This window comes from Glycine soja, chromosome 20, assembly GCF_004193775.1.
Source record: "Glycine soja cultivar W05 chromosome 20, ASM419377v2, whole genome shotgun sequence".
Taxonomy (NCBI): domain Eukaryota; kingdom Viridiplantae; phylum Streptophyta; class Magnoliopsida; order Fabales; family Fabaceae; genus Glycine; species Glycine soja.
The window spans coordinates 3,024,342-3,096,430 of NC_041021.1; the positions used below are offsets into that span (position 1 = coordinate 3,024,342).

At 31.8% G+C, this 72,089-nt stretch overlaps 4 protein-coding genes and 3 long non-coding RNA genes across 10 annotated transcripts in view; 5 read left to right on the top strand and 2 right to left on the bottom strand.

The window, feature by feature from the left end:
• Positions 1-12,175: 12,175 nt before the first annotated feature.
• LOC114402342 lies at positions 12,176-14,781 on the bottom strand. The gene is made up of 5 exons (XR_003664419.1): positions 14,542-14,781; positions 14,376-14,459; positions 14,164-14,222; positions 12,730-12,764; positions 12,176-12,366 (listed from the first exon to the last, which is right to left on the bottom strand). It is a non-coding gene; the product is annotated as an uncharacterized LOC114402342 (long non-coding RNA).
• A 3,338-nt stretch (positions 14,782-18,119) lies between these two features.
• Positions 18,120-22,252, top strand: LOC114402703 (remorin-like). Of its 2 annotated transcripts, none has more exons than XM_028365357.1 (6): positions 18,120-18,227; positions 18,674-18,768; positions 19,437-19,682; positions 20,166-20,544; positions 21,141-21,222; positions 21,824-22,252. In XM_028365357.1, exons 1-6 carry the CDS (start codon positions 18,202-18,204, stop codon positions 22,016-22,018), a joined length of 1,023 nt encoding a protein of 340 aa, XP_028221158.1. In that variant the 5' UTR covers positions 18,120-18,201; the 3' UTR covers positions 22,019-22,252. The 2 variants fall into 2 exon arrangements, with proteins under 2 accessions (XP_028221158.1, XP_028221159.1); XM_028365358.1 differs by having other exon boundaries at positions 18,127-18,227; positions 18,694-18,768.
• Positions 22,253-23,528: 1,276 nt separating this feature from the next.
• On the bottom strand, positions 23,529-24,297 carry LOC114401464 (nodulin-related protein 1-like). The gene has a single exon (XM_028363978.1). It carries the CDS (start codon positions 24,253-24,255, stop codon positions 23,884-23,886), a length of 372 nt encoding a protein of 123 aa, XP_028219779.1. The 5' UTR covers positions 24,256-24,297; the 3' UTR covers positions 23,529-23,883.
• Positions 24,298-26,257: 1,960 nt separating this feature from the next.
• On the top strand, positions 26,258-27,112 carry LOC114402278. The gene is made up of 2 exons (XR_003664404.1): positions 26,258-26,590; positions 26,663-27,112. It is a non-coding gene; the product is annotated as an uncharacterized LOC114402278 (long non-coding RNA).
• Positions 27,113-46,268: 19,156 nt separating this feature from the next.
• Positions 46,269-56,389, top strand: LOC114403578 (IST1-like protein). Its single transcript, XM_028366598.1, has 5 exons — positions 46,269-46,376; positions 46,816-46,922; positions 47,160-47,304; positions 47,404-47,544; positions 56,141-56,389. The coding sequence occupies exons 1-5, from the start codon at positions 46,269-46,271 to the stop codon at positions 56,159-56,161; spliced, it is 522 nt and encodes a 173-aa protein (XP_028222399.1). The 3' UTR covers positions 56,162-56,389.
• Positions 56,390-60,975: 4,586 nt separating this feature from the next.
• On the top strand, positions 60,976-64,143 carry LOC114402893. Its single transcript, XR_003664548.1, has 4 exons — positions 60,976-61,118; positions 61,209-61,261; positions 62,021-62,071; positions 63,515-64,143. It is a non-coding gene; the product is annotated as an uncharacterized LOC114402893 (long non-coding RNA).
• Positions 64,144-71,580: 7,437 nt separating this feature from the next.
• Positions 71,581-72,089, top strand: part of LOC114403262 (protein GDAP2 homolog) — a 17,816-nt gene continuing 17,307 nt past the window's right edge. The window contains exon 1 of one of the 3 annotated variants that reach the window (XR_003664629.1): positions 71,581-71,824. The gene's annotated coding sequence lies outside the window, so the exon portion shown is untranslated. The remainder of the gene's footprint in view (positions 71,825-72,089) is intronic. The other 2 variants (XM_028366098.1, XM_028366099.1) reach the window with 2 other exon arrangements.

Here is a 72,089-nt window from a genome sequence, read left to right on the forward strand (position 1 = left end):
AAACACAAAAATTTGAATTCCATGTAAAACCTAGTACTACTACTACAAAGTTGCATATGCCCCCAACCCCAACACTTCATATAAACTTTGTGACTCATTTGATGAGAGATGACAAAACACCCAAAATACAATTAATTGGGAGAGTTGAGAGTGAGGCCCACCTCTCCCTCCGTAATTCCAAAGCAATTATATCACTTCATGTGTCTCTTGCTTTGCATTTAAACACTCTCACACACAACACAGTGATCACTTGGCTAATGTCACCACACCCCACACACACACACACACACACAAACCCCCTCTTTCTTCCCTCTCTTTTTCCCATCACTTTCTCAATCCCTCTCATCATCTCCACAACCCAATACCACACTTTACTCTTCCCTCCTTCTTTTCTTCTTGTTCTTTTTCTTCAACAATGATAATGAAGACCTCTCTTTCTTCACTCACCACCACCATCATCACCATCTTTCTCTTATTTGTTTCCTCATCAAATTGCACACGTCCCACCCCACCACCACCCCTTTCATCTCAAACTTCTTCAACACTTCACAACCATTATTGTGATTCTTTCCCCAACGCAAAGGCACGTTCTTTGTGCATTGGCCTTCAAAGAATGCACCAAAACTCACTTCTACTCCCACAACCCCAGGTTGATCCAAGGTTCGGTGCAGAGAAGAGAAGAGTTCCCACTGGCCCCAACCCACTTCACAACTAATTTTTCTTCAACCAATTCCCAAAGCCAGGTTCACTACTATTACCACTACTCCTACTATAGCCTATGCACCATACACTAAGGTATATCTTTAATTTCCACGTACAATTTCAATTTGGCCTCACCCCACCCTTTTTAATATAGGCAAAATCAAAACCCATTTGTTTGCTAATTTCTCTTCACATTTCATAACCATCCATCAACCACCTTTCTTGGTATTATTATTATTCTTATGGGTTGGCCAATAGTACTACTATCTAATCTTATACACTTTTGCTCAAACAACCACAACGCAAGAAGAATGATTATACATCAACGGCTACATAGAGCTACCATGGCATGCAGAAAGACACAACCTTTGGCAATATTGCTCCTCCTCCTCATCAGATTAGTTTCCTCCATTTCTTTAGTTCTTGACATGTTCAATCTTTTTTTCTTCTTTAATTTTATTTGTGACCAAATGGGTACAATGTTAAGTCGGTAACCATGGGAGGTATGTAGATTGTTTCAGCTTAATCAGAATTTTATCTCTTGTACTGATCGTCCTATTTAATTCGAACAGAATTAACTCCGCGAAAGATGTATAACATTAGAGATTGTCTTGATCACTAGATATTACTTTTATGTTGCCCTATAGTGTGGGGCAATGAAGTCCCCCATTTCCATGCTTGTTTTTGGTTTTTCGATCTTGCAAGTTGGTGGTACGCACACACGGATAGTGCATGTGAGAGTTAGTTTTGTTTTGTATAAAGAAAAAAAAAAAAAAAAGAGATGAATCTGAAAACAAGCATGGAAATGGTAAGAGAATGTGGTTGGGAGCTGAATTGAATTGGATCCCATGAGTTTCATTAATGTGGAGCCACCGAAAGAGCAGGGTGTATCTATTTATTATGAGTGCTGCTCATCTCTGCTATAGTTTTTGAGGTCAGAACGCGCTCATTCTTCGTGCCTAATCAGTCAACGTCCATTTTTTTTTTTTAATTTTCAATTTTAAATATATGATGTATTCATGTATTGTATAGTTTGGAGTTGTTATTTGGATTGAATTAATGAATGAATATATATGGCACACTGTGTTGCTTTTATTGCCCTCGTATCATATATTTCTTGTTTGTTTAATTTGGTACGATTCTTTAGGTAATTCCTGTTCATGATGTTCTGAGAATGAATTGTGGTATGGATAAGATAGGTTATAAGTTATTGCTTATGTTTAAACTTTGTGTTTATTTTTTTTGTAAATATTAAATAAATTCTTTTTTGGTTAGAATTCAATAAACTCTTGATGCACAAAATTTAAACATAAACTATCGTGTATGTATGTATTGAATATCATTTCATGAAATGTAAATAGGTGTTTATCATTTCTAGATTTGACTTCGGGGATAATAATAATAATAATAATAATAATAATAATAATAATAATAATAATAATATTTAAATATTTGTTTAGTCCTTATAATTCAGTTTTTTTTTATTTTTTGTTCTTACAACAAAAAAAAAATTAATAATACTATCTAATTGTGGTGTAAATCATTTTTTATTATTTAAAATACTATCTAAATAGCTTTAAATTTGTTATAACTGTGTCTACGGCTCTGGTTTTCATTATATGTATTTTCTCCTATTAGGTATCACTCGTACCGTTACTATTAATAATATTTTTCCACATAAGAAAAAATCAGACTGCTTTAAAGAAAAATTAAATAAATATAATTTGCAAATACTAAAATATAAACGATAATTTGCAAGGGGAAAAAAACTAAATTATAAGGATTAAAAAAATATTTTTGCCTAACAGTAATAATAATTGGTTAGAAAATTGATGATTGAAATTATAATAAAATATATACACATTTAAACTAATTATGAAATTGCTAAAGTTTTGTCGGAAAAGTTCTTAAAGTCTGTTTGAAAATAAAAAATGAAGACGTTTTTTGTATTTTTATAAAAAAAAAGTCTGATTTAATAGTTGCTTTGGATGAAAGAAAAAATTTAATATGAAATAAAATGATTGTTGTGTATTCTTTTGATGGAACTCTAATTTGCGGATCTAATTTTTAGCATAAAAAACTTGGGAACCTATCTTGTACTCTCTGAATCAGGAATAAAGGAAAAAAGCGGAATTAGAAAAGTAAACATAATAATGCCACAATCTTAAAGGATTGATCAGTTGAGGATGATTTATTACAAAGAATAAAATTCTTTAATAAGAATTTAAGATTTCACACATGAACCAAAAGATGCATTCTCTCTAGTGTGTTTAAGAGAATTTAGTCTTTTGTCAAACTCTTCTTAAAATTTCTTACTCCTTACTCAAGTGATATTGGTTCAACAATGTTGAGCCTACCCAAATCAAACTCTTCGTCTTTGGATAGTCCTCTATCAATTTATGAGCTTCATTTTCTATTTCCTTCCGAAGAGAAATTTAGTCTCTGGTTGATCTCTTCTTGAAATCTCTTACTCCTTGCTTTATGATTGGTCCATCCATGTTGAGCCCACCCAAATCAAACTCTTCCTCCTCGGATAGTCCTCTATCATTTCCTCCTTCTTGGGAAGAATTCGCCCTCAAATTGAGGTGGACAGTACCTACATCACAAAATAGCAACATCAAGAGTGTTGCTCTCATAGCAATCGATGGAACCCTAATTTGTAGATCTAATTTTTAGCATCAACAAAAGGAGATAGAAAAAACAACGCCACAATCTTGAAAGATGGATAAATTCAGGATGATTCGCCACAAAGAGTATAATTCTTTTATAAGAAACTAAGGTTTTCACACAAAACCAATTGTGTCTAATATGAAATTTAATCAAAAACTGTCAACAAAGTGTTGAAGGAGTCTATTTATATCTCCTACTAATAATCCTAAATTAGGCTCAAGGCCCAATCTAATCATGAACAGAATCATGAGAGCCCATTACAAGTTCAACAATAATTCCAAGATACAGTTAAAAACGAAAATAAATCTTATTCTAAAAATTGACTAAAATTTATGAGGTTCCCTTCTTCACTTTCCTTCCATGAGAGAGAATTTAGTCTCTCGTCAAGTTCTTCTTGAAATCTTTTACTCCTTACTCAAGTGATTAGTTCATTCATGTTGAGTCCACCCAAGCTAAACTCTTCTTCCTTTGATAGTTCTCTATCATTTCTTCTCCTCTTTCCTCCATGAGAGAATTTAATCTCTAGCCAAACTCTTCTTGAAACCTCTTACTCCTTGCTCTAATGATTGGTCCATCATGTTGAGTCCACCCAAGTCAAACTTTTGCTCCTTGAATAGTCTTCTATCATCTTTATTGTTATAAATATTATATAACTATTTTAATTAAAAATTGTCCTTCCTTTCCTTTTCTTTTGAACCTCTGTTTCATAACATATCTTAAACAATGTGTATTACTTTTATACTTGATTTATTCTCCAAGTTGTAGTTTACATTGTGGAGAAGTCAAATTTGTTATTTTCCATATGCGAAAGTTGCAGATTTCCTCTCTATGATTCTAAAAAAAAATTAGAATATTCTATGTGCATGTTGGATAACATGATGAATTAACCTAAAGCTTGACCTAGTGGTATAAGATTTTTCTGCGTTCACATGAGTGATAATGATTTATTTAGCGGGAAAATTCATGTTCCTATGTGCAAAATATCCTTGAGTCAGTGATAGCCACACATCGCGAGGGATTAGTCTATAATCCAGTGAGTTGGGGGACACCTAGTCTCTAACTTAAGACAAAAAAATAACATGGTAAATTGAACTCTTTGATTTTTTACGAGCATCTCCAATGGATAAAATTTAAGCAATTTTTTTGAGTTTCTATCTTATATTAATTTATCCCTATAATATCATATCATAATTAAGCAACTCATATATTTTATTCTAATGATATAATTTTAAATAACTCTTAAATTATCTCTTCAGATGATCCTGAAATGACAAAAAAAACTATTTTTTTTTACTATAATAAACCATTGCTTATATAAGTAATTGGAATTTAATTTTAAACAATCTAATATCCTACACATATTATCTCCAATTGATGATAAAAAATTAAGCAATAATATTTTAAAATAATTAACTCGTTTAGGAACCAGCTTGTCTAAAGCAATAAATAATTGCTTTTGGGGGGTGATTTCTCCATAATTTTATCTTCAACTAGAATTTCCATCACCAATCTAAACACACTAGATAAAAAATCTTGGTAAGAAGATCGATTGCTTTAATTATAACTTTAGGTAAATTTCACTTTAATTATAATATCGAATTGGTTTATAACTACGTAGAGGGGTTGGTGATATATATTAGATTTGTTTCTCTTGAAGAGGTCCATATCGTACGGCATCCTCTCTTTCGGGGCTACTTGCTTATTCGGAAACAAAATTGATAAAAGTTCCAATAACGAGTATTTCAAAAATATTGATTAAAAGCTGTAAAAAAAGAATATTGATTAAAAACTTACTACAATACTATTTAAAATAAGAAAAAAATATATTAAAATAAAAATATTTGATAATTTTTTATATAAAAATTATTTATAATTTCTTAATTAATGAATGTCTTAAAAATACTTATTAATATTCTCTGTTTATACATGAAGTAACACTTCTAAAGCAAAAAATAATATTCTGTTTATCGAACAAGCTATATACAACGAACACTTTTCTGATTTACTTACATTTGGAACACCATTTTTTTAAATCTTATAAAAAATATAATACTTGTTGGTTTTCCATTTTATTAGTCACTCTTTGAACATGGGGAGCACATGATTTTATGATTTTTTTTTTTGCTTAAAAAATTCCTATTCGTTCCTTTTAAATTTCACACTTACTTCATGTTAAAATAACTACTGAGAGAAATATATGCATTACACTAAATTTCAAGAAATTAACTGAAAAAAGATTTAAAGTTTAATTAAATAAATTTAAAAAATTACATGAATATTAAAATGATTGCTGATAAAAAAGTTCGTGCTACTATTTAAACATAATTTTCTTTTTTCTTTCATAAATGATTTTTTTTTCTTTTATTAAGTTTACTAGTGAAAGTTTCACAAAATTGAGTTGAGGTTAAAAGTAACTAGTGGAGAGCCCGCGCGATGCACGGGTTGGTATTTTACTGTAAGTGACATAAATACTTTTAGTCAGGGTTCTACTTGTATATAATATAAAGATTGTTTGTAAAAAGAGTTGATTGTGTCGGAAACATTTTGAAATTGCTTTAAATTATATAAAACAAACATAGAAAATAAAATAAAAAATATTGCGGGTTTGCAGGGTAATTTCTATTTTAGATGTATTTTATGGTGAAGAGGGACCAAATTTGTATAATTAGTGGGCACATGTGACTTTTATCTCGTAAACCAAATTAACCAACCCTTTTTTACGACGTTCAGTTTCAATCAGCCCAAAAAATTTGGAAGCCAAAGTTCACAAAATAAATATAAATATGTGCACATAGATCGAATAGGTACAGAGGCAAACACATAAATTATATATATTAATGTGGTCTAAGAACACAACATGGTGTGATAGGAAAACAGTACAGCAAAATGGCTAATGTGTGATGGTAATCAAGCTTAACATGGATGAAACAAAAGAACTTTGATTGTGTCATATGTGGACATAGATGGAATAGCTACAGAGGCAAACACATAAATTATATATATTAATGTGGTCTAAGAACACAGCATGGTGTGATAGGATTTTTTTTCTTCTGATCAAGTAAATCTGAAAACAGAACATGAATATTACATGGTCTATAAAACATAAACACTGGAAGAGACATAAAATAAATATGAGATCACTATAGCAAGGAATGTCTAAGATGAGCAAAGTAGACAAAAATATCGCTTTATCAACAATGTTCAGTTTACCATACAAAAAATTCGTAGTACAACAGTTATGAATTACTAATATAGCAGATTAAATTAAACAGACTCATTTCATTCAAATTCAAACCATGAAATCTCAAAATTGAGTGATACATTTGTTAACAATGTCATATGAGAAAACAAAATCTGAAAGCCAAAATTTATGTGTAACACATGTCAACTACATCAAAAATATACTCGATGCACAAAATGCTTAACTGTGGCTCTACTAATAATATTCATGTTGAAAATAAAATAAAAATAACATGTGCATACAATAGTGATTGTATTATGAAAAGTCAGAAAAAAAAAATAAAAATGTTTTTATGAACCAATACTCATGTAAGAAAACATGTACCCACAAAGGTCACCAGAACAAAAAAAACCATAAAATTAAAAATTGAATGACAATACCCAGAATGCAAAAGCCAAGAGAACAGATGCAAGGCCAATTTTTGATGGGTGTAGTAAAAAAGAAGAAAACGAAAGGAACAAAAGGAGTGGGTGAAAATGAAAATGCCAACACAAAAAAATAAATGTTTCAATTAAATGAGAGGAGAGGGGAAAAACATAAAAGACAAAAAGATAGATAAATCAAAGTACATAAACTAAAGCTAATAGTCCCAATTCTTTCTCCGGCGGATGACAATTTCCCATATTTTATCAATAGTCCTGTAATAGAAGGAGACTTCATCACCGTGGGAAAAATCATTATCTGCAAGGAATTGATACCATGGTTGTACAACATATTTGTGCCCAACTCCACCATCAACCACGACAACATTCTACTGTAATGGAGGTTCAAATCTTTTGAGAATGGTCATGTGTTGACCGTAGGCATTTACATGTGTCATGACACAGTTGGGGAGTCTTTGCATGGGAAAAAAATAACATGATATATAAGCCTGAATTAATAAGCAACATTGAAGAGGTTTTCATTGTTACCAGTGGTCCTGGTGCACCAAGCATTGATTGTGTGATTTCAACTGTCCAAATATGTTGTCTTGACATAACTTCTGGCCTTTCGCAAGTCTGGCATTCCAGTGAGGGAACGAAATAAAGATCAAACATGGATTTGTTGTTGCATGCCAAGAATTTAATCATCACAGATTCAAAAATTGATAAATCTTTTCTAAATTCTTTCAGCCCTTCCGCAAAGTAGACTTTTGCCCGATGATACCTTAGCCTGATTTGGTATATTGTTCCATCATATCTAAAGTTGACAAACTTAGGGTATTTTGGTGCCTATTGTCGGTGATAAAAAGAGGGCACTTCTATAATGTCCTGCAAATAATCATAGCAAGAAAGCAAATATGAAACTATATGAAGAATAAAAACAATTAGTATGTAACATTACTATATCATTGTGTAATACTGCAGTGAACTGTAGGATTAATGGAATTGTGTGAATTGGATATTGAATCTGCAATGAGAGGAAATGCAAAAAATGAAAATCAAGTATGGTACTGAAATAGGAAAGTCTAAAATATTTGGAGAATGACAACAACATAATAAAATGAATGAATAGGACTATCAGTGTTTTGTGGTTTACTCTAGAATTACAATGTGCGACTATTGTTGAAGATGAGAGATCAATATAGGCCCAAATTCCAAAGTTTAGTGGCAAAATTTGCTATCCAGAAACAATTGAGGTAAAGAATAAGCATAAAAAAAGGGATTGTAACGTGCAAAGTCATGAAGAAACAGAGGAAATAACAATCCTACCAGCAAAATATTATATTTAATTGCTATCTATCAGTGGTATATTCCAAATAAACAGAGCAAATAACAATAGAAATTGTGTATTTGTTGTTGGCTGGTAAAAAATGAAGAAAATAATGTTTATAACAGTTGACAATATTAATGAGTCAAAATATATTCGTGTATGCATTCAAAACATAAAGGAAAAAAGAAGGCTTTGTTTCATAGCTAGATCAAGATCAGAATAACAGGAGACAAAGAAAACCTAGGTATGACAAAGGTCACGCATTTTTTCAGTATTTCAGTCGAAAGCAATATACATAAAAACCAAATAAAAAATAAAACGATTACATGTAAAAGAAACCAAAAGCTGAGCGAGTAGGAAGCAAAACAAAAACCCATCAACAAAAACCCAAACCGAAAAAGGAAAACAAAGAATGAGCAATGTTCAAAGTAATTTGAGAAAGTAAGCAAGTAATTGGTTTTACATTCACCTTGCTTGTTGCTAATGATGAATCATAACTGGTACTTGTCTTGGTTGTGTCAGTTGATAACTCTGAAGCCATTCTTCGAGCCGTTTCAGTATTTTATCTTAAAGGAATGAACATTGAATATTTTTCAAAGAAGAGGTCTGTGGAGAATAAATGTTGCAGTGACACACTGGTTGGTGAAAATGTGAATTGTTGAGCATTCAATGCAGTATGGCAAGATTGGAGGTGGAGAGTCATGTGAATCATTGTGAATCCCTCCACATGTCCTGCCCGGTTTTTTCATGTCAATGAAAATTTGTCCGTTGCTTTCCTGTAATAATTAATTAATATTTTTTTTATCTTTTCTCTTCTCTTCTCTTTCTCTCTCTCATAAAATTACTTTTCCAAGAAAACCAAATATGTTTTCCCTTCTCTATATTTTTTTTTCATTTGTGCACTGATCTCTTTCTCTCACTCCTCATTCTTCTTCTTCCTCTGTTCTTTTCTTACTCTCTCTGGAACTTTTAACCAAATTAGATGATTTATAACTATACATATATGCATGTAAAAATCTTTAATCATTAAAGATGTTTGCGAGAAGTCACCAACAAAAAGAACGTGTACTCATAGAGTTTTGAAATAAAAACCACAACTTTAGTGCGTTCCTCCATCAAGAACACAACATAGAAATCCACTGGGGATGGAGCAGACATAAAAATCATAAATTTGATTTTTAAAATCGAAATGTTAGATTTTTTTAAAAACACAGAAGACAGGTTTAAGCTTTTGGGCTGCAAAAGAATAATTTTTAAAAATTAACCAATGATACAGATATAAACCGAAAATGTAATGCAAGGTGTAGAAGCTCCAGCAACACAAAAAAATTTAAACTTTTTATAGTGTGAAAACTCAGAAAACAAAATAAAGGGAGAACACCCGATAAAAATTAAAGCTTTTGTCTTGGGAAAAATCATAAAACCCAATTTTTTTTTATGAAGATGAAAAAATTTAACCATAAACCCAAAAATCAAAGAAAGCAAACTTGCACTCGTAGAGTTTCCAGATAAAAACCGCACCTTTAGTGTGTTCTTCCACCAGTTGTGCATGCAATACAGGCTTACCAAAAACATTTAAGCTTTTGCACTATAAGAAATAAAGAAACAAAGAAAATGTAGACAACAAAAATCAATCAAAATTAGACAAAAAGAAACGGGCCAAAAATAGATAAAAATGGAACCTTTAATAATTAAACGTTAATAAATTGACAATGATTACGACAAAAACAAATAGAAAATTGAAGTTGATTTGAATAACATGAAAAAATTGATAGCATAATATTTTAAATTGATTGTTAAGTACATACTAATGACGAATAAGTTAATGGCTAAATTATCATTATTTTAATATTGTAACAAAATATTTATTAATTTGAAAATTACGATTATTTCCATATTGTAACAGAATGTTTAAAATTGATGGTTAAGTATCGAATAACTTGACATGGAAACCAACAATAATACGAACAAAATAGCCTCACTAATTAAACGTCAATAAATTTGTGCAAAATTAATGTTGAGTTATATATAGGTAAAAAAGTATGATTTTAAGTTAGCTATGAAATTTGAGATAAAAATGACATGTACCTAATCTTATCATCATTTATTACTTCTCTATTTGTTTACCCCGTTGAATATTAGACTCTTTTGTTATCAACCCCTTTAAAAATTTGATATAACGACATTTACAATAATTGTATTTATGTTTTATTGTTATTAAGATAACGTTATAGAAGAATTGTTTAATAAAAAAATATTACTGTAATCATAATAAGAGTAATAAAAAAAGAAAATGATAATTAATAAGATATTAATATAATTATAATACTATAAAATGTTTAATGTTATTAAGAATATTTAATTACTTAGAAGACATAATTTAAATTTAAATTTAATAATGTTGAATGAAATAAAATTAATAGAATGAGAATATAGTATAAAAATGATTAATGTTATTAATAAAATTTAATGGCCGTTTTAATTATAGCCCGTATAAAATTAATAGACCTATACCAACAAAATATGCTAATTAATTTAAAGATTATGATTATTCTCATATTTGAACAAAATATTTAAAAATGATTTCTAACTTTGTACTTGATTTGCAGTTGTATAAAATATATATGCTTTAAAATATGAATTTGATTGATTCAAAAATATATTGTGATTTAATTTTGATTGTTTCAAACAATTTGATTGATTGCATATAATTTGTAATTAATCGAAATAATTTTTAAAAGGGAAGATGACATGTGATAACTGCATGTTTAAATTTTGATTGATTTCAAATAATAAATAATAAATACAATTAATTTTTTTTATTCATAGTAACATATCATTATATTGAATTCGATTATATAATAAATCAAATGTAATAATGACAAAAATATGATACAATGAAAATAAAAGCCTCTGGGAAATTTTCTTTGGAAAAATTTAACATTTGAAACAATAATCCACGATAACCTGAACTGTCTTCTCCACGATTTCTAAGTGCTTGATGAATTGCGCTACACAAAATTATTTTAAAAAAATAGTTGATTACATGAATGCTCATTGGTAAACCTGGAAAGAAAACAAACCAACGCAATACAAATAGAAAACACTCACCAATAGTCGATTCTTTCGCTAAACCCCCTATGAATATCTTTGTGCAATCAATGGGTCCAAGGTATATATTAATATTTAATGAATTGTTATATATAGTAATCAATCATTATATGGTAATCAATGCAATGAAACTCATTATTTGTAAGATGCTGAAAAATTGTATGTTACGATGATTTGATTCAATAATAATTAAAATAATTATAAAAAATTCAATCAAAATAATATGTTTACTATTACTATTAGCACCAACTTTGAATAAATTAAATAAATATTAATTAATTACATGTTAATAATTGAATAGATAAATTAATAATATCAGTTAAAGTATTATATATTAACCTTAATGATATCATAATTCAAATTAAAAATTTGAAATTTTAAAATCTTGCATGATGAGTTTCAATTTTATAGAGACATTAAACATAAAATGTAGAGAAAAAATCTATAAAATTGCAACCAATGCATTTCAGAAAACCATCGATTTGCAAGCTCCTTTTACTTCCAAAATCCCGAAATTGCTATAAATTAAAATAGAGAAAGAAGAAAATGTGATAAACAAAATACTCTTCACTATATGTGTCTCTCCTTCATAAATCGGGTTTATATTACTGGCATTAATTTCCATAACTTCGTTATTATCAAAACGAAAACATCATATCATATTTTTAATGGAAAAAAAATTTCATACGAAAGTGAAATGAATAAAATAACTAATATTAAATAAGTCAGTGTAACTAATATAAAAAATGTGTTTTCAATTTACGTTTTTCAGCGAACTGTAAACAATAAAATGCATTGTCTGGAAACCATAATGATTAAATTACAACTTTAAACTGTCAAAACAAAGTAACATAAAAATTTCTTCATCAATCAAAATGGGGTCATCATCACTCTATTTTTCTCAGAACATAGTAACTCTTTTTCACCTCCTCAGTTGCAGTTTCACCATCCTGTCAATACAAAAATATTGAATGATATAAGAAACAATCTAAGGCTATCATAAAAATTGCAAGAAAAACATAAATTTAATAAAGAAAATCACAACTGATAAAATCCAAATATACTAAATTTTGTTTATGAATTGATAACAAAAAAAAAGCACTCGGTATCATAAAAATATATCAACTTCGTGAAAATGTCTTTGATCACATGGGTACAATAAAAATGACTTCCAGGTTCATATATTTTATTTATGACATTCAAAATTTTTTTGATGGAAAGTATCAAATTAAAATACAAATTTAAATAATAATAATAATAATAATAATTAAACAAAAAAAAAGCACTGGGTAGCGTTACCCACACATCCTTACCCCATAGTTGCAATTCTGCAGATTGCTCACAGCATCTAGACAAAACAAATGAAATATATAATAGATATTAGTATTCCGAAGGGAAAGTATCAACTTGGATGACAATGATTTAACAAAATACCATAAAAAATATAGCAACTCTGCCTTGAAAAAGTCTTTAGCATCGCCATTATCACTTTAGTAGCAAAAATAAATCAGCAATAACTCTTGCAGCAAAAATGATAGAAGATAATTTAATAAAAAAAGGGAGAAAATATAAAAATGACACCTTTATTCTTGAACACAATCAGCACCGTCGTTAGCCAATCCCAAAAATCAAACAACACAAAATCATACCACAAAAAATTAGACAAAAAGAAACGGGCAAAAAATAGATAAAAATGAAACCTTTATTCATCAACACCGCCCTGTGAAAAAGAAACGAACAACAAATAGATAAAAATGGAACCTTTATTCATCAACACCGCCCTTTGAATCATATTGTTGCAAAAAATCAGCAACAACTCTTCTAGCAAAAATGGTAGAAGATCATTTTAAAAAAAAACGAAAAAGAATAAAAGAGAAACAAAAAGACACCACTCATAGCAAAAATGACAGAAGATAATTTTTTTAAAAAAGGAGAAAATGACACATTTATTCTTCGACACCTTCAGCACTATCGTTAGCCTGTCTCAAAAATCAAACCACAAATCATAACTCTTGTAGAAAAAATGGCAGAAGATAATTATTTTAAAAAAGCAAATTAGGAAAAAATGGGAAAAAATAACACTTTTATTCTTCAACACCTTGTCCCAAAAATCAAACCACAAAAAATTAGAAAAAAGGGGAAAAAATAGATAAAAATGGAACATTTATTCTTTAACACTACTCTATGAAACATATTGTTGCAAAAAATCAACAACAACTCTTGTAGCAAAAATGACAGAACATCATTTTTTAAAAAATAAACGAAAAAGAATAGAACAGAAACAAAAAGAAATCAGCAAAACTCTTGTAGCAAAAATGACAAAAGATAAATTTTTTTAAAAAGGAAATTAGGAAAAAAGCAAAAAAAAATGACACATTTATTCTTCAACACCTTCAGGACTGTCGTTACGAACCTGTACTCATGTAGAAAACAAAATAAAGACAGAAAACCCAAAAAAAATTAAGCTTTTGTGTTTACGAATCTGTACTGATGAAGTTTTTGGGATAAAAATCGCAACTTTAATGTGTTCTTCCACCTTCTCTGCATACAACATGCAAAAAAATATATTGAACCATTACACCACCAAAAAGGATGAAAACACAAAAAGCTGGGTATAGGAAGCAATGAGCACGGTGAAAAAGGTTCAGTAACACAAAAAAAAAATTAAACTTTTGTATTGCAAGAAGTCAGAAAACAAAATAAAGGCAGAACACCAAAAAAAAATTTAAGCATTTGTGTTTTCCAACCTGTAGTCATGGAGTTTTTGAGATAAAAATGACAACTTTAATGTGTTCTTCCAACTTCTCTGCATACAACATACCAAAAAATATATTGAACCATTATACCACCAAAAAAGGACGAAAACACAAAAAGTTAGGCATATGAAGCAATGAGCACGTTGGAGAAAGCTCAGGAACACAAAAAAATTTAAACTTTTGTATGGGCAAAGCGTCGTAACCTCGAAAAAGAACAGTAACCTCGAGTCCTATTGTTGCAACCCTTGCATGGGCAAAGCGCCGTAACCTTCAACACCACCGTTAGCCTGTCCCAAAAATCAAACCACAAAAAATTAGGCAAAAAAAGGAGAAAAAATAGATAAAAATGGAACCTTTATTCTTCAATACCTTTATTCTTTAGTAGCCTATCCCAACTCTACCATGGACAAAGCCTCGTAACCTTCAGCACCGTCGTTAGACTGTCCTAAAAATCAAACCACCAAAAATTAGACAAAAAAGGGAAAAAATAGAATATTGACGTGGAACAAAATATGGACGGACGCAAAAGAATAAAGGAGGAGAAACAAAAACGGGATGGATGCAAAAGAATAAAGGAGGAGAAACAAAAGCGGAGAAGAAAAAGAGGAGAAGTTGAGGAAGAAAAAAAAGAGGAAATTGAATATTGATAGAGAAGAAAAGAGAAGAAGTTGAGGAAGAGAAAGATGAGGGGAAGAATCTGGACGGATGCAAGAGAAATGAAAGAGAGAGAATAAAATTCTAGAATTAAGGAGAATTAAATGGTGCGGTGAAATCCGGCAATTAGAAAGTGATATGTGACTTGGTGGTTGTGAAAATAAGGAATTGCAACAATTGACACAAAGAAGAGAGAAGGGGTCTTGTAAAACACAAACATTCAAAAAGGGATGAAGCCTTCAAGTGGCAATGAGCACAGAAGCATAACAGAGGGTTTATTATTGGACAGGTGACAACACACGACAATGAGCAAAGAAGCATAAAAAAAGGTTTATAATTGAACAAGTGTCAACATGACAGAGTCTGATAGTGGGACAGACGGCAAAAGGACAGAGCTCCGGTAGTCAGGCCTAAGGGTCTTAATAGATAGAGATAGAGATTATAAAAAAGAGAAGGATTATGAGACTTGATAAAAACAAACCATTTGGATAGTGGTTCTAATTAACTCTTCAATAAATGAGGCACGCATGTTTAACGCCGAAAGGGATCTATTCTTAGAAATGTATATATTGATGCTTCTGAAAAATAGGATTGGACCGGCTGGTTTAACAAGTTATTAGAAACCGTTTGTTCTGCTTATGCAACAAGGTATACAATAAATGAGGCAAGCTTTTACTCAAGTTTCAATATTAGGCATCCATCCGTTTTAATTCTTCTGCTGAACACCCTCAGATAGAGGGAGATATTGCTAGTGTAAAAGATATAATATTGTTAATTAATTAAAATTTATAATAAAAATATGACTTTAATTAAACGTTAAAAACATTTACAATATCACAAGTGTCTCTCTCTACCTATTGAATCATATATTAATACTTTTATCGTACCCACATAGTTGTCACTCGTATAGCTGAATTTTGCATATATAAAAAAATTGAACATAATTTTTTACTTTAAATACATCATTTTAGTACATATGAATGCAATGAGATTTTATAGTATTATACGAATCCTATCATATATGATAATTATAATTGAATAACAATGTAAATTTTTTTTATATTATCTTTTTTTGTTTGATGAATAATTATTTATATTATCAATACATAAAATATTTACCCTAAATTAAATAAAATACTATTTTTTTAACATATATATATATATATATATATATATATATATATATATATATATATATATTAGATAAAAGTAGTGGGATATATAAGACAAGTATAGAGAATATATAGGGCTTAAGTTTGTTTGAATGGAAAGTAAAAAGGAAAATAGTAGAAGGAAAAAGAGATTTTGAATTCTCTGATCTCAACCTATTTAATTGTATAGAAAAGTAGGTAAAAAAATGAATAAGTGATATAATGTTTTTTTACCTCGATAAAATGAATAGAATCAAATGGACCCTAGTGAGAAAGATACGTAGAAAATTAAAAAAAGTGAATGGTTTTCTCAAATTTTAAGTTTTCTTAAAGATAGAAAGCTTTCATGTAAGTCTCACGTTAATTAGTTTTCCTTTCTTCTATTTTGTTACTGCAATCCAACGAGCAAAAATATAGTATGTTTTCCTTACTCCGCATCCGTCTAATTTATCCTGACATCTTATTTTCTCATATTGTTGTTATTATTACTTCATCTTTAATTATATATCATTTTAATTAATTCACCTCCCTTAAAAATAATTAATTTAATTAATCATATTAAATCTTTTAATTAATTATATTATCATTTCGAAATTGCTCTTTCTTATTTTTTTATCTAATTAATTGATTTTTATTAATATTTGAAAAAAAACAATTAAGTAAGAGTTTATAAAAAAAAATAATTAATGGATCTAAAAGTTTTAAAAAATAATCCTATAAAAGGAACAAATAAATTTTTTAAAAATATCTTATAATTGAAGAAAAAGGGACAACTTATTACAATACAAAAACACTAATTGATTCAATCCATTAATTTGTACCAATAATGCTAAGAAAGGCTATTAGAATTCAGTTTGTATAATTTTTTCAATAATTATATATCCTCATCGACTTTTTCAAAAACTAATATACTTGTTTTCTGAGATAATTTAATAAACTTTTATAGTTAATTAGAAAGCTCTCGTAGCTTCAAATTTATACAAAGTTGGTATAAAACCTTGGGAACAATCTTGTGATATCAATTGGTCAAACCGTAGTTAATGTGATGGAAAAGTTGCCCTCATGTATGCATGCATTCAAGTATAGGACTAACTTTATGCAAGCATCGGTAAATGCATTTATGTGTAGGTGCATCAATCTCATGCAGCAGCAGCAGTCAATTTTTCATTATATATATTTTTTTAAAAGAACATAGCATAAAGATCTGCAACACTTTCTGCCCAGGCTGCACATGTGATTACCTTTTAAAAATAGAGTAATATTTTGTTTTTTAAAAAAGGAGAACGTACTATTTAGTATATCACAAAATGTTTATAATAAAAAAAAAACTAACTCAATTGATTGAGTATAATATGTAAATTATATATTATAAATTTTTGATATTATTTTTAATTTTTACGGATAAAAATATATTTACAATAATCAAGGAGTTTAACTCAATTTATTAAGTATGATGCGTAAATTATTATAAATTCTGACATTATTTTTTATTGTTACGAATAAAAAAAATTATTTATAATATATAATATATACATACTCGTATTTTTAATTTCTTTTCATTATATCATCTGTGTTATTATATCACAAACAGAGTAGTCTTTCTTTTTCTTTTCTTTGTTTCTCTATCATATGTCATAGAAAATGAAGTAGAAGTAGCAGTTTTCTTTTGAATATTTCACACGCACAACTAGTTATAGAACACATAAAAGCCCATCGGTCTTTCTCTCATGTCATGCATAGATCACAGATGCTAAAGTCTAAAGACATCATGGAATCAGTTGTTATTGATACTTTATTCCCTTTGGAACTTCCACAGGCTAATATGCATTAAATGTTCAAAGGACACAATTTATATTTAAAGGAAAAATCTGACATGTATAATTCTCTTTTTTCTTCTTCCTAGAAAATTTACTTTGATCTTTTACGAAATTTCAAATACTACGTATGAAAACTGTATTAAAAAATGTTGTCAAGAAAATCAATTAAGATCCCATGCTTAAAGGTAAGTTTCCAAGGAAGAAAAGAATACCTGTCTTCCCCCACAAGGCACTTAATTCGAGTTCCAAACCAGACAACACATGCAAAGTATATTTAACCTTGCTTGTCCTAGGTTTCTTCCCTTTCAAATAAGCACCAACCACTCTATGATTAGTTGATATTAACAAAGCATATTGCTAATAAAAGGGAAGCTAGAGATCAGAAAAACCTTATTTCTTCCTATAGAATGGAAACTTTAATGAAGCAGATAAGGTTAGCAATTCTTTCTTTCACCCTATAGCAATGTTGGATGGTAACATGCATGTATCATTTATTGTAATTTCCTCACCAGTCATATAAGTTAGGTGAATGGATCATTTTAATTACAATAAATGATACATGCACCTAAATTACCATGTAGGTTGAGCTGACAATATAGAGTTATTAATGTTATCAAGGCTAGTTTGCAATATTTGAATATCAATCATTTTGTGAACCTAGTGTCTGATCAAGAATATCATACGCTTTTGGCATTAGTATATAACTCAGAAGGGTTATACATTAAATTATCTTAATTTCTGTTTTACATAATCTTTTTCACATATTAGAGGTCTTTTAACTAGGCATTCTTATATGCATACAACAACAATAGGTGTATATTGTATATAGTAGTTTTTTGTTCCATAAACATTGTCTATATGCTGAAAACTTTTTGCTAGAACGAAATTAACTGGTGCAGAGGAGGGGAATAAAGCTGATCTAGGTGGGAGCAGGGATCAGAAAATTACAACACAGAAAATCCTGTCCTTCAAAGGTGATGTAATTAATTTTTCCATTGCAGGGTTTGTTAATTATAAGTAGTAATAGGCAACAAACAATATCATCAGGAAAGAGCTGAGAATGTGGGATATGGTGCCACATCTTTAACAGAATGAAATTAATCACATGTCTCTGATTTTGTCCTCTTTACATGTCCTCCAACAAAAAAATTAATAACAATTTAAAAAGTAATATTCTCTCTTAATTGTTAACTGTTTTAAGTTGAAAGGTTGTTTTTTAATTAGAACAGGAAATGCCACATGAAATTGGGACTAGGTGATTTAATACCATCTTTAACTAAGTTAAGGGGAAAAAGGAGGGAGAAAAAAAACATATTAAAGCTTTTTTATATATATAATCTTACAACAAGAAATTGGTTTCTGGATTATGAAAGAGAGTTTCTTACATCCTCAGGGCTCAAAGAACTTATTGGCTATTGTACATTGACTGATTTACATAGTTGATGTGACAAACTATAAGTATCATTAATAATTAAACTAGAAAAGTATTGAATAAAAAAAGCAATAGTTTATAAATGAAACATACAATTTATAAAGGGGAGCATATAAGAACTTCCAAGTGAAATTGTGAACACTTTGATGAGGCAGATAAAAGAATTAGCCAATCTGTTAATTAATAACCTCTAGTGAAAATTTTCTACAGATAAGAAAAAGGCTCAGAATTGGTTTCAGAGACAATTTTCAAGAAGCATGAGTCATGATTATGACGCAGAAATGGAGCATGCCACAGCAGTAGCTGCTGCTGCATTCGCAATTTTTTCACAAGAGGTTTCACAAATTCAACAACAAAAGAAAATGAGGGAGAAACCTTTGCCCAGGGGCAAAAGCAAGGTGGATGATCCAAAACCTCCGATTTCTCAGTTTGGAGGCACATCAAGGCAGTTCTCAGGTAGTTAAAGACATGAACACAACTAATCCAAAGGATTGGTACAATCCGTATTCAATTTTTACTGTATGCAAAATTCCCTTGACTCAATAACAATCACACATCGTGAAGGAGATTAATCTCCGACCTAAGACAAAACAAAAAAGACATGAACACAAAACATGAATCATAATAATACGACTAAATTATATTTACACCTCATTTTCTTTTAGATTACACAAAATCTTTGTATCTTTTCAATCTCTATTTTAATCTTTTTAGCTGTTTAAAAAAATTATAGTGACACCTATTAACCTCTTTAATTATTTGAAAAACACTGCATCTTGAGGATATTGTTGTAAAAGTTAAAAAAACCGGAGAAGTCTATCAAATTTCACAAGTTAAAATCCCAAGAAATATCAGTATAATTTACTCTAATCATTTATAGTCTCTTCGACACAATTGACACAATTATGATGAACTGCATCTGCAATGGTTCACATGCAGGGTCATTTAAACCCCCAAATGATCAAATTAACAATGCTACAATGGATTTAAAGAGGCCTGAAAAGACCATGACCCCACCATCAAGTTTTGGTGAAAAGGTGAAAAGTAGCACTGATGGTAAAAAACCTGAGATCCAAGCCCCAAAAAGGATTCCAACTTTTGGTGATGAGGACTTGGTCAACACTGGTGAAATAAAACCTGAGACCCTACAATTACCAAGAGTTCCTCCACCAGTTCATCAGCAAATGCCTTTAAAGCCGTCACCACCTCGGCCACCATCACCACCGCCACCGATCAGGCCGACTTCAGCAAGACCAGGTGCCAATGAAACAAAAGCTGATGCCTGGGAGAGGGAGGAGCTGGAGAAGATCAAAGAAAGGTATATATACTTATCTTATCACTGTTATATGATTGGATAGAATGAAAAAAATAAAAAAAAAATGAAATTAAGAAAAAATATTTAAATTAAAATAGTAGATAAAAGTGGGATCTATACCAAAAAATTTTAACTTTCTACCCATTTTTTTCTTCCTCCCAAACCTAGGTTTGGATATTTTTGAAAAATTCAAACCAAATCAAACTGATTCACTTTTTGAATAAAAACAGTGCAACATAAATAACTTTAATTCAAAATCAATTCTAATCAGAATTAGTTTAATTGAAAATCAAAATTGCAAACATTCACCTCAACAGACACTTAAAGTAGTTTCTAAATTTACGTTAAAAACTAGTTAATTGGTGTGATTTGGTTCATTTGGTTATTTTGCACTCTCCCATTTATCGGTTGTTTTGAGTTGACATTCTAGCAAAGAAACCATTCTCAATCAGGACTTGAATAAGTGCTTTCTGAATTTAAAGCGCGTATACCCTCTATATTTTTCTTCCCTAATACAAAAATAACACTCCAGTAAAATTAAAAAAATAAAATAAAATTCAATCAGGTCATTTTTCATTCATGCATTTCATAATTGTCAGCTACGAGAAGTTGCTGGAAACGATAGATTCATGGGAAAAGAGGAAGAAGGCGAAAGCAATACGCAAGCTAAATAAGCATCAGGTGAGGTTTTCTCCCTCAACTCCACAACATATTCATGCTTAATTAAAATTATATGTTCAAATGTAGTGCTTACAGTTTAATTTTGACATGTAAATATTTTAATACCATAAATTAATAAGAAATCTTTTTAAACCTAATTTGTATAGTGACTATCATAAAAGTTTAATAATTTTATCATTCATGTAAATTGATATAATATCATATTAATTTTGACAAAAAGTTAAAAAATTAGTTAAAAGTTAAAAAACTAACTAATAATTGAAAGCTGAAGCCGAAAAATTAGCATATTAAACAATAAGTGTTTAATAAAACTAATTGTTGAAGCAGTTGAAAAGTATAAAATAACATATAAATAATAAAATCATGATTTATTTTAAAAAAATAATAAAAAAAATAAATAAATATATTAAAAATAAAAGTAAAAGAAAATATAAAAAGTTAAATGTTAGATGATAGAGTTTTAAAAAACGTTATTTCAATTTCAAAAAATACTAGAAATTATTAAAAAAGTTTGTTTATCAAACAATCAAATAACTTTTTCTATTGGTGTATTTGTATTAAATTCTACTACTTAATTATTGAATATTTATGAAACATGCAGCATAGTGAAAGTGAGCGGAAAAGGGCGAAAGTGTTGAAGAATTATCAAGATAAGATGAACTATATAAGTCAAATTGCAGGGGGAGCAAGAGCACAAGCAGAGGAAAGACGAAGGAATGAAGTGCTCAAAGCAAAAGAGAAGGCAAATATAATTAGAACAACAGGCAAAATTCCAGGGCCATGCTCTTGCTTCTAACAACAACAAATATATTTGTACATATTACATAACTGAGTTTGGGTATAACAAAAAGGAATATGTAATTATTTGTTTTATAATTCTAAGGTTTCTAACTGTACAACTCTCAGTACTCATTTGTAGCGGGATAATTTTCCATTTTATATGAAAAAAAGGAAAGGAGGGGAAAAATATTCTGTAAAACTGAACACATGTGGAGCTAAATTTGGTGTAAATTAGTTCCTGTTTTCTTGATTTCTTTGGAGTTTGATTACCACACTTTATGAATGAGACAAATTAATTTCTATCCATAAAGCTAAACTTTGATTAGTGGAGAAGGGAGTTTTAGGTGAACAAAATAGTTTAAAATCTCTACTTTTATAATTTTCTAAAATAAAAAATTGTTTGATTTTATCTACTGTGTAGAGGTAATTAGTATCAAAGTGTGGGGTTGATGGACTAATAATGGGTTATTAAAAAAATTTAACTAACTTAACCGGCCCCAAATGTACAACACTCTTTTTTAACTTATTCTCTTTTATTGAATGAAATTCATGCAAGAAGTCTGTTGTGTATGGTAAAGAAGTGTGAAAAAGAATAAAAAGAGTGAAAAAGAGATTAAATATTTTAATTGAAGTGGTTGGGAAATAAGAAAAAAAATACAAATTTACCAAAATTCCATTTTACCCTAACACAAAAAAAAATAATATTTCTAGCGACTCTTTGATATGAAAACATTATTTTTATATAATTTAAAGACATATATAATTGATTGTGCAATGCAATGGCATAATCGATGATATGCCTCGTTAATCTGTTTGCTGGATTGAAGGCAAATAATAGATTATGCAAATGGCATAGGCAGAGGACACATGAAAGCAATTTACAAAAACAGTGAAGAGATAATTGATTATAGGATCAGCATAATTGACTATGACACATATTTGCAACCTGATTTCATGCTTCGGTGGCAATTAGTAGCACGAGCGCATGAGGGTTAATTTGGGCAACTCGTGAAAAAAGAGGAGTCAGACTTACTTTTACTATTTATTAATTTCATACTCTATCACCTCTTTTTTTAGATGAAAGTAGCTAGGGTGGCTCAAAATTGCGTGAGACCCACCAACTTTTAAAAACTTTCCACTGAGTTTCACCTCTGAAAAATGATCATTACTTTCAACTGGGTCTCAAAATTGCGTGAGACCCATACGCATATGAAATAAGACTAACAAGAAAGTTCAATAATAATAATAAAAAAAAAATTAACAAGAAAGTGTGTTAGAGAAAAATACTTTTTTTAGAAGAAGAGAAAAATACTTGAAAGCCAGTTCCTTAATTATTCCTTTCTTGTACGAAAGATAATGAGATTCTAAACGTCCATATCATATTCTCATACCTCAATACATGAATTTGAGGATACTTTATAAGAGAAGAAACTTCGACACAATTCAACATTAACATCATAGTTATATACATACACAAGACAAGGGAAGCAAGTACTTAGCTAAAAGGAAGCCAGCCGGAAGTACTCTTGTTTGGAATTAGAATTAAGAGAACGAACAAAAGTCACTAACTCTACAAAGTACAATCACCAAATCATATTTATTCAACTTACATCACATAAGAACAACAGCAGCAACAGCACTAGAACTAGAAGTGAGAAATTAAAGACTTCTTTTTTTACAATAACAAGATTTGGATCCTTAATTTGATATGCATATTATCCAAATCTCACTGCCACTAGACCTAAAACGAAAAGTTAAAAGACTTTTTTTTACAGAATCTGATACCTCGTCCATATTATTCAAATCCCACAACAAGGTAAAAAAAAAACAATCAATGGTTTTATTTAATTGATAGCTGAAATTAGTAGTACTGCTCTTGAACTACTTTTTGAAGAAGCCTCCAGCCAAGTTTGCAAGACCACCTAACCCACCACCACCACCACCACTTTCTTCACCTTTTGACTCTGCAGGCTGAGAAGGAGCACCACCACCACCACCCTGGTAATTATGTAGATAATCAGCAGCCTTGTCAACATATTGCCCTATGCCTTGTTTGTCATCAAGCTTTGCATACTTCCCCGCCGCGTCGAGAAGATCACCCGCGGCGTCCGCCAACTTTGCCTTGTCCACCTTGTCGCTCTCCCTCTTTAGGGCGGACTGCGCCGCCTCCGCCACCAGCTTCGCGCTCGCGATGAGCTCGGTGGTCGACTGCTCGCTGGGTGGCTTAATGTTATGGGATTCTTCGGAAGCCATTGATACAATGTTACTTGCTTATTGCAGCTTTTGAGAGAACTGTTCTGTGTTATTTATAGATGTCACTATGATATTAGTATAAAAGTGTATCTTTCAAATAATAATAAATTTTATATTTAATTATTTATTTACTTGTTATAGTTTTTAAATTTATCTTTTTTAATTCTTAAATGAATTTTTTAGTTTACATTTTAATTATTAAAAAATAGATATTTGTTGTTAAAAGTTAAAAAAATTTAATAATATTATTCTTTTAAGGATTAAAATGTAAAAGAATTAAAAAATTTACTTATAGGACTAAAAACTTAGTTACTATCAGGAAAAAGAATAAATTTAAAAATTAAAAGAAGTAAATCTTGGTAAGGACTTTCAACACATAAGATGAATATATATATATTTTTTTTTTTAATTTTTTTTTTAAAAAAAAGCAATTAGGATTCAGAGGTGGACCAAGTGAGGTGGGAGAGATTCTGTGAAAGAAATATCAGTGAAATTTGTGTGGTGCAAGATATGTGGTTCTGGCTTATGCCCTTATCTGTTTTGAGCATTAACACATGTCGTGTGGTACTGTTTACTTTGAGTGTCGGCAAAACCTTGTTGCATTCTGAGCTTATTGAGCAATGACTTCCACGGCCGTGTCTAAAAAATTTGCGACTTGGACAATTTTTTTTATACAAATATAATATATATTATTATTTATTATACTAATATTCTAATTTTACAAATTCTGTAGCAATACCAGTATATTTAATATTATTTAGATGTAATTGATTTATCATTTTTTCATCGATTGAACTAATTTTGTATCTTTTTACAAATAGTAACAAATTTATTAAGATTGAATCAATTTTTTTAACTTTTTCTTTATTTTTTAAAATCAAATTTATAATTTTTATTTGAAATTCTCTATCACGAAAAACATATAATATAATAAAATAAAAGGAAATAATAAAGTATTTAAATGAAATAACTTTTCAAAGTAAACAAAAATAAGAAAATAAAAAAAAGCTTTTATTTGCACAATGATTTTACAAAACTGGAAACAAATAAAATTAATTGTATTCAATCGATTCCAATTTTATAGGTACATTAAAATAGCTTTTGGTTTTCTCAATTAATTTTGGTATTGAAATAATGACAATATTATCTTACACGAATAAGTATTAATCAATTATGATAGTTATTTTAATTGAATTTACAATCATTTATATGATACTAAGGATAAATTCTTTTAAAAAAATATACTAAGACTAAATCTACTATGAATAATAATTAATGCCAAAAACAATAATTATTATGAGTTATATAAAGTATATACTAATAGTTGAAAAAAATATGAGGCCTAAGATCTCTGTCTAACTTGCCCAAAAGCTAACACGACCCAGAAGTCATGTTAATACGAAATATTTACTTTGTCAGAGACGATTTGACTCATTTTCATGAGAATCATAAACCTATATTAAGCTAATATTTTCTTCTTAATATGGTGTAATCCATATTCGACATCAGAATTTAAATATTAAATAACTTAAGACACATACGTCACTTTAGTTCTTGTACTTGTGCTGCCCGTTGTTGTAAGACATTGTGATTGCTTGATATATAACGGTTGAAGATTTGCAGTTGGGTGGGGAAACCGATTTTCCACTTAATTATTAAATTCTGCATTAGGCACACTATAGGCCAAGTAAGACGGTATTATTTCAGCCAAGTAGCAAATTAATGAACAATGGTGCATCTTGCTTGGATTTACGTCTAAGAATGGCAAAATTGTAAAATTGATCCCACTTTATTTCTAATTTTAAATTTGGTCTCCCAGTTTTTTAATTCATGAATTTCGTCTTCCTATTTGATAAAATCTTACAATGTTGGTCCCACATGTCACAATTAGACGTTGACCGTTAGACAGTGATGTTGACTATCACGTGTCAATGTTTGGTAGGTCATTGAAACAATTGACGATTTTTAACCCGCAGTGGTAAATTTTTTTTTTACGGTGAAGGAAACCCTAAAAGCCACAACTTGAGAAATCCCTAACCCTAAAACTGTCTGCAGCGATTTCGTCCTCGTGGTCATCGAAGCAGCAACCTAGAGTTGTTCGTGGCTGGGTGGTCGGCATCGCTGCGTCGTCGTCCTGGTGAAGGTTTTGGTGTCGTCCCTAAAACCCAGTGTTTGGGTGTCGTTCGTAAACCTCAGCATGGAAAGGAGTTCCTCATCGTACACCTCAGAGGCCCGAAGTCGCGTGGTGTGTTTGTGTAACGTAGAGGCTCCACTGGTGACATCGTGGACCGAGGATAATCCAGGGAAGCATTTTTATGGTTGTGGTCTATACAAGGTAAGGAATAATTTGGTAGGTCAGATGTTATAGTTTATTTGTTGATTCTTTTTTGTTATTTTGGGCATGTAGGTTATAGGTAGGAAAGGGTGTAACTATTTTGAGTGGCACGATCCAGTTGCCAACATTTGTCAAAAGAAGATCACTGTAACATTGATGAAGAAGGTTGATGAATTGAAATTGAGGGAAAAGGATTTGCTAACCAAGATGAGTGACATGAAGATGAAGGGAAAATTTTTAGGGATTGTATTGGTTTTTTCTTGGGTCTGTGTTTGGTTGTTATTGTTTTTATTATGTAGCAGAGGAATGTGATTTCATAATGTAGTAGGAGAATGTAATTTGACAATGTAGTAGCAGGGGAATGTAATTGGCTGTTGGTCTTTTTTTTGCTGGGTCTCTGCAAATGGTAGTAATTTGGCACCATTATGTTGTTTATTTAGGAAGAAAGTAATGGTGATAATTTGGTTTTTTGTAATCTGTAGATTGTAATTGTTGAATTGTTCAATGGCTATGTTAATGACAGAAGATTTTATGGGTGTTCAAATTTGGTATTAATTTTATATTCAGCTTTGAAATATGTTTTGACTGAAATATAACTAAGTTTGTTTAGCCACTCTATTTTGAGAATTTAAGCTTGTGTCAAGGTTTTCATGTGTTTGGTTGTGACTGAAATATTCCTCAATCTGCAATGACGTCTTGTGAATGTTGTGAAATTAAGTCTTGTGACTTGAGTTTCAGTGATGGTGTTAAATAGGAACCAAAGTTGTTAATATTGGTTTAGCATTCTTCATAAGCAATGATGGTTGTCGGTCACTTTTCCGGGCCGGGATCGATAGATAAGTGGAAGTCATAAAAAAGAGATCTTTCTCTTCGCACCTAAGATCAAGAGGAAGGGTAGCTTAGGAATTAGAAATTCTTATGAAGCAAGAAAAGGGATGCGCTTTCGCGCTAGTCGCTCATCCGCAAACCAATCCAAATCCTCAGGTGTGTACCGAGAGGGATGAATTCTAGTTAACAAAAAATGTGGTTCTTAACATAAGCTTGTAGAGTGTAGACTCATTCCTTAACTAGGAAACATGAACAAAATGAATTACAATGATGATTATTTTTGGAGCTTCATCACAAATCTCACTAAACTGTTAGATTTGTAATATCCCACGAGATTTGTAGTATCACCATATTGCAAAAAACAAGGCAGCTATAATAGTGTAATAAACTTCAGAGATTTGTGTTGACTACATTTGTAGATGAGCTCATAATTGTTTGATATTGTTCAAACTTTAATTAGAGCAAATGCTAAAAACTTAATGACTGCATTACAAAGCCTCCTTAATGAACATAGATTGAAAAGCAAGTTCCAAAATGAAAATGGGGTAAACAAAATGAAAACAAGCCAGATATAACATTGTAATAAACTTCAGAGATTTGTCTTGACTACATTTATAGATGAGGTCATAATTGTTTGATATTGTTCAGACTTTAATTACAACAAATGCTAAAAACTTAATGAGTGCATTACAAAGCCTCCTCATTGAACATAGACACAAAACCAAGTTCCAAAATGAAAATAGGCTAAACAAAATGAAAACAAGCTAGCTATAACATTGTTGTGCCCAAGCACTCCTAGTCTGCTCCCTTAGCTGATTCGTGATTGTTGTGTTTCATTGGTGATGTCACCTCCTTGATGTGCTACAGATGTGGTCTGACTTGTGGTGAAAGCATTCTTTTGTTTCTTCGTTACAACAGGGGTGGGACATGGTGCTTGTCTCTTCAAGTTCTGTCAATATTTAACACAAATATTATAAGAATGGTGAAGGTAAGAAACTGTGGTAAATGAAATGTAAAACAGTTATTAAAGGCAAATTACCTTATTGCCCCCTTTTGGAATGCTCCTATCTGCAGATGTCTTTCCTTTACATGTCCTTTTGTTGTGACCAATTTTGCGACATTTTTTACAAACTACTGATTTTGCTTGTCTTGCCAAGTTGGACCTCTTGGTAAACTCATCATTTTTCTTGTTCCTTGCTTTCTTTGGTCGTCCAGGAGCTCTCCTCATCACTGGTGGAAGCATCACTGGTGTTTGTAAAGGAGGCCATAAGTTGGCTTCATTACATGGGTACACAATAAATGAATACGTCGTTAGCACAGTAGATTTCCTGCCAAATGCAAAAAGTAAACATATTCAATTCAAAACAAGTATTACAAAACAATAAGAAGGTGACTGAATGGAATTATAGAAAACAACACTTGTAATAAGAATTAACACAAAGTTTTGGTTCAGCACCATTGATCCAGTTAGCTCCCACTTTCTACAAGAACATTTCTGTTTTTTAAGATTCACAACAAATTTTTCCATGCCCTTTGACACCTCAAACAAAGATAAATCAGCATCACCACACCAATGTGCCCACCATGTTTCACATGCTTTTTTATTTTTTTCAATGATTTGCTAAATTTTGGGACAGATTGAACCCTCATACCTCATGAGGATAGTCCTCAGCTTCACAATTTTGGACCTTATGTAAAATCAGATTCCCTCAAGTAGAGTAATAATTGGTTTATCTTTGTACTCCATTATTACATTGTTGAATGCCTCACACATGTTATTCACTTGCAAATCACATTTTGTGTTTACCTTAAAGGTAGATCTTGTCCAAGCAGCAGGGTTTCACCTTTCCAAATCCTTCCAAGCTTCTACATCATAACTTTTAATCTACACCATGGCCTTTTCCCAATCGGGGGTAATTGTTGCTTGAGCTGCCATCCACATCAACTTTTTCATGTGTGCTCCCGGATACTTCTTCATCCAATTACCATACAAATGTTTGACACACAGTCGATGTTCCTCGTCTTCGCCAAGCTCCTTGATGATCTCAACCAACCCCTGAAAAAATAGTGCATAAATTAAATGAAAGCCCCAATTTGAAACCACTTCCAATAAAATAAATATTTACCTTTTGTTGGTCAAAAATGAAAGCCCAAAATCCTTCCTAAATACCATCTAAGTCAGCTATCAAGAGATCAATAAACCACTTCCAAGATGAATAATTTTTAGATTCCACTACAGCATAAGCAAGAGGAAACATTTGATTGTTTTCATCTTTACCTACTGCAGACAACAATTGCCCACCAAAGTCTCCTTTCAGAAAGCACCCATCCAAACCAATCAAAGGCCTACAAGTTGTTACAAATGCACTCTTACAAGCCTCTAGGCAGACATACATACATTCAAACACAGGACCATGAGGAGTTAAGTCACATTTGATCTTCACAGTGTTGTTCTTTGTTTTTTTCTATTAGCTCTGCAACATAACTTCTTAAATGTTTATACTAATCTCTGGTTGCACCTTCAATCTTTTCCATTGCCTTAACCTTTGTTCTGTATGCCTGATCCATACTCAATCTGAATCCCGACTTTTCTACAGCATAAGCAACTAAGGCTTTTAGCTTCATGTCGGGACTAAGCATTAATAATGACATCAACCTTTTTGCAACCCACTCAGGTGTAGCCCAACTATTTGTGGCAGTTCTAAAGCAACAATGGTCTTCTTTGAATGTCACTACCTTCCAATAAGTGGCTTGAATGGACTTGCTCACCCGTAAGTAGAAGGGATAACCCTTTTGTTTACAGATTGCAATGACCCTCTTCTTGTCATTTTTTTTAATCTCCAGATTCTTCTTAGAAATTACAGCAAAGGTCTAGATAGCCTCTAGAATTTGTTTCCTACTACTGAATTGTAACCCAACCTCAAACTTGACATCTTCATCATTTTTAGGCACCTTAAAACGAGGAAATCTAACTTTTTGGGGACCTTCATCTTCACTTCCAGGTGGAGTATCCAACTCATCAGAATATCCACCTTCATCAGCAAAATCACAATTTATTGAGTCTACTTTATTAGTATCAAATGTGGGGTCAGTACTTTGACTAAATGTCTCAAAGTCCAACCATGATGTCCAATCTGAGCTTTCTTCAAAGTCACTATCTGAAACTTCACTACAGTCGTTGCTATCATTATCATCTTCATCAGCCCCAACATCATCATCATCAGTTTCTTCAGCCCTCACATCATCATCATCTGCCTCACCCCCAACATCATCAACATCCACACCCTCAACAACAACCTCCATCTCACCTACAACACCAGCCTCATCTTCACCTTGCACCTCAACCTCCACAAAACCTTCCTCATCAAGCTGAACCTCAGCTTCCACTTGAACCTCACCCTCATCTTCACCCTCCACAACTGGTTCAGCCTCCACTCCATCAATTACAACAACCTCATCTCCCTTAAAATCATTCAACTTTTTTTTAGATTTTTCAAACACCCCCTCTTCCACATACACTTCAACCACATCAAACCTAAAAACATCTTCAGCCAATTACAAAATATCAGAGTCACAATTAAGTTGTTTCAACCCTCTGCAAAGTGCTTTTTGGGGGTGCTTGTACCATAAGCACTTGAATGCTTTGTACCCAATAGACTTAATCACCTTCCTCAAGTCAATATACGACATAGTATCCACATCCCAACCCCATTCTTCTTCAACGATCTCACTATTGACATACACAGTTGATGACTTATAAATAAACATCCCTCCATGGTGAATCTTTAACCTCACTATTTGTTCTTCGGTTGGCCTGCAAAAAACACGAACGACAACAAAGCACAAAAAATTAATCAAAACAACACCCACCACCAAAGGTTTTTAGAACAAAACAAAAACAAAAGCCAAAATCGGGACCACCACAAAAAAAAAAACCAATATTCATGTTTCCAGCTCAACACATAAGGGACCACCACAAAAAAAAATTAAAACACAAACCCCGTCAAACACAAAATCGGGACCACATCACCAACAAACACATAACGGACCAACACAACAAAAAAAACCACTAAAGACCTCGTGGACCCCAAAATCTCAACACAAATAGACAAAACTATTCTTACACGACCACCACCAACAAACCCCACACAAATAGACAAAACTATCCACACACAACCACCACACAAATACACAAAACCACTCTCTGGACCACACAAACAAACAAACCCCACAAATAACATAACTTACTTGAAAACAAAAGCCGCATCCATGTTCCTACGATGTTTAACAATGATTCTTCATGCACACCACAGCCACCAACAAACACGAACGGCGAAACCTTCAGGCACGGGTTTGCGGTTTACGGGATAGCGGTTCCAGAAACCAAGCTTTAGGGTTAGGGTAAAAAACATAGAAGGTAAAAAATTACATACCTTTTTACGTGCCTATCAGACGTTGACACGTGACAGTCAACGTCACTGCCTAACGATCAACGTCCAATTGTGGCATGTGGGACCAACATTGCAAGATTTTATAAAATAAGAGGACGAAATTCGTGAATTAAAAAACCGGGGGACCAAATCCGAAAGTGCAGATAAAGTGGGGGACAAATTTTGCAATTTTGCCTCTAAGAATTATAGCAGTGTTTAAAGTGAAATTATTGATACGACTACACTCTTTTTTTGGTAGGTAGAGATAATAAATAAAAAACAAAATGAAGAAAAAGTTTTTTTTTATGTGGTACTATTTAATTTAACAGAAAAAAGTAATTTTTTTCTATCTTAATATTTGTTTAAATAAAAAATTAAGAAGTACATTATTAACTATAAAAATATATATTTATTTTTGTAGAATTTTTTTGATAGATTTTCATTTTATCAATTTATTTGCTTGTAATTTGGGTGAACTTTTATTTTATTTATAAAATTTGATCTTAACTTTAACTTGTTTTCCTTATCCTCTGACCTACGAAGAGAAGAATCTTTACATAAGTTAAAATAATTTTTAAAACGTTCGTTAATAAAATATTATCGAAGATTCAGAATAATTAATATTAGATCATTCTATTTTAATTAATTCATTGTTTAGATTTTATTAATGCAATCTCTTTTTTACCTGACTTCATTGGTGAAATAGTTTTAATTTTACCGGAAAATATTAGTTATTAATTGTTAATCTTTTTATTAGTGGAAGAATTGAATCTGTAATTTTTTTTTATCATTCAACCAACCTTATCACTTCAGTCCAGTGGTGAAATAGTTTGTCTCTTCACAAAAAAAAAAAAAATTATTGCCAAATAAAAATTGTCCATGTAAAAATGAAATACTTTGTTACAATATTGACTATGTGGATTTGCTTTAAAAATGAGCATATCAATGAAAACTTTTATGAAGATTGTTTTATTTAATATATTTTTATATTTAAAATTTATATAATTTTTTAATAATGTTATTGAATATACAAAATATTAACTGTCTGTTTATTTGTATGCACAGTTACTATGATTATGTTAAATATACAAAATATTAAAATATATAAAATTATAAAAAATTTAAATATACAAAATATTTTAGATTTCACATTATTGAAGTCGTAAATGAAAAAAATTGAACTGAAGTCGTAAAATTATTTACTATTTCAGTGGAAAAAAAATTATAAGTCGTAACACCTATGACAACTTACTCCTTTTTGGGAAATAATTTAAAAAGGACCCCCTTATGGAAAAAAACGGAAAAAAGAATTACCCCCAACTGGTAAAAAAAATTATTTAAGATCATAAAGGGATGTCATGGGTCTGTCGATTTCATTGAAACTTGATGACATAGGCTGATTGTTAGTTGTTATTTACGACTAACTTTTGTATTGAAAAGTTTCATGAAATTTATATCTTTTCCCCAATTTATGGTTCTTTTGTAGGTTTGTACATGTTTTTATGTTTAGTTTAATTTCACTCAGTAGATATTCCCAATATTGTGAATTAATGTGGTTCAACTTCAGTTTCAGGCTAAAGCATGAAGAAGAAGGTTGAAGCAACTGGTGTCTCGCTAAGCGAGGCATATGCGCTTTGCGAGTAACATTCGCTAAGCGAGGCACTCAGCTCGGTTAGCGAGTTGGGAGAATCTGGAAGAGAATCTATCATTCATGCACACGCCCAACGCGCCATCAGCTCGCTCAGCGAGTCATTTGTCTCTTCTCGCGCTCAGTACGCCCAGCTCCCTAAGCAAAAATTCACTAACTCACGCTTAGCGAGAAAATGACGCTAAGCGAGCCTTCAGGATCAAAAAACCCTTAAAAGACTAATGTTGGCGAAAAATGAGGGAAGAGACGTAACAGGGCCGAAAAACAAAGCAAGAGAGAAGAGCTTGGACGAAAAGCCTCAACCTTTGAGAGATTCTGAGTTTAGGAGTGATTATTAGGTTTTTAGAGGTGGAGGAGACATCCCCACCACTTTGTAATCTTAATTATCCTTCAAAACCCTGTTCTTGGGCTGAAATGTGCTAACTTGCAATGGAAGGCTAAATCTCTTGTTGGGGATTTCTGCTGAACTTTGATGTAAAATCCTTTACTATCTATTTAAAGTTGTTTTTGTGTTCATTGCTTCTATCTGCACTTAATTCTTGCATGTTTGTGGCTTGATCACCCATTTGTGTGTAAAGTTAGGATTTTTAGCATTGGAAAGTGTTTTAAATCCTTAAAACTGGATAGAGCGGACTAGAGAACTGTATGTCTGGACACAGAGTGCAGGGGTTTAGTTTATATTATGTCGTAATCTTAATGCAACTTGTTTAAGCTAATTTCAACGAGGTATCTAGAACGATGTTTAGATAGAGTTAGACCCATTCACTCGAGGGATCCTGGTTTGGGTAGTTGTTTTCGGCATAGAACACGAAAAACAACCTTAAATAGAGAAAGATACTCAATAACATCAAGTAGGTTCAGTAGAAAGACCCAACATTTTTAATCATCTATTTATCTCTCACCTTTAAATAGTTAATTTTGTAGTTAAATTAGAACTATAGACACAACTTCTTTTTTATATTTATTGGCTTTATACAAATGTTTACCTACTGAATGAATGCTCTCTGAATGAAACAAGTTCCCTGTGATTCGATACCCGGTTCTTACCGTTTTATACTACTTGCATGACTCAATACACTTGCTGATTAGTATCACAATTGAGAGAGGGCAAGCAAGTTTTTGACGCCATTGCCGGGGAACTTCTTTCCATTTGGGAAGTATAGTTCAGTTGTAGACATTTATTCTTTATTCTTTGATTAATTTTTGTGTGAATAGTTAGTTGAAATTTATTCTTTTCTTGATTTGGTTAACTGCTACTCTTGTTAGTGTTTTGTATGTGAGGTAACCCTTAAAAGACTTGTGTTTATGAGTTGATTGAAGAATTTCCTTAAACACTTGTGCTTATGAGTGAAGCAGTGACCGTGAGGATTTGGCTTGATGAACCTTCCTTGACACCTGTCCTACTTGCTAGCTTATTTCACTTGTGTTGCTTAATAACCATGTCCGTATCTTTGAAATTCTGCATATCTTTATGAAAAGCTATTGGTTGAAAGCATTGCTTGCCACTTGTGTTCATGTGATTGAATATTTTGGAACAAACAAAATTTTGAATAACCACCATGATTTTGTCACTTGAGGACAAGTGAATTGTTCTTTCTTCGCTTGAGGAAAGCAAAACTGTAAATTTGGGGGAGTTTGTTAGTCGTTATTTACGACTAACTTTTGTATTGTAAAGTTTCATGAAATTTATCTATTTTCCCTAATTTGTGGTTTTTTTGAAGGTTTGTACATATTTTTATGTTTAGTTTAATTTCACTCAGTAGATATTCCCAATATTGTGAATTAATGTGGTTCAACTTCAGTTTTAGGCTAAAGGATGAAGAAGAAGAAGGGTGAAGCAGCTGGTGTCTTGCTAAGCGAGGCATATGCGCTTAGCGAGTAACATCCGCTAAGCGAAGCACTCAGCTCGCTTAGCGAGTTAGGAGAATCTGAAAGAGAATCTGTCATTCATGCACGCACCCAGTGCGCCATCAGCTCGCTCAGCGAGTCATTTGTCTTTTCTCGCGCTCAGCGCGCCCAGCTCGCTAAGCAAAAATTCACTAACTTACGCTTAGCGAGAAAATGGCGCTAAGCGAGCCTTTGGGATCAAAAAGCCCTTAAAAGACTGAAGTTGGCGAAAAATGAGGGGAGAGACGTAACAGAGCAAGAGAGAAGAGCTTGGACGAAAAGCCTCAGCCTTTGAGAGATTCTGAGTTTAGGAGTGATTATTAGGTTTTTAGAGGTGGAGGAGACATCCCCACCACTTTGTAATCTTAATTATCCTTCAAAAACCTGTTCTTAGGCTGAAAGGTGCTAACTTGCAATGGAAGGCTAAATCTCTTGTTGGGGATTTCTACTGAACTTTGATGTAAAATCCTTTACTATCTATTTAAAGTTGTTTTTATGTGTTCATTGCTTCTATCTGCACTTAATTCTTGCATGCTTGTGGCTTGATCACCTATTTGTGCGTAAAGTTAGGATTTTTAGCATTGGAGAGTGTTTTAAATCCTTAGAACTGGATAGAGCGGGCTAGAGAATTGTATGTCTGGACACGGAGTGCAGGGATTTAGTTTATATTATGTCGTAATATTAATGCAACTCATTCAAGCTAAGTTTGACGAGGGATCTAGAATGAATTTTGGATAGAGTTAGACCCATTCACTCGAGGGATCCTGGTTTGGGTAGTTGTTTTCGGCATAGAACACGAAAAACAACCTTAAATAGAGAAAGATACTCAATAACATCAAGTAGGTTCAGTAGAAAGACCCAATGTTTTTAATCATTTGTTTATCTCTCACCTTTGGATAGTTAATTTTGTATTTAAATTAGAACTATAGACACAATTTCTTTTTATATTTACTGGCTTTATACAAGTGTTTACCTACTGAATGAATGCTCTCTGAATGAAACAAGTTCCCTATGATTCGATACTTGATTCTTACCGTTTTATACTACTTGTGCAACTCAATACACTTGCTGATTAGTATCGCAATTGGGAGAGGGCGAGTACAAATCCCGAAAGAATTTATATAACAAAGGCTACCCTTAGATTCGAAAGAAATCCTAAGGAGTCTTCGTGAGCGACTAACGTCAGATGTATCCTACTATCACAATTATCTTTGGGCATCTTCCACGAGCTCCTGGTCGAATGAGTTTTCTTCTCAAATGTGCAAGTGCAAACCTTAAGGATTCTTTTTTCTTTTTTTTATAACAATTATAAGCGTGTAGGGGTTCCATTCCAGAATCCAAACTCAAAAGCAAAATTAGTCATTCATTGATCCGCATGGGCTTTATTGGGCCTGTAATGTGGTCAAGAGGTAAGAGAGCTATGAAAGAAAGGATCAAAGAGGCTCAAAGAGTATTTAAGGGTGATATTGAGTAAGAACCTTGAGAGTCTTGCTTGTTATTCATTTCAACTTTTTGTACTGGGCTCTACTCCATTTGTCTTAAACATTAATCCTCATTGCACTTTTATGTCTTTCTGGTAAAATTTGGAGGACTTTTGTCTCTTTTTGCTTCACTTGCCTTTGCGGATTTTTTTTTTGTTTTTTTTATTTCATTGTTGCCCACTCTATAGCTTAGTAAACCTCATGCATGTATTGTTTGCATTGTTCCTCCTGCCGGTTTAGCAGTGATTCCTACTCAAAGTTTTTTTTTAAGAAAACAATTATACTTATGCTTGGAGGGGGTAACAAGGGATAAATTAGTGTTTGGGATAAAGAAACACAACCATGTGTCATTTCAAATCTTGACTGGAGACTCTTGTAGTTTGGATTTTGGGGCAAAACCTCTTATAAACGCGCTTCTGATTATTTTTTCTTATATGTATATCCTAACTTTTTCCTAGGATGCCCTTTTCGGGTTTTCAACCTATCAAATGAGAACATTTTATCTGCCCCCTAGGTTCACTAGAAGCTCATGTATGGTGCTATTATGGCCCCAATGTAGGGTTTAGAGGTATCCACTGCTTTCGTTTGTCACGTCCTTGTAGTAAGAAGAAATGAAAGAAAATAAGAAAGGAAAGAAACTATACAGGTTCTTGAAAGAGAATTTTCAGGGACAAGAAATATTTAAAGGATTTTCAATTGACAGATTAAGCCAAATGACTCTTACTCTTCAAAATTTTTTTAAGAAAGACAAAACTTTTAAGAAAGATAAGATGAGGTCGCATGAATGTTTGTACTTATTACTTATTGATTTGAAACATAGTTAATCAAATGTTTATTCAATTTTACTCGTCGTTTACAGCACTGCCACCAAACGTGTAGAACACGCCATTTCTTATTGGGAAAACTTGGAGATCAACTTTGGAGTGTAGGTCACTTGAGCACATAAGCTAGCAACATACATTCATATTCCAATGAAGGTTAACTAAATATGCAAAGATGTAGTTGTGAGAGAATGAGAGACAATGGCATCAAATTCATTCATATTATTAGCATTGCGATTGTTGTTTACAATAATAGCATAAACCTAAAATTCTAAGGAGTCCTTGGAGATATCCAACCACAACCTTCAAATTGCCCCAAGCATCATGCATAATATGGCTTGACGACATCAGAATTCACAAGTGATTGTCCTCCTAAAATCTTAGCCAGCCTGCACCAATCAAACTTTGCACCTTATGTTTTAGGGTCATATAGTGCTCAATGGAATGCCCCAGAACTCCCCCATGATAAAACATGTCACATTCGAATTGTATCCTCGAGGAAATGGAGGTTGAGGAATCTTTGTTGGGTTTATGGCTACCATTGCATTATTGAGCAGATATGGGAGTAAGTCAGCATATGATATCGAGATTGGGGTGAATTCTATAGGCTTCTTTTTTGGGAAATTCCTTCCTTGGTTGGTGTTTTGGTTGGTATTAAGGGGTGGTGTTTGGTCTTGGTTGTGTAATAGGTGGATTTTGTGGCCGATTTAAGGGTGGCCTTTGTGGCTAATTAGGTGTTCTTGGTTGGTAAAGTGGTGGGTAATGAGCAAGACTGATATTGGTTGAGTAGTGATATTGTTGGGGAGGATATTGTTATAGAGGATTATAAGGGGTTAGTGGAAAGTTTGGCCACGCAAGAACTGCAGCCACAACATGAGGTTCTCCCTCCTTCTTCCTCTCGCCACTCCTCTTGGGTCCTCCATTACTAGGATTCACAGAAGCAACATAATTAAATTTTCCTTTCCTCAGACCTGCTTCAATTCTCTCGCCAGCAAACACTAGATCTGCAAAATTCGAAGGCATGTAACCTACAATCTTCTCATAGTAGAACAATAGTAACGTGTCCATTATCATGGTTATCATCTCTCTCTCCGTCATGAGGGTACCACTTGAGCCGCTAGATCTCTCCACCTTTGAGTGTATTCTTTGAATGATTCATTATCCCTCTTGCACACGTTTTGTATATGCATTCTATCTAGAGCCATGTCAAAGTTGTATTAATACTGCCTAATGAAAACATCCATGAGATCTTTCTAGGAGCGGACCCGAGAGGGTTCCAAGTTAGTATACCAGATAATAGTTGTGCCACTTAGGCTTTCCTGGAAAAATGCATCAACAATTTTTCATCTTTCGCATATGCCCCCATCTTCCTACAATACATCTTCAAGTGATTTTTTGGGCTAGTGGTCCCCTTGTATTTATCAAAATCTAACACCTTGAACTTCGGAGGAATAATCACGTCGGGTACCAAGCACAATTTTAACATGTCAGCAAAGTCATAATTTCCTTCTCCTTCAATGGCCCTTAGCCTCTCCTCTATATGATCAAATTTTTCCTTTTCGACTACAGCAAAAGGTCCTCCTCCCATCACAAAACGTAAAGGTTGTGATGGTGGTGGATATTGAGGGCCCCCTAGAGCATTTGGCAGGGGGAAAGTGCATGCCCTTCAGTGGTATATCCTAGATAAACCCCGAAATGGGTCAGAGTGTGGTCTTGGGGAGCTTTATGTGTTTCCTCCATGGGTCGAGAGACATAGGCATGGATATGATTGGGTTGAGGTTGTTGACTCTTAATACCAACCTTCATTTTTTCATGTACTTGTTCTATGTCACTCATTATCTTAGTCTTGGGACGTATCTGGTATGGGTGTTGTAAAGCTCAGTCTTTCTTGCTTAGCACAATGATTACTTTTTTTTTTATTTCAAGGAAAGAATATAATGAGCAATGCATAACAATGCGGCAAAACAAATAAGCATGAATGCATGTAAATGATAAGTTACTGAAGTATTGAGAATTTTACACAGAACACTCGATAAAACATAGGATTGAATCAACTCTAATTTTCATTAAAACAACATTGTTCATTACATCCCGTCAGAGTCAAAGTGAAACTGAAAATAAAACACGGGCACATCGGCGGTTCCTAACTTTGTAAGTCATTAGCTCAATCATGTGTTGGCAATAGTCAAAGAGGTTATGTAAACCCGATCCATCTTTTGCCCTAACTTTCACAAGCTGACTACTTCCATACTTTGACCTTGATTTGATAAAACCCTTTCTTAAAAGATTGTGCATGGTTCGACCCCCATGTTCCAAGGTATTGAAATTTTGATCGTCAACATTTTGGCAACCTATCATAGAGATGAATGATTAGGGCATACATATGTTATGCATGACAAACGTATTTATGAGATCGAGAAGAGATGCCCGAAAGACCATCCTTTCTTGTTAACAATGCATTAGGTACCATGTTCACGTGATTTTCAATCATTTTCAGGAGAAAGGAATGCATAACCCTAACATGGTTTGTTTATAGTTATCACCATGGTACCTAACACATGTAACTAAGAACACAACGTAAACTTTCGCGTTTCATTGTGACTTTTTAGTGATGCAAAGAAAAATGCAAGGCATGAGCAACTATATGATAGGGTTATGCATGAGTGAGTATAACATGTGAATGATGACAACAATGTATTTAATTGTTTGAAAAAAAAACATATTAAATGAATATGTATGGAAATGCAATGACTTATGCAAATACAGTGCATGAATATCATAAATGATGAACGCATAAATGATATCTTCATCATGATGCCATGAAAAGATGCATGATGCGATCAAGAAAACAAGACAGGGTGAGTCTGCTTCGTGTCCCTAATCCAGGAACCTAACAGAAAGGGTCTAAAAGTCCATTATCTAGTGACAACTTCCAAGGGTAGTTTCATGTAACCTCACCGACCTCTAGAGATATCATCCCCTTAGGTAACAATACTGCAACGATAGGAACTACCAATAACAACGCATCACCAAAAAAGGAAAACTCTAGATGAGGCTTCACTGTTTAAGTGAGTCGGAGACCCAACATGACCACATATCGACCTCCATTTCCTATGGCTCACACAGAACCAGATATAGGGCCTAATAACTCAAATTGTGTGCAAAAAGTGTAGGTGTCGTGTGTGAACAGAGCAACCTAAGAATTACCCAACCCCACCTGGAAAACAACTAGAAAATTCCCAGGCAAACACAACAAGTATAGCACATGTCATCTACCTTAGGATTCAATGACACAATTTATTTCTAACTACGAAGGTAATAAATACAAGGATACACACCAAGAAGTAACAACATAGCCAATGTTATATACAAGCATGAGCGAAACAAAGAAGAAAAGAAACGAGATAAAAGCAAAACCATAAAAATAAACGGTAGTAGAATGAAACGATAACAAACGAGAGTACACCAAAAAGATAAAAGGAAAACGGAAAATAAATAAAGAAAAAGTCATGATAAAATTGCACACTCGATTAAATGGCTTAACTCTCTAACGAGTCCCCAGTGGAGTCATCATCTGTCGCAACATGGGCTACGATGGAACGACGCAATAAAATTAGATATATTGTTTACCCGAAAAAAAAAGGAAACTTGAGGAGTCACTACCAACGTTTATTTAAGGAAAACCAAAAACATAAGAAATGGTCTACGATTTGAGGAAAAAAAGGATTCGGGAGTCATTTACGCATGAGGAAGGTTTTAGCACCGCACGTGTCAATCATGAAGACTACAACCTTTAATCGAGGGTGCTAAAAATAAAGTGACTTTTTAATTATTATCTTCCCTTGAGAACATGAATTATGTTTGTTTTATTTTTGTTTATTTAGGAAAAAAAAAACATTTTTTAAGAAAAAAGAAGAAATTTTATGTTTTCTTTTTTTAGATTTTTTTTTACTTTTTTAGGTCGACAAGGTGTTTGCCCTTGGACCTACGTATTCCTAGGTGCAATGAGAAAATCAGACTTATGTAGTTCTTTGTAGAAAAAGAGCTTGTGTGTTGGGTTTATTTTATTTTATTTTATTATTTTTTGAAAGATTTTGGTTTTGTGGTAAACTTTATGAATTCAAGCAAGTTGGAGACCCAACATGACATTCACAAAATTTACTCACTTTATTGAAACACTGCTAAGCAAGTTGGAGATCTAACATGGAGTGCGAACATGAAAAAAAAAGGAATTGGGTGATCATTTATTTGAGAATTATACTTTTGTTAGAAAAGACTTCAGTTTTGTGGTAAACTTTGTGAACTCAAGCAAGTGAAAGACCCAACATGTTCACAAAATTTACCCACACGTTATTAAAACATCACCAAGCAAGTCGGAGATCCAACATGGAATGCATAGAAAGTAAGTGTGTACTAAAGAATTCTAATGCGGATTTAGAAAAATAAAATAAATAATTGGGATAGTGCTATGAAATCAAATATATAGAATGGGAATAAAAAGAGATAGAATAAAAGTGGGGAGTACACTTAGTAATTAAGGACGTGAGATTAAAATATGGGGGAATAAGATGAATAACGAGATATTTATAATATATTATCAATTAAACTAACTAACTAGGTAATGATAAAAAGAAAATCACATCGAAGGATAAAATAAATGATCGAGATAATAAAGAAATAAAATAAAATAAAGAGCTACCCATTAATATTTATAATTATTTTTCTTTTTTTGGTCAAAGTCAAAGGGTTGACTTTGACTTAGTCAACACTAATGGAGTGCTGACATGACAGGTCTAGTCACCAACCTAGGTGGCAGGGGTACATATACAAAGAAGGGGGTGTAACCATCAATTTTATTTTATTTAAGACTTCGCAAAAATGGGTTAGTCCCAAAATAAAATAAAAAAAAGTGCATGTGCTAAAATAAGGGGTGTGCGTCAGTTTTATTTTATTCCAGACTTCACAAAAACGAGTAGGCCAAAAATGAAAAAAGGGTGCATGTGTTAAAAGGGGGGTGTAAATAGATATTTTTATTTTATTCCAGCCTTTAAAGAAATGGGCTAGGTCCAAAAAAAGAGAGGTGTATATATTTAAAATGGGGTTGTAAAAAGTAATATTCTTTTTTATGGCTAGGGTTGGAACCGAGTGAGGGCGACCCGGTCCAACCCGCAATTAGGCAACAGGGTTAGAAAAACCGTAAGTGCCTCAACCCAAAACGACGCAAAAAAGGGAGAAAACCACTAGAGAGGGTGGTAAGGGCCCCTAATGCCACCAGCGAAGGGCCCAAGGGTGCGAGGCCGCCACGGGGTAACGACAACGGCGGTGCGACGCGATCTCGCCGAAGTTGGCAAAAGAAAAAAAAATAAAAACACATCATGAATGAAGAAGATGAAGAAGAGGCATTTGAACAACGAAACAAAATAAAGGAATAGGAAAACAACAACGTCAATCTATGCGGATCTCGCTGGCAACCAAAGTGCTCACTGGTGAGATGAAACGATCTAAAAAGGGAGGGAATGGAAAAAAAATGAAAGAGAAGAAGAAGAGGAAAAAAGGAGAGCAAATGGGAGAAGAAAAGAGCAAGGAAGACAAGATACTGAGGGAATGCAGGATACTTGGAGACTCCTCTCCCTTGTCTAATGGCGATGCCAAGTGTCGACTTTTTGTGGGTCAATTCTCCCTGTTGCTTCTCTATGCATTCAATGTAGAGACTTTTCTCTCTTTTTTTTTTTTTTAATTATGTTTTCTCCTTAGTTTTTCCCCCTTTTTTTTTACTGTTCTTCTTTCTTTATTGTTAATTTTCATTTTTTCTTCTTTTCTTTTCTTTTTTCGTTTGTTGGTTTTGTTTTGTTTTTCTTTTTCTTTTTTTGACCCGAAATGAATTAGGGTATAGCAATTATAATCAACAAGCAAAGTTAAATTTTTTTAGAAAAAAATTTATTATTGCATTAGGCTCGTTTAATTTAACGAACGTATACAGGATGCTAATAAGTTGTGAAATGGACGCTACTTAAATAAACAACTTGAGTACTATCTGCCAATTAGTAAGCTAAGATAATATGCCAGCTGTAACAAACTAAATGCCATTAGATAAAATGTTATCTGGTGATAAGAATATTATAATAATCTCCGTATTTGTTTTTGGTAATGATAAGTTTTATATTAACAAGTATATTATAAAATGTCTAAACGAGGTTATTTAATTGTATAAACTATATTTTGTAAAACTTAATTATTAAATCCAAAATGACTTATTTTTCTAGAATAACAAACTGGATATTACAATGCCATCAGGATATTATAATGGTTAATTATCCCTTTTTCCTTTGTCAGTTTGCCAGCAAGTTGGAGCAAGCAAACTATTAAACTCATTAATTTAATGGTAAACTATAATTATATTTTTGTACCTTTTTCCACTCAATTGCCAATTGTCGAATTTCACCATTTTATGGCCCATGCCTTTTATAAAAAAAAAAAAAAAGACGTTGATATCCGGCCAGCTTTTGATTGTTTTACAAATGTTGTCTTGCTTCGTATATCAAAACTTAGGGATATAAATTCTTATAGATATTCCCCATAATTTTTTAAAACAATTGTAATTAGAATATTTATCTTTTATGTAAGACCCGAAATATGATTATAAGTAAGTTTTGATTATTTGAATCAATTATGAAATCAATTTTTGGATTTAACACTTAGTTACACTTAATATTTTTTTTATCATTATAAAAAATACTTATTCTCTATCTATCCCTAATGATACATGCATTTTACATAAATCAAACATAAGTTCTTTCTTGTAAGTTCAATGTGAATTGTGAGCTAAAATACATTCATACTCATTAGTTTCCTATAATTACATTATTACGGGATATTCGAATCTTTTTTACGTGGATAGATATAAGAAAGATGGAATAAAAGCTTAATTTTTTAGGAGTAAAACTTCATTAACAAGTAGTAATAATAATACATACGTAAATTAACATGAACTTCATAATTCTAACTGTTTTTTATTTTCATATCTTAATTTTTTTTATAGAAGTAGCTTAGTGTGCCGTGTCCTGGGTATTAATTTTATAATTTAAATTATAATTGTTTAATGTATTTATTTATTATATTTTAATTAGTAGAAAATATATTAATAAAAATATATATTATATATACACACAATAGTTAACAATATTAATATACAATAAAATGTAATGTAAAGTATTATAAAAACCACACCAGAATTTTGTATGGTGTATACTATATTTTCATATGCATGCATCAAGTTTGTATTTTTATAAAATTTGGTACTTCAAAAAAAATGTATCCCCATAAATCTTATTTTAGATTTGATGTATTTTATATATTTTTATACTAATAAAATTATATATTTTTGATTGAAGAAATTTGAAATTTAATTAAATAAGTTAATTTAAAACATAAAAATCTTATTTAATTTAATAAATAAGAAAAAAAAATTAATTGAACAAAAAAATTATTCCAAATAAGTGAATTTTATTATCCAAACTTCAAATGTTCTTTGAATATATTTTTATCAATTAATGTTTAAATATAGTTCATAAATCGAATATTTTCTTTTTATATTAAATTCTTATAATTTTTAATTACACGATGTAAAATGAGTTTACCCTTATTATGCAAAATTGATATAGCATAATACATATTATCTACAAAATACAAAAGATATATTGTTAACTAAAGAATACTAGAAAAGAATGAAATAAATCGATCCATCATTTTTCATAATACATTATTAAAAAATAGTAGAATCGTTATTAAAAATATTAAAAGAAGAATGAAATAATTGATTAAGAATAAAAATCTGTTTTTGAGAATAAAAATTTAAAAAATAGAATTGTTTGCATTTAATGGAATAATAATTGAATATAGTTGTAATAGAATAAAATGAATAATAAAATATAATCTATCTATATAATAAAATAATATTGATTTAAATTAATAACTAAATTAAATAACACTATTTAATATTTTTAGAGAGAATATACAGTATATTATTAGTAGTAAGTAAATCCCAAAACTTGAATGATAAAAAATAAAATTTACCGCCAAATATTTGACTGCTTATTTATCATATTTTTCTTCTGCCACTGACTGACTAGCTATGGCCCTTTCTCTCTCTCTTCCTCAAAACTCACCCCATTGCATTTCACTACTACCTCTCCTTACCATTTTCTTTTCACAAACGTTTTTATTGCTCCCATTTTTTCTCTCTACATTATTTCTTGCTGATAAAGCAACTATTTTTCCCAAGCTCTTTCTTTGTGAATTTCATTCCATTCCTCACAAGAGTCTCTGCATTCTTGATCTTCATTCTTCATTTCAGACACAAGAACATACCCTCTCCGCAAAAACAGTTTTCTGACCTTTTTCAATATATTCGTCAGCTTCGGATTCTCAGGAGTGAAAATGTTTGATGCGCTATTCAAGCCCAAATTCTATTCTAAGTGGTAATAATCCTTCTCTGTTTCCTCCTTTCCTTTTTCTTTTCTTCTTTCTTCAAATAATAATAAAATTAAATTGGGAAACAGCATATCACGGTTGAAGTTAATAAAGATGAGGCTAGAGATGATACGCAATAGAAGGAACGCGGTGCAGAAATTTCTCAAGAAAGACATTGCCGACCTTCTTAGGAGTGCCCTTGATTACAATGCATATGAAAGGGTAATTTTCCTTGTCATTTGTTTATTCATGTGTCTTTCACAGTATTAGGAAACAAATGTATTAGGTTCTCATTCAAATTTCTCTTATCCAATCACAAGGATTGTTGGAAGTAGCGCAAGAAAGTACTTAGTGAACTAATTCAAACAACTTATAGCCTATTGAAGGAAATGCGTAGCAGTGAACTAACTTCCTTCAAAGAGTCTTTTGATTGGATCACGGAAAATTTGAATAAAATATAATTCTTTTCATTAACTTAGGCTATTGTATTAATTAATTTGTTATATAAAATTATCCAGGCTCCTAATGGGCTACATCTTGCACTTATTCAATGTTGTGCTTGTAGCAGTATACTGCGATATTTTTATCTACTACACTGTGCAAATTCATTATGCTTATTAATTAGTCAACTTGGAGGTTAAACTCTTTACACTTGAAGCAGGCCGAAGGGCTTCTCCTCGAGCAAGAGATGATATGTTGCTATGAACTTATAGGAAAATTTGTTACTTGCATGTCGTCGGATCATATTCGAAACCTTTGCAAGCAGAGGTACGAATTTATGATTTTCTGTGTATGCAATACAAGATGTAGTCATTATTTTTTTTTTATCTTCAATCACTCTTGCATTCCTTTTGTTGGGTGGAATTTAATGAAACTGGGAGGTTCATTGCTTAAGTATGTTCCTCAGCATTAATTAATTAGTTCTGCCTATCACTGTTTAAATTTTCTTTACTTCAAGGCTTTAGCAGAAGTTTAGCTTGACAATATTTTAATCTTCTTCAATAGGGATTGCCCCGTTGAATGCAAAGAAGCTATACAGTCGTTGATACATGCTGCAGCAAGATTTTCTGATCTTCCGGAACTACGCGAGCTAAGAACGTTGTTCACAGGGAAATTTGGGAATTCTCTTGAACTTTACATAAGTAAAGAGGTAATTGATGGAACCACTTTCATAGCCTGTAAATTATTTTCTTGATGACGTCTTTGTATCCACTTTCCACCACTTACTTGAATAATTGTTTTTCTCCAGTTTGTTGAAAAGTTGAGGCAAGATCTTCCTTCGAAAGAAATGAAGATCCAACTGTTGCATGATGTAGCGCAAGAGTTCTCTATTGAATGGAACAGCAAGGCTTTGGAGCAGAGACTTCAGTCACCGCCTCAGTTACATGAAGTAAGTTTTACTTGTCATTGATGTTAGTATTTTTATCTAAATAATCAAGCATATGTTTCAGCAAAAATATGAATCAGAATTGGATAATTAGAAGTGAATTGATATATTTTAATCTCCTCTTGATTAAATATCAGTAGTATTTACTTTTCCCGAATTCTCTGAGATATATATCCGGTTTGTTTTAATGTTCACACTTATTCACACTTGTTTCCAGAGCTCTTAATGCATTACATTAAGCAACAACCTCACACTTCCCAGCTGGGGATTGACAAATAGTTAAAATAGTTCTTTCATTCCTGTGTGAATTTTTGAGATTGAAATAAAAATGTCATTCTTTTTTAAAGAACTACAAGTAGGTGTAGTTGTTGACCGACTCACTTATTTACATTTACAATTTTTTATAAGATAATTAATGTGAAAATCATGGAGTCTTAAGCTGGTTGTAAAAGGAGAAGGGAGGAAAAAAAAGATGACAGGATTTGATTTCTCTCGCTAATAAAAATCTAATAATTAAATTTTATCGATAAAAAAATTGAAACCAAAAGGCAAATTTTGTTAATTTTCAGGGTTAAGTTAATTTTTTGAATTAGAAAGTACTTGATAAAATTAATTAATGAATGTAAAATGATATATAAAACATATTTATATGATTTTTATATAACTTTTTAATTTTATGAAATTATATTTCTAGGTAATTAAAATTTAAAGTTTTTTAGTTGATTTTGATCTTTTCTTCTTTTTTTTTTTACCACTCCTATGATTTTTGTTTAACAGTCACATTTGATTAAAATTTTAAGATAAATAACATAAAATCATTAATGTAATGATGAAAGAAAAAAAAACTAAAAGTTATAAACTCAAATTTCTAATATAAATAACATTGAGAAAACAATTTATGACTTTTTTTAAAAGAAAAAGAAATATTATGATTTAATATAAAATAAGTTCATTTGGAAAAAAAACTTTTAATTTACTCAACAAATAGGTGATCAAAACTATTTAATTTTAAAAATTAGAGACTAAATTTGTGTAATTATAAAAGGGAACAAACGAGGCAAATTAAAAGTAATTTATTGTTTACCTTTAAAAGAAGTTACAAATTAAATATTACATTAAGGAAGATGAAAAGTGTAATTAAGTTAAAAAAATTAAAATGATGGGATACAAACTGAGTAAAAAAATGATGGGCTACAATACAAGGAGATTGTTTTTAGATCTTATTGGGATGATTTTTTACAATAAAAAAGTGAAATGTTTAAAAATATATTAGGAAGCTACTATTGTCCTTACAATAATTGTTATTGGCTCTACCCTTCTCCTCCCCCTTTCAAAATTTCCTACCTTTCTCTCTTTTTCCTTCCCTTACCCACGGCCCCCACCTTCCTGGCACCCCCTCCCCTTGTCTCCCCTTTATGTGTCCCAAAACCTCTCCCAAACCATCCCATTTCATTCATTTCTCAACCCTCTCTCAAACCTTTACTTCTCCTTCCCTTCCCAAACCCTTTGTGCTCTTCTCACAAAAGAGAAAGACTTGAGACATAAAGAGTTAAGAGGAAAGAAAAGGAGATGAGAGAAAGAGAAAAAAAAAAGAATGAAAAAGATAGAACAAAAGATAAAGAGAAAGAGAAATATAAATATTCTTTTTTCATTATAACCCTTTGTTTGTATGTGAAGATTCTTTACTCAAGAGATTTTAAGAAGAGATTCCAAGTGAAGAATGCAAAATTCCAAATTTTAACTCTATGTTTCATGATGAAGTCTTCCATGTGAAAGAGATTGAAGACAAGGTTTCAATGGAGGAATGTAGGACTCTAATTCTTTCTTCTAAGTTGAATAATGAGCTTATTTCTTATTGTAATTCTATTTGTATGTCTAACCATGCAAAGTCTTTTATTTTGATGCCTAAGAAAGAATTGTACATTAAGGTTCAATGGGTAAAACAATTTGGAGTTGATGCACATGAGAAACAAGGCGATTGGGAGAAGAAGATTTTGGTTGTTGTTTTGTCTCCACTATAATGTCCTCCACATGGTGAATTGTGACAATGCCATAATATGTTCTTGGCTTCTTCTTATGTTACACACCTTTTCAAAAGGTTATCAACACCAATCTTGAATAAATGTGGATCATCCCAGATATAAAAGCGAGCATCATGTAGGAATTTCTTCCTTTGCTGCCAAGTCAAATCATTAGGGATGATTCCAGCTGCCTTGAAGTTAGCCAAATCAGCGAACCATGGCCTCTCATTTACCATAAATAGTTATTCATCGGGGAATTCGTCTCTTATTTCTACCTCCTCCAGGGTCACCTCTTCATTAACTAGTCTGGACAAGTGGTCAGCTACCTGATTTTCAGATCCTTTCTTGTCTTTGATAACTAGATCAAATTCCTGAAGTAACAAAATCCATCTGATTAAATGAGGCTTCGACTCAGCTTTATTTAGCAAATACTTGATGGTTGCATGATCAGTATAGATGATAACTTTCGATTCCACCAAGTATGACCTGAATTTCTCCAATGCATAAACTATTGCTAACATTTCCTTCTCTGTGGTAGCATAATTGATCTGAGCATCATTCAAAACTTTGCTAGCATAGTAAATAGCATGGAATACTCTGCCACTCCTCTGGCCTAAGACAACACCTACAGCGTAATCACTTGCATCACACATTAGCTCAAATTCTTGGCCCTAATTAAGTGTTGTAATGACGGGAGCGGACACTAGACTAGTCTTGAGAGTGTTGAATGCTTTCAAACAATCTTCATCAAACAAAAACACAAAGTCCTTGTTAAGCAAATTGTTGAGCGGTTTGGCAATCTTTGGGAAATCCTTCATAAATCGCCTATAGAACCCAGCATGCCCAAGAAAACTTCTTACTCCCTTAACATTTACTGGAGGGGGCAGCTTCTTGATCACATCAATCTTTGCTTTATCTACTTCAATCCCCCTTGCAGAAATTTTATGGCCCAACACAATGCCTTCTTGCACCATAAAATGATATTTTTCCCAATTAAGCACCAAGTTGGTTTCTTCACACCGTTGCAATACTCTCTCTAGATTGGATAGACAACAGTTAAAAGAGGAGCCATAGATAGAGAAGTCATCCATGAATACTTCTATACATTTCTCCACCATATCGGCAAAGATTGCCATCGTACATCTCTGAAAAGTTGCAGGAGCATTGCAAAGGCCTAAAGCCATTCACCTATAGGCAAACACACCAAAGATGTAGGTAAATGTTGTCTTCTCTTGGTCATTAGGGTCTACAACAATTTGATTGTAGCCAGAGTATCCATCTAAAAAGCAATAGAATGATTGCCCTGCTAGCCTCTCAAGCATTTGATCCATGAAGGGAAGTGGGCAATGATCTTTTCTGGTGGCGTCATTCAATTTTCTATAGTCAATACACATCCTCCAGCCAGTGACAGGTCTTGTGGGAATTAAATCATTCTTCTCATTCTAATCACTGTCATGCCTCCTTTCTTGGGAACCACCTACACAAGACTAACCCAAGCACTATCTGAAATGGGATAAATGCGCCTTGCTTCTAACAATTTAAGCACTTTCTTCCGCACTTCTTCCTTCATAACTGGATTCAATCTTCTTTGTGGCTGCCTTACAGGCTTATAGTCAGCTTCCATGTTGATCTTATGCATGCAGTAAGAAGGGATGATTCCTTTCAAATCATAAATATGCCATCCAATGGCTGCTTTATGTTTCTTCAGAACTTCCACCGGCTAAGATTCTTCTTCCTTTCCTAAAGAATTGCTAATGATTATCGGGTTGGCTTCATTTTCTCCTAAAAATACATACTTCAGATGGTCTGGAAGAGTTTTCAACTCCACTTTAACCTTTTCCGCTGGACAGTCCTTCTTCAATTCTTCAAAAACTATTCTTCCTTAAGGATTTTCTTCTACACCCTCTAATTCCTCCAAACAGCTCTACATTTCTTTTTCTTCTTCCCTTGTCAGACACTCCATAGTATTAGTCAGTACTTTTTCAAGTGGAGACTGCAGTACCATGGCTCTAGCCACCATATCTATCTCATGTTCTACCTTTTCTACTTTAAAACAGGCCTTATGGTCACTTGGGTGCTTCATGGCTTCAAATAGATTAAACGTAACTTTCTGATCATCCACACTCATTTCCAGCTTACCCTTCCCCATATCCACCATACAATTGGTGGTTAACATGAAGGGACAGCCCAAAATCAGAGAGATTTCAGAATCCTCTTCAATGTCCATAACAACAAAGTCTGCAAGGAAGGTAAACTGTTGCACCTTGACTAGAACATCTTCAATCACACCATACGGCCTTGGTATAGAACAATCTGCAAGCTGTAGTGTCATTCTAGTTGGCATAATCTCCAACTCTCCAATTCTCCTGCACATGGAGAGAGGCATCAAATTTATGCTGGCCCCCAAATCAATGAGAGTTTTACCAATCAACACTGACCAATAAAGCAAGGGATTGTGACACTCCTTGGATCTTTGTATTTGGGTGGAAGAATTCTTTGAATTACCGCACTGCAGTTCGCTTCCACCACAATGTTATCACTGTGGATATATTTGCTCTTTCTGGTCAGCAGATCTTTCAAAAACTTAGAATAGAGTGGCATTTGTTGTAGGGCTTCTCCAAAGGGAATGGTTATCTCCAATTTCTTGAAGATATCAAGGAAACGAGCCAAATGCCACTCCTTGTCTTTCTTTGATGGCACCAAAGGATATGGCACCTCCTTCCCTGAGCATGGAATAACCTCTTTCTTTCTTTCCCTGACTAGCTCACTTTTAGTCTTCTTTTCTCCCTCTTTTTCTCTATTTTTTCATTTTTTTCTTCTTTTTCTTCATTTTTTTCTTTCTCACCATCATTTATTTTTTTTCTCTCTCAACTGATCTTCTTCTTCCTCTTTTTCTCCTTCTTCAATCACTAGCTCTTGATCATCACTAATCCTCCCTTTATCCTCCACCACGATTGCCTTCTTGCATCTAGTCATAACAACTTTGCATTCTTCCTTAGGATTCTTTTCAGTATTAGCTCTGAAACTTCCAGAAGAATTTTCAGCTATTTGCTTGACCAACTGCCCCACTTGAATCTCCAGGTTTTTAATGGCAGACTCGATGCTCTTGTGATTTGACATTGTAACCTACATAGACTGAGCCAAAGTCTCCTCCAGCTTGGTTGTCCTCTCATATAGGCTAGGCCCTTGGTTCTAAGGCCTATGAGATGGTCCACCTTGGTCCTTGTTGAACTGATTTCCAGGATGGAACCTCCATTGCCCTTGATTCTGATTGAAATTTGGACCTTGCTGGTAACCTGCAAATCCACCTACATTAAATCATGGTATGGGCTGATTTCCCATGTAATTCACTTCTTGTGCAGCCTCTTCAAGAGGGATACAACAACCAGATTCGTGAGCTCCTCCACATATGCTACAACCTCCAACCTGCAAAACAGCTGAATGTGAAGGTTGAGTCACTTGCAATTGATTAGGCAACTTACTCAAAGTTTCTATCAATGTCTCAAGCTGCTTAGATATCAACTTGTTCTGTGTCAATAGTGCATCTAGAGAGGAAAGCTCCAGCATGCTTCTCTTTGTAGGAATGTGAGTCCGATCACGCAGAATGGCATGATCACTAGCAGCCATATTTTCAATAAGCTCCATGGGTTCTTCCGGGGTCTTCAATTTAATTTTCCTCCCAGCAGAAGCATCCAATAACTGCTTGGATTGTGGTCTTAACCCATCAATAAAAATATTCAACTGAATTGGTTCTAAAAATTTGTGAGTCGGTGTTTTCCGGAAGAAGCTCCGAAATCGTTCTAGTGCTTCGCTTAGGGACTCATCCGGAAACTGGTGAAATGAAGAGATGACTGCTTTTCCTTCAATTGTTTTGGACTTAGGAAAATATTTCTTCAAGAATTTCTCAACTACTTCATCCCAAGTCTTCAAACTATTTCCTTTAAATGAATGTAGCCACCTTTTGGCTTCCCCAGATAATGAAAAAGAGAACAAACTCAGCCTCACTACGTCTTCAGGCACACCGACAATCTTCAGTGTATTGCAAATCTCAATGTATGTGGCCAAGTGTGCATATGGGTCTTCATTTGGCAAGCCGTGAAATAGATTTCCCTGAATTAATTGTATTAAGGAATGAGGATAAGTAATGTTGTGTGCTTGAACTTCTGGCCATGCTATACTTGTGAAGAATTGCGGCATGGTTGAGCTAGAGTAACCCTCCTAGGTTGACCTTCAACCATGATATCAGCCTCAGATGCACCTACTTCTGGTTCTCTTGACTCTGGAAAGATAGAAGATGACTCAAAATATTGAGCTTCCTCCGGACTTGGTTGTGCTATCATGTCCTGCAAAATTTTTCTTCTTCTCTCTGCGTTGTTCCTCCTACAAGTGGTTTCTATCTCCAAATCCAATGGAACTAAATCACTTGCAGAAGGGTTACCTCGCATACAAAACACTAACAAGAGCAGCAGTTAACCAAATCAAGAGAAGAATAAATTTCAACTAACTATTCACACAAAAATTAATCAAAGAATAAAGAATAAATGTCTACAACTTCCCAAATAGAAAGAAGTTCCCCGGCAACGGCGCCAAAAACTTGTTCCACACTCTCCCAATTGCGATACTAATCAGCAAGTGTACCGAGTCGCACAAGTAATATAAAACAGTAAGAACCGAGTATCGAATCATAGGGAACTTGTTTCATTCAGAGAGCATTCATTCAGTAAGTAAACATCTGTATAAAGCTAGTAAACATAAAAAGAAGTTGTGTTTACAATTCTAATTTAACTACAAAATTAACTATCTAAAGGTGAGAGATAAACAGATGATTAAAAACGTTGGGTCTTTCTATTGAACTTACTTTATGTTATTGAGTATTTTTCTCTATTTAAGGTTGTTTTTCGTGTCCTATGCCGAAAACAACTACCCAAACCAGGATCCCTCGAGTGAATGGGTCTAACTCTATCTAAACTTCGTTCTAGATCCCTCGTCGAACTTAGCCTAAACGAGTTGCATTAAGATTATGACATAATATAAACTAAATCCATGCACTCCGTTTTCAGACATACAGTTCTCTAGCCCGCTCTATCTAGTTCTAAGGATTTAAAACACTTTCCAATGCTAAAAATCCTAACTTTACACACAAATGGGTGATTAAGCCACAAGCATGTAATAATTAAGTGTAAATAGAAGCAATGAACAAAACAAAACAACTTTAAATAGATAGTAAAGGATTTTACATCAAAGTTTAGTAGAAATCCCCAACAAGAGATTTAGCCTTCCATTGCAAGTTAACACCTTTCAGCCCAAGAACAGGTTTTTGAAGGATAATTAAGATTACAAAGTGGTAGGGATGTCTCATCCACCTCTAAAAACCTAATAATCACTCCTAAACTCATAATCTCTCAAAGGCTGAGGCTTTTCGTCCAAGCTCTTCTCTCTTGCTCCGTTTTTTGGCTCTGTTATGTCTCTCTCCAAAAGAACTCTTTCATTTTTCGCCAACTTCAGTCTTTTAAGGGTTTTTTTTTATCCTGAAGGCTTTCTTAGCGTCATTTTCTCGCTAAGCTCAAGTAAGTGAATTTTCATTTAGCGAGCTGGGCACGCTGAGCGCGAGAAGAGACAAATAACTCGCTGAGCGAGCTGATGGCGCACTGGGCACGTGTATGAATGGCAAATTCTCTTCCAGATTCTTCCAACTCGCTAAGCGAGCTGAGTGTCTCGCTTAGCGGATGCTACTTGCTAAGTGATGCGCTTAGCGAGACACCAACTGCTTCGACCTTCTTCTTCTTCATCCTTTAGCCTGAAACTGAAGTTAAACCACATTAATTCACAATATTGGGAATATCTACTGAGTGAAATTATTCTAAACAAAAATATGTACAAACCTACAAAAAGAACCATAAATTGGGGAAAAGATAAAAATTTCATGAAACTTTTCAATACAAAAGTTAGTCGTAAATGACGACTAACACTCACCTCTTGGCCTAATGTTTTGATTGATATGCAACATGTGTTAATTCTTGATTTGCATGATACTTGTGATTTGTGTAATCTTGTTTTAGGTCATGGTATCAAGTCCTTGAAACTTAAGGATAACCCACATCATTTCGACTTGTATGATGAATTCTTTAGACATGGAGAACATTTGTGTGAAAACATGACCTTTTGCGTGCCTAAATTTGCTTTGTGTGATCCATTAATTATAGGAACTCATGGTGAGAGATTAGTAAAGCATGAGTATTTCTTTGAGCATTGCATGAGGCATGATGTGCTTAAGTTTAGTGATAAAAGGGATAAATTTAAATTTTTAGTTCATGGTTTGAGAATCTCTTTACTTGTTTTTAATCCTCATTGGATTGACATGGCTATGGAATTTGTGCTAAAGGACCCAAGATCTAAGAGAGAAAAACATTTCCATTTAGTATTGTTTGGTAGTTTTCTTGTGCTTGTATATGATCCTGGAAGATGGATATGTAAGCACATAAATAATAAGAGAATTTCCTTTTTAAGGAATTCAAGTATGCTTAGAAGTAGGATTTTGTTTTCATTGAATCTGATTCTTGTGTTTTCATTTGATGTAGGTAAAGAGGATTTCAATTTGAGATTGAATTCACTCAAAGAATGAGGGGATGATGAGGACCAAACAAGGATCATGAATCAAGCACTACAAGGACTTGTTCGAAGTATGAGAAGGGAACATGTTTGGTGTTTATTAAATAAAGTTGTAACAAAATATTTGGGCTGCACTACTTTGTTTTAGCACATAGGCAAAAAAAATAGTTATTTTCTTTGTTTTATATTGTGTGGATTGTATTAGAATAATACTTAAATAAGGCATAAATAGGAGTTGTTATTGGTGTGTTTATGGTGTCTCTTGAGTTGCTTACATGATCATTAATAAGTCATTAACTTAAGATAAATATCACCATTAGGAGTTACATTAAGTTTAGTGGACTCTTGGTATGTCTTAGAACGGTAGCATCTCCTAAATATCTCACAATTTTATGAATGAAAGTAGAATTTAGCTTTAACTAAGTGTGAGAGACTTGATTTCTTTTGATTTTGTTGCAGAACCCTAAAAATATTCTTATAAAAGAATTCATATTTTCTATAATGAATTCTTCTCAACTTATTAATCCATAGGAATTTGTGGTGGTGTAGTTCCTTTCTATTTCTTGCCTCAATTCGCTTTTTTCTTTTTCTTCTACAAAATTTTCCTTTAATTTTTGGTATATTGAAATGCTGAATTTGTGATCCTCAAAGGGATTTTCATCACTTCAGGAGGAAGAGATATTGCTCTCACGAAGGGTACGCTTGAATTATGTTTGGTATGTCCTTGTCATATTCCAATCATCGCAAAGGATGAGCTTTTGATTCATGGGTAGATTGTTTCTTACTATAATGCATTGAGAGTTCATCCATTGTGCTTTCTTCATCTGCAAGTTTGGTTTCCAGCCATTATACCTTTGCAGTGGCATTGGTTTTAGAATGTTATCCTGGTGGTTTGAGAGGTTTCTGCCTGACTAATCTTGGTTTTGGCTTTTTTGGGACAAATGGTTCGTAAAGATCATCATGATTTGACTCCTTTTGGGTAGAGCTTTATAGTAAAAAAATATTATATAATAACTAGAATTAATAAAATACAATATTTAAATAAGGTTTTATTTTCAAAAAGATAAAATTACAATTGGTTTTATTAATTAGAAACTCAGGAAACAAAAGTTGACTGTATAATAACTAAAATTTGATAAAATATAATTTTGAAAAAAAATCTTAATAAAAAAAGATAAACTGCTATTGATTTTATAGTTTGGAAAAAGTCAAGAGGATGAAGAGATAAAAACAATTATATAATAATTATGATTAATAAAATAAAATCTTTAAATAAGATTTCTTTAAAAAAGATAAAAATTACTACTGATTTTATAATTTAGAAAAGACGGATAAAAACTGATTTATAGTAATAAAATTTGATAAAATATGATATACAAGGTTGTTATTAATTTGATAGTTTAGAGGAAAAAAAAAAGATCAAGTGATAAAAACATATTATATAAGAAGTAAAATTTAGTCAAATATAATTTTTAGATTATATATAGGAAAAGAAATGTATTATGTTCTTGTTCAAATTTCTCTTATCCAATTGCTGGAAGTAGCGCAAGAAAGTTCTTAGTGGGGTAATTCAAACAACTTGATAGCCTATCGAAAGAAATGTTTCAAAGGATCAAGGAGAATTTGAATAGGATCTTGAATACAATTCTTTAAATATACTTAGGCTATTCATTCTCGTATTAATTAATTTATGTAAAATTATATAATTGGCTACATCTAGTATTTATTTAGTTTTATGCTTGTAGCAATGTATTGTATATCATTATATTGTGATATGTTATCTACTACACCATGTGCAAATTCAACGGGCTAATTAATTAGTCAATTTAGATGCTAAAAATTCTTTCCACTCTAAGCATGCTGAAGGCTTCTTGTTGAACAAAATATGACGTCTTATTATTAACTTGTTGCAAAATTTATTACTATTCGTATATCGTTCAGTCATATTCGAGACTTTTGCAAGCACGAGTATGATTTTTTGTGTATGCAGTAAAAGAGTTTTACTGCATACACAAAGAATCGTACCTCTACTTGCAAAGGTTTCGAATATGATCCGACGACATACAAGTAGTAGTAAATTTTACAATGGGTTCATAACAAGATGTGATATTTTGTTTGAGGAGGAGCTCAAGTGTAAAGAGTTTAACATTGAAGCTGACTAATTAATAAGCCTAACGAATTTGCACATGGTGTAGTAGATAAACATATCACAGCTACAAGCACAACATTGAACAAATGCAGATGTAGCCCATTAGGAGTCTTTGATAATTTTACAAAACAAATTAATTACTACAAGAATGAGTAGCCTAAGCTAATGAAAAAAAATTATATTCCTTGATCCAATCACAAGACTCTTTGAAGGAAGTTGGTTCACTGTTATGCATCTCTTTGAATAGGCTATCAAGCTGTTTGAATTAGTCCACTATATACTTTCATCAATAAATATTTTGTTAATTAATATTTAGACTTTTAGGTTAAAATTTTATTCTAAAAATAAATTTAAATTTAATTAGGTAAGACCAATTTGAGTTACAGGAGTTTTTTTTCTCTAGTATTTCTCAAATACTCAATAATATTTGTTTCTACTTTAAAATTCTGTAATTTTTTTAATTTACTTAGAAATTTTATAAAGCATATTAATTGTTGAATGAGATTGGAATATTGAAACTAAAAATTAATTTAAAGGTAATTAGTTAATATAATTATTACAAAATAATTTTTTATTCTTCATTTAATAACTTCATATAAAAAATTAGTTGATTAACAATATAATTTTTTATATAAATATATAATAATATATATTAAAATTATTTATTAATATATTTCAAGCACATAATATTTTAAAATTGATTCGTTAATAATTTATAAATTAAATTTGCTTGATTTTTTTATGGTAGAGACGGTAAATTTCATTCAGAGGAAACAATTATGTTGGAGTTTAATAGATATAGGTGAAATTTTTTTATGAGTATATATTTAAATCTAATTATTTAATATATTTATTACTAAATAATATTTTGATTCATGATTAATAAAATCAAATAAAATTTGTATTGATTATTGTTTATATAATTTATACATTACAAAATAATTTTAGTTAAAAAATTATTTTCAATTATTTCATCAATAATTTTTAAATTGAATTAGTTTTTAATTTTTAGTAATTGTAGAGACCACAAAAATTAAGTACGAGATATAATCTTGTTTAAACTAGGTAAGATTAATTTGAGTTACAAAATTCATTTTTTTAGTACGTAATATAACTGCATACCAAATATTTAATATATTTTTTTACTTTTCAATCCTATAAAATTATTTTTAAATTATTTAGAAATTGTATAAAACATTTTTAGCAAAAATCATTAATAAATATTTTGTTGTGTAATTTTTATTTAATGAGATTGAAATTTTTATATAAAATTTAATTTAAATCTAATTAGTTAGTATATTCATTACAAAAATAACTTTTTGACTCTACTATAATAACATCACAAATAAATTTCTTATTGATTAGTAATTAAATATTAAGTTAGGTATTTTTTTCGTGAATATATAATAAATTAATTTATCAAATATATTTTAATTACAAAATAGTTTTAAATTACTTCATCAATAATACCATAAATTAAATTAGTTCTATTTTTTTATTCTAGAGATGCTTGAGACGTGTAATATTATAAATTAAATTAGTTATATTTTTCATTGAACGTTTCTTTATCGTATAACATTTGTGACAAACAACTTGATTGCATTATTATTTTAGGATACTTTTCTTATAAAAACATGATTTTCACTTCAAGAATGACATTAAGATGAATATATTTTGTTGTTTGGCAAAGTGGGTGGGTAGGATAGCTTTGCCGTGTTCACCCAATAGTAACTAGCTCAAAATCTATTATAATGTATCACATATAATATATAAAAGAGTGAGAATTCATCCAAGTTTTGATAAATTAAAATAATTTGTAGCAAATAGTTTTTTAATTCATTAGTAAATAAATATTTAATTAATTTCATGTAATAAGTAAATATTTATTTATTATTACTAAATATATTCAATTCTAAATTATTCATAACAAAGGTATAATTATGTTATCAAAATTTATATGGCAATTAATAATCCTCACTTTCATATATCAACAATTCATGAAATTAAACAATTATGTACTTAATAATTCATAATTATTTTTTGATTCTAAGTAAATTTAATGTTATATACAAGTGTGCTTTAAACATGCGTTAAAACGAATAATTATATATGTATAATTTTAATGAAACAATAATTTTATAATTTAAACACATTTTATACATTATATTATATCATTGTATGATTTATTATCTTGTGTACACTAAACATAGGATATAATTAAATTTTATCAAGTTTTTATCCTATCTTATTTTTATCTTGGTCTCATATATCATTCTTTCTTATCATATCCTTGTTTAAGGTGAGTTAGTTATGTGTTGTAATTTTAGGATTGAAAAGCAAACCAAGTCTAAAAATTGCGATGAAAAAATTAAATAAGTTTAACTATTGAAATATTATGTAAAAAAATGTTTTAAAAGATATAAATATATTTACTTTTTTCAAATCTATTTAATTTTTTTATGTTTCAAAAATAAAAGATAAAAAACTCGTGTCGTTTCATTAGTCTATATTTTATTTTAAAATAATATATAAGAATGATTCTTAGTAAAGCAATGAATTCATAGCAAGATATGATATTTTGGTGGAGGAGAAGCCATTTAGCCTGCTTCAAATTGTCCTTGATCCAATCACAAGACTCTCCGGGCCCTATATTTCCCTTTTCTCTTTCTTTTTGTTCCCTTCACATTTTCTATACTTATTTATAACGTTTTACTATTCGAAGCAAATGCACACCATTCATTTAGTGTCAGAATCCACAGCATAACATCACTTCGTCAATTCCAAATGTTGGTCTCCAGGTATTTTTAATCCATCCATTTCTCATCATCTTTTTGCCTTTCCAATCCATCCATTCATCTCTTTCATTAGTTTCCCCAAATTCTTGTCAGGTTTGGAGAGCTGAACTAGTATTATCTTGCATTAGAACTTGGCGCTGGAACTGGTATGTTGCTAATTAATTACTTTCCCTTCTTTGTCATTTCTTCTTACGTTTTGCAATCATTTCCTTTTTCCAGAATAGCTCAATGTCCTTGTTACATGTTCAAACCTTAAGTCTTCATTTCTGACTTCTAATGAACTATAATTATAAGATGACAAGTGCCAGGGATATCCTCTTTCTCTTTTTTTAACACTTCCTCTTAGTATATGATGAGGCCAGCATAGGATTTCATCCAATAATATAGTGTTAAAAATACAGTGTTGTTAGGACTTAGGCGTTAGCATTCTTCTAATGAGATAGATAATTCAGCAGCACAGAAACACATATATTAAGAGATTTAGGGCTAGTTTGAATAAACTTCTCAACAAAGGGTAATATGAGAAGAAAATAAAAATGAATCAAACTTGCATGAGTAAAAATCAGCTTATGCACCTTAACTTTTTTAGAAGTTCCCTCATCTTACTTCTCTATAAACACCTAAATCAACGTAACAGAGTTTGTCATTCTTGCGATAGAAAAGTCTTTACAGCAGCATGTTACAATCGAAAAGCTATCATAAGTTTGAGACTAGTTGTTATTGTTACAAAAAGAAAAACAATAAATGTGTTTTTTTATTCAACTGCTGATTGTTTTAATAAAACACTTTGAGGCACTCCTAATAACTGCTTTGATGTCTATGAAGAGGAATAATAATAAAATCTGTATTTGAAGAACAGCATGTTATTTATCAAGATATGTATTTGATTTCAAGTTTTCAACCAGGCTTGGTGGGTTTATTACTTGCACGTGTTGCAAATACAGTGTTCCTAACAGGTATGGTGCCTTCTTTTATTTGAGTGCCACTCTTCCCTGCTCCTATGAATCATCATGGAGGAAATTCATATTCTCATACTACAAATGGGGAGTGGGGACCATATTGCATAATTATAGAGAATTATGGTGCCTTTTGTTATACGAGGAACTTGTTTATTTCTTTTAAATTTTTGTTCTTTTAAAGTTGATGATTTTAATGGACGGACAACGCTTATTAACTACGAGAGACAATCTTGTCTTGTTTAAATCAGGTAAGATCAAATTTAGTTATAAAATTCTTTTTTTGAGTATGTAATATAATTTCATACCAAATATTCAATAATTTATTTTTACTTTTCAGTACTATAAAACTATTTTTGACTTATTTAGAAATCGTATAAAATATTTTTAGCAAAAATCATTAATAAATATTTTTTATATAAATTTTATTTAAGGTGATTGAAAGTTTTATATAAATTTTAATTTTAAATCTAATTAGTTAGTATATTCATTACAAAATAATTTTTTTGATTCTATGACATCAACATCACAAATGAATTTCTTATTGATCAGTAATTAAATATTAAGTTAAGTATTTTTTTTACATGAATATATAATAAATTAATTCATCAAATATATTTTAATTATAAAATAATTTGAAATTACTTCATCAATAATAACATAAATTAAATTAGTTTTATTTTTATTCGGGAGATTAGAAATATAATTAACAGGAAACAATCATGCTTAAGACCTGTAATATTATAAATCAACTTTATATTTTTTTATTGAATGTTTCCTTATTGCGTAGCATTTGTAACAAACAACTTGATTGCATTATTATTTTAGGATCCTTTTCTTACAAAAACAGAATGACATTACGATGAATATCTGTTGTTGTTTGGCAGAGTGGGTGGGTAGGATAGCTTTGCCATATTCACCCAACAGCCACTAGCTCAAAATCTATGATAATGTATATACAAAAGTTTCCACACATAGTTATGCTACAAAGAGGTCTTTCAGGTTTAAACTCATAAAATCATATCTAAATTTTACATGCATGCGGCAGTTACCTTTTGCTTCGTGTTTTCTGGACAAGGCACGACATAAATAGAAGATCACAAGCATTGCAAGGGTTACTCCCACCCCAACAATGAGCCATATCCACCACCTGTTTACTGTAACTCATAGGAAGATAATTTACTACTTTGAAAAGGTCGCTAAAAAAATCAGATGGTGCCGTGAGGGTTAGAGGGAAAATTCCAGATGTATGCTTAATTTTCATAGTATGAAGGCACCTGAATGAAAATGCTTCCGAAGAATCAAGAGATATATGACCAATGATAGCAAATATCCTTAAATACAAATTACAGATTCAAAAGGTTAAAAACAATTTTTCAGTTTCCAACAATCAAGCACTGTAATTTCGTTAAATGTATTTATATCCTACATATGATCTCACAGCACTGTGTTCCATTGTTGTCGTCTTCATAAACTTTGATACCAAGCGTGGACACTTTGCCTGAATGTGATTTGAGGTTACGTGCAAGGTCCCCGTAGAACGATGGATCGTCATTCTCTATGACAAAGTCAATGCCATCTAATACTGCATTCCCAAGTGGGCGTGATAAGGAGCCAGAGTCACCCAGGAATGTACCACAAGTAATCCGACACATCTTTGGCATCCTTATGGGAAGTTAGATTGTAATTGAGAGCTCCTCCTCCAAAAGCAACACCTTGATCCCTTGCTTTTGACAACTCCTAATCACTCTTCCAATCTCAGTGCACCTATGAGTAGAGGAGTCACAAGTTAAGCCGGAGGTTCATCATTGATAATATATAATTTGGGGCTCAATTGTTTCCTTATTTGTTTCTTCTTATTTTTTTGTCGTAAATTATTACTTGTAGCAGAATGATGAGTGCGGTAATGACAACAAAAGTTTATGTTTAGTTTCCAATTGATGATAGTGAGATAATTGATATATACTAGTATATTATTAGTTTCTTGACTTGTAACATTGGAGGGTCGTTGACTTGTTGGTTGTTGAATTGAAGAACTTTAGACTTGTTGATTACTGAATTGGAGGACTTAACGGTTGATTGTTCAAAATTATTTGTAGTTTAAATTATTTGTATTATTATTGAACATTATGTTTATATTATTTTAAATTAAACTTGTTGTCTATGTTTATTTATTTGATTTAATAGTATATGAATTATTTGAATTTAAATATTATGTTGGTGAGACTTTTTAAATCTTCGTTGGGGGGGACGGGGGACGGGGAAAAAAATTTATTCGCAACAAGAATCGGGAAGGATAGACAGATAGCTAGAGAGTTGAGAAATACTTCCCACCCTACCCGGTCAACATCCCTATGCTATATCTATAATTTTATAGACTAGGTCAGCTACTCAAGGCCGAACATTGTTTCTTATTTAATTAGGACCAAACATGTTATATCAACATTCAAAACATCAAAGAAAGAAACTTGTTATATTCACTTTCATTCTTTGCTTATCCACTTTCATGTTGACAATTTCGGAAAAATATTCACCCCTAACTACGACACGTGTGGCGGAGCTCGGAGGGAAGAAGAGGAAAAGGTTTCATTTTTTCAATTTTCAATTTCATCAACCCTTGCAACACTACAGTAGTTGAGAGAAGAGAAGGGAAAAAAGAAAAAGGAAAAATAGGTAAAGATTCGAGCAAGGAGCAAGTGTCTTTGATGAAGGAAGCGTACTCTCTATTCAACAAAAACGATGACGGTGGAATCGCGCCATTTGAGTTGAGGATCCTGATGCGGTCTTACTCTCTATTCAACACAAACATTGACTCAAACATCGACGCCCCCATTTCCCTCCGAGGGTGCATTTTTTTTCATCCCATAAATCATTAAAAAGGATTGATTTGTGCTTGATTGCACCGAACACCGAAGCATTGCCTGCATTATATCTTTCGTTAACATCAAATAGAGTTCGAGGGTTTGGGTCTTAACTGGGTCTAAAGACTTTGTAGATTCCTTAACGAGTTTAACTCTCTTTGTGTTTGTTGTTCATGACTCGCTTGACACTAGCTTGTATCAAAGAAAAATATGGCAGGGTTAAGTGTTGGCAAAATCTGCTACGAGAAGGTGTACCTGAGCTCGAAATTGGCGTAGACGGGGACGATGTCGTGTCCTAGTTGGGGGAGGGTGATTTTTCCGGAACTGACAACAGGGGAGTATACTTTTTGGAAAAGTATAAATGAACTGTTAGGAAGAAGATGTAGCAGTAGGCAACAATGTTCAGACCAACTAGAAGCAGTTATCATTCTGTCGTAGCAGTTATCATTCAGTTGTAGCAATTATCATTCAGTTGTAGACATGCAATTGTGTATAAAAGCTCTATGAATCAATGAATAAGGCAGAGAAGAATCTTCGATACTTAGCTTTCATAAGAGGCCTTGGTCCTCAAAACCAAGTAGTGTAGTTTTCTCCCTCCCCTTGCTCCTAACATGAACTTAACCTAACCAAATATCCAATATAAATGAACTTAACCTAACCAAAATATAGTTACTTTATATCCTAAATTTATTTTGTCCCCCTCAACTCATCATTCCCGATCACAAATGCTAAAATAATTAACCTTACCACTAGAGAACACGCAAACCAAACTTTATAGTCAAGAAAAAGTCTTCATATATCCTTTGCTTTTTTTTTGGTTCTTTCTTTGAATTGAATTGATTGGTGAATAAGAACAACTGAATTAACAAGCATAGAAGTGAATATTTGATTCAACGAATATGTGAATTTGGCCATCAAAGTATTTTAATTCATTAATTATTATTCCACTTCTCATTCTCTTCCGAAGAACTAACAACTATATATATATATATATATGCCAGAGCCGGCCAAAAACCAAGGACCATCGTCGTCAGATATCAGCTTGAAATGACAAATTAATTTGTCTTCTAACTCAAGTGAGTGTGTGATTGATAAAATATTTTTAGCAGTTACTTATTTATGGCATTTGTTTATACTTTTATTGTGTGCTTACCGATTTATAGTCCTTCATATATTACAATTATATAATTTTGGTCCTTTAGATTTAAATTGGACTAATTATTCAGGTTTTTTTCTATTTATAATTAGGTTTTTCCTTCACGATTTAATATTTCTCATGATAGAAAGACATTGATCTTTTGTTGTTCCATAAATATCATAAAAATATGGTCAGAACACATTTTTAGTGTCACACAAAAAAACTTTTTCGGTTATTGTAATTTGTAATCCTGATATTAAATCAAAATTCGAAAACCACTTAGCTTTTTGTATCTTATTTATCAACAAATCTTTAGAAGAAATAGTGTATCCGTCTATGTGAGTGTTATCATTGAGCCTTTTGTAATTATAGACCATTCTGATTTTTCCTCTTTTTTGTTCTGAATGTTTATTTACAATAAAAGCAGGGCTTCTATGAGGACTAGCGCGGGGTACTATAACTTTTAGATCCAAGAGGGTTTTTACATGGTTTTTACATTCCTCTTGTTCGAAATTTTCATACTGAATATCTTTAGTTTTAATTATCAGATCTGGATTTATGATTTCTAATTTGCACATAACAGGATCTTTTTCCCAATATTTTATAGGGTCTTCTCCTATTATACTTGTTTTATTTAATCCATTTATAATTTGTTGTATATTATCAAAAGTTATAATTTTGTTGATCTTGACAGAATTATAATCAGATTCTACTACCGATAATTCATATTGTAGCTCGGTTTTTGTTTTTATACTTTCTAAAATACTTTCATGGTAAGAATCATGGGATGTGTCACATGTTTCTAGAGTTCTTACTTATACTACCATAATTTTTTTATTTTTTTTATTTTGCAGCTTCCAGGTGTGTCACAAGGACATTGATTACTAACATTAACATTAGTAGGGGCATCACCATGCTTTGTTCGTAACTATGATGTGGGTTCGTCTATTATAGGTGACATTTGTGAGTTTGTAAAAATTAATAAGTAATCTTTTGTAATGGTAATTGACCTATTATCATGTATGATAAAATCAAGTCCTAAAATCATTTTTTCTTTGGCAGGTCGCAAGTCTACAACATCTGCTTTATTTATAAAGATTTTGTTACCGAAAATATCTCAATTTGTAGATAATTGAATGGTGAAATTTCTAATTTTTGTATCATTTGTTATTATGTTTTCAGACATTGTTCTAATTTTAGTTATTATATTACTTTTAAAGCAATTGTGTTGGGGTACAATACTTTGGCATATAGAGGTGAAAGAACGACCAGTGTCTACCAAAGCTTGCAAAATTACTTCAGTCTGGTCAAAATTATTTATTTTAGGAAAAATTATTTTAACCAAAATATGTAGGCTTTTATTTTTCTTTTTATTGCAAATTATGGGGATGCAATCTTTGTTTTGTAGTGCCATAAGCCCACTTGTATGTTCTTCATAAAAGTTTGGATTTCTACTTTTTTCAAAATTTTCGTAGAGAAAGTCTACTATTTTTTCCATTTGGTTTAATCTGATTTCCAAAGTGGAAATCCGATTGTTCATAATTTTGTTTCCAGAATCATTTTCCTTCTTATGATTAGGAAATTCTGTTTTCAAAATCATTTGTACGCAAGTTTTGCAAAAGTTACCTGTACATATATAGATGATGTACTCGTCTTCTCAAAAACTAAAGAAGAACATTATCTACATCTTAAACAAGTTCTTCTTTTATTTGAAAATTTTGGCTTAATTATCTCAAAGTCAAAAATGGAAATTTTCAAAACTCACATTTCTTTCCTGGGAACAGAAATAGGAAACGGGAAAATAAGGCTTCAGCCTCATATCTCCCAAAAAATTCTTGGTTTCCCAGATAAAATGGAAGACATAAAAACCATGAGAGCTTTTCTAGGCCTGCTCAATTATGCAAGAAATTTTATTAAAGATCTAGGAAAATAAACAGCTCCTCTTTACAACAAAATATCTTTGACAGGACAAAGGAAATTTAATACAGAGGATGTAAAATTAGTCCAGGAAATAAAAGAAATAGTTAATAATTTTCCATATCTATCTTTACCACTAGATTTTGACTATTTAGTCATAGAATGTGATGGTTGCGAATAAGGATGGGGAGCTATCCTAAAGAAAAAGAAAAAAAAATATGAAAAAAAAAATCATGATGAAGAAATCTATAGGTATACTTCAGGAAAATACCACACAAAATCACAGGTATACTCAACTTCTACAGATTACGAAATAAATGTCGTAATAAATGCTTTAGAAGGATTTAAACTCTTCTTGATTAATAAAAATGAAATTACCATAAGAACCGATTGCGAAACAATAGTGGCTTATGGTAGTCAACAAATAAATACTGATAAAAAGCCTCACAAAAGATGACTTTTATTCCAAGAGTATGTTTATCATAACGGAATAAAAATAAATTTTGAACACATAAAAAGAGTTAAGAATGTTGTTGTTGATATTCTTTCTCGTTTTGTAGGGATACAACCAGATGAAGCCTTGTAAGGTCTCATACCAAAATATAAAACAAAAAATGAAGTTTGGCAATCAGGAATTGCCTGTACTTACAAACAAGTTTCACTACCCGGAAGCTATCAACAACAAATTCAATTGCCTTATTGATAATATTTGGAATATTCCAAAACATACAAACAATAATGAGCATTTGTGTGTTCAGCGAAAAAGGGCATAATTTGAGCCTTATACAATTTATGCATAGCAGATAACCAAAGAGTCTCCCTCCTTACAAAAGCCTCCACTTTTGGGAAAGGTTATACAGCTTTTGTCTTGTTATCAGGACCCCATAAAGGTGTTTATACCAATTTTAAAGACCTTTGTCTTGCAAAGGAGGATATCCAAAGCCTAATTTACAAAGGATTCTATTCAAGGGAAGAAACAGAAAAAGCTCTTGAACTAAATACCACAGACATCAATAAAATAAAAAAGCCCTTGAGCTAGAAAACACGACTATAGTCATAAATGCTGACCAAATCAAGACCAACCACTAAACCTATAAGGACTCAGTCAGCCCAAATATCCCTGGACCAATAAATGGCTTGAACCTAAACAATTTCAAGAAAATACAGAACTTATTGTTCAAGGTACACAACAACCAAACCCAAATTTCGAGTCTCTACATAGGCGTGCATGCTTATTTCAACAAAAAATTTGTATGCACCAATAAAACCCCATTCTGCGAAAACAAAACCAATTGTCCTTGCAAAATAAAATTCCTTTTCAGAAAAGTCAGATTAGACCCTGGACCAGTTTAAGTCCTTTGGATATGAGGACTTAGCAATTTCCACAACGAGTCTACTAGACTATGGATGTTTGGAATCAATCTTGATTCCTCTATGAGATAGATTTGAAGGATTTAACCCCTCAATTAATGAGGCTATAAACTTAATACAGACATAAATGATGGATTACATTGCCATCAAAATAACAACCTGGCTGAGCAATTTTTCTGCTCAAAATTACCCTTGTCATGTCATGAAACTCCTACCAGAGGATCATAGAAACTTTCCCTGCCTGTTCAATGATGAATATGAAAGTTGGGATGTACAGGATAACACACAGTACCAATACAGTCTCAAGAGGGCACAAATACAAGGGTACCAATGGTCCTTCTCAGAATCGGACAAACGAGAGTTTGACCTAATAAGAGAAACTCATGACACAAAGCTCTTCCAGCCATCATCATGTAATGGAAAGTTCTTCATTTCTTTTCCGGTTGATCACAACAACAAATTGGTTCAATTCTTTCAAAGAGAGAAGAAAGATAAAGAGATTTACGAAGCCAGTGGATGTCATGGACAATAAACTCCTCATTTTCCATCTACTGATCTCTCAATGGAAAACTCATTAGACATTTTTTGTTCTGAAAATATCCAAGACGAAGAAGATATTACTATTACAAAATCAACAAAAAACTAAAGACAGAAGCATCGTGTCAAAATACAACTGTAAATTCAAGACATAAATTTTTACTGTTGCAAAGACTCTGACATTGAGTTTATCTACAAAATTTTATTGTAAAAAGGGCCCTGTGACAAAGTAAATGAACAATAACTTTACTGTTCTTGACTGAAGGGGCTTTTGTCTTTTTCTTTTTGTTTGTTCTCTATATATATATAAAGGGTCTTCAGGCTCAGTTGTAGACACGCTAAAAAATACTAGAAAAAGTAGTGAGGGAAATGGAGAGAAAAACTTCGTAATAGTACTTTGTGCAATAATACCAATCTTCTTTTCGGATCTTCCCCCCTTGATTTTTTCGTCAAACTGTAAGTATGGTATCCAATATGTCTGGCTGAATTCTCTGAAGGCACCCTCAAGGGGTCTTACTTCTCTTCATTTAAAAAATGTGAATATGATTTAGAACTCAGATGTTTACTTTACTATTGAATATTTTTTTTTGGGTTTGTTTTTCAAAAACCTCTTTTATCTATTTATTAATAAAAATAAAGAAGTTCGGGAGAAAACTCTTATATATTTAAGCGGGGAATTTTTAGAAAAGTTTTTTTAATCTATTTTTAATTAATATAAATATAACAATTAAGATAATTATGATAAGTATATATATTCTTGGTTTATAATTTTGAATATTTAGATGAATTATTATCAACACATACAAATTCATGTTTATTATATTACTATATTCTGATCTAGTGGGCCCATAAAACTCACTAGCAGCGATATTATTAAACCAGGTAAAGTAATAAACAATAAAACTAAAGACAATTAAAGCACCTAACAATCCACCCCTCTCCCCCATCCTAGCATAATTTTTTTGATTGATATGTGTTATTTGATGGTGTGTTAAAAATCTTTTTATTTTTTTTTATCTGATCATGATATTTTTCTGACGATCTTTATGGATTGGAGGTCGACTCATGCCTATTAGAAAATAAAAAGTAGATGTGATTGTTAGAGTAACATCAAGTAACTAATGATTCAAAATCAAATTTTATGTAAAATAAGCATCTATGTTTATAATTATTTTTGATTGATAAATATAATTGAAGGAGTGATTAAATTAATTTTAGTTATCTCTTAATAAAAAAATATTTTGTTATAACATTCATATTAAAACATATTAATATTAATATGATGATAGTAAATATTTTTTTTCAAATTGTCACGTAGATATGTGACATGAATAAAGACAAATTTTGTTTGTACATAAGAAATTATATGTTTTAAAAGTTATGCTTCTTCTTTCATATTGAAAATTTAAATTCATAATCTTAAATAATTTTAAATGATAATGTATAATTAAATGATACAATTATACACTGACATTAAACTAAAAATAATATTATAATTTTTTTCTCCAAAATGTCAAGTAATTTAGTTTAAAAATAAAGAAAAAGAAAAAAAAGAAAACTCATAGAAAGAAAAGGAGGGAGAATTCACATTTTTTTTTTCCTTCTGCTGACTGAATATTTTAATATTTTTACAAATTCATCTGAATTCATTCTCAGAAAATTCGCTTGAGTCTCACTCACCTGGATCTCAATTACCGAGCCGTAAAGTTTCAGAAAAAGACAAATCAATCATTTTTTTTTTCCTTTTGTCGTAAAACACATAAATAATAAGCTTTTGCATTAGCAAGCTTCGTTGTAACAGCGACCATTACCAACGCACCAATCTTAATCCTTGTTTTTCTCATTTGTCCCAAACAAAATTAATTTTTGTGGAACACTTTTTCGACACCCCCGAATTCCCACCTGCAGATTCTCCCCATCAATTTTCAGGTTTCACTTTCTTCTCTCTCCTGAAAATCTCGAATTAGGGTTCTGATTTTAACTAATTTTCCGTTTTGATGGTACTTTTCAATTTGGGTAATCCGATGAATGATGATGATTCATGATTTGGTTAGTCTTTAAAATTTTTCCATTAGTCTAATTTCTGGTTTTATGATTGAAAGGAAGTTTTTTTTTTTTTTTTTTGTGATTGTATGGCTTATAGTATATAGTATTAGTAGCTGTAGTTTATATATATATCAGATGAGTGAGCTTA

Bases quoted from the DNA above. Each gene is read 5' to 3' on its own strand.
- LOC114402703 (XM_028365357.1), top strand. From the start codon at position 18,202: ATGGAAACTTTAATGAAGCAGATAAG. The intron at 18,769-19,436 runs GTGATGTAATTA...AATTTTCTACAG, and splicing joins GAAAATCCTGTCCTTCAAAG to ATAAGAAAAAGGCTCAGAAT. The intron at 19,683-20,165 runs GTAGTTAAAGAC...GTTCACATGCAG, and splicing joins CACATCAAGGCAGTTCTCAG to GGTCATTTAAACCCCCAAAT.
- LOC114401464 (XM_028363978.1), bottom strand. From the start codon at position 24,255: ATGGCTTCCGAAGAATCCCATAACATTAAGCCACCCAGCGAGCAGTCG.
- LOC114403578 (XM_028366598.1), top strand. From the start codon at position 46,269: ATGAGGCTAGAGATGATACGCAATAGAAGGAACGCGGTGCAGAAATTT. The intron at 46,923-47,159 runs GTACGAATTTAT...CTTCTTCAATAG, and splicing joins CGAAACCTTTGCAAGCAGAG to GGATTGCCCCGTTGAATGCA. The intron at 47,545-56,140 runs GTAAGTTTTACT...CATTTGATGTAG, and splicing joins CACCGCCTCAGTTACATGAA to GTAAAGAGGATTTCAATTTG.